The 72,089-nt window shown below is 45.8% G+C and overlaps 1 protein-coding gene across 1 annotated transcript; it reads left to right on the top strand.

Annotated features, from left to right (window-relative positions):
* Positions 1–25,696: 25,696 nt before the first annotated feature.
* On the top strand, positions 25,697–62,910 carry LOC149327238 (uncharacterized). Its single transcript, XM_089564821.1, has 11 exons — positions 25,697–25,867; positions 31,681–31,806; positions 34,007–34,208; positions 38,426–38,529; positions 42,495–42,691; positions 43,558–43,726; positions 48,583–48,855; positions 49,588–49,732; positions 60,029–60,286; positions 61,057–61,200; positions 62,363–62,910. Exons 2-11 carry the CDS (start codon positions 31,681–31,683, stop codon positions 62,908–62,910), a joined length of 2,166 nt encoding a protein of 721 aa, XP_089420947.1. The 5' UTR covers positions 25,697–25,867.
* The last annotated feature ends 9,179 nt before the right edge of the window (positions 62,911–72,089 follow it).

Below are 72,089 nucleotides of genomic sequence, written 5' to 3'. Positions count from 1 at the left end.
CTATCCGTCTTTTATCGCTTCAGATTTTCCTTTACTGTGCCATTAAAAAATTGCTGCCCGTCTTTGCTGCCTTCCCTTCTATTGCCACTGTACCGGTTATGTTGAAATGCATACAACCCACATGATCTCCACTTCCCGTTACAGAGCTAGCATCATGCACATAATATATGTTTAAAGAAGTTTTCAAACAAAAAAATCTATGTTTGAGACGAAGGTTTGTATCAAATCTTCTCATCTGCAAACGTAGCCACCTCTACGCTCAGAAAAATTTCCGGCAGCGTTCAGGAGAAGTAGTCTGTGTTTCTGCGTTTGACATTTCTCATTACGAAATACTTAAACAATTACTGCATGCTTTCATGACACACCCTCCATGTGTCCCCTTATTTTACATTCCCATTGTCTTTATTAATATAGAACGCGAGCCATCTTTGCGATCTCCACTTTCCATTACGGAACCAGCATCTCCCTTATCACATTGGTTTCCCAATGCTTCAAAATAAAAGAAATCTGTTTTTGAAAGGCAACATTTTTCAAATTTTCTGTCTTCCAAACGCACGGAAATTCGTTCATGAAATCGATATTGTTGTCTCGTGCAATCGGCATATAAGATGCACTGCAAGAAAGCTTCTAACAAGCGTTATATATGATGTACTTAGAAATATCTGATTGAATAGAATCTCACCTAAAAACTGCACACCCGTGAGCTATCTTGCATAACCTACCGGTGTACAGTCAAGCTGTTAGAAAACAACACAACAACAAGATTGATGTGCAACTGAAAAACGCATATATCGCGATGTATACATCGCAGTGGCTGCATATTGGTGCGCTTCCAAGTAAGAATTTTAAATGGGTCAGCAGGCTTCGGCCACCAAAATTTTCCTTCCCACGCCGCCATTAGATATTACAGCAAAAAGATGTTTCATATGAAAAGAATAGAGGGTTAGCATATCCGACCACAACTTCAACACGTGCGTTTCAGACGGGATATGCAGAGTGTGACCTGGCTTTCGCATCGGCATGCAAAGAATAAAGGGTATTCGTAACTGTTCTACCGGATAACAGATGGGGTAGAATCGAACAACAATCCTGAGCAGCGTTCGTTCACCACGGTTGACAGAAAGGGAATGCAGACACATGGCAGTATTGCTGCTGAACCGTGCATTTAAATAGCATAACTAAATCTAACGCTGTGTGGCGGAGATTTTTATTCACTATCTTGAATTCAATATTCGCAGCGTATTTTGCTTTCATTCTGTACTAGTCTTCACCTGATGATTGCTTACTGGGTCACACTTTGTTCAAAGCAGTTCTCCCACTAACAAATACGACCGAATTACTCTTCTCTATTTTGAGTTTCAGTGCAGCGAAATGATATATTCGAAAACCTTGACACCGGAATGACATCGCTGCAACGTATGCACAGAAGTGACGTTTATTGCACGTCATCGGAGGTATACATACAGCACCAGAGCATCGTTTTAATGGTATGAGCAAGAGGCTATGAGTTGAGCTTCGGTACATGCACTTCAGTAGTGAGAGGGTGTTCTCTTGGAATTTTTGCAGGCGCGTAAGACACATGTCCAATAAATGTTCATTACGATGTGCAAGCAGTTTCTTCTGTCAAAGCAATAGGAAGGAATGACAGCGAACATGCATCAGATATGTTTCGAATAGGGTTACCAGAGGGCGATTTATAAAAGGGGAGCGGGAGGGCAGAGAGCGGGGCGGACACCCCTTTCCAAGGGATAAATTTTAGATTGTAAAACCATGCTCAAACCCGGTGTTTCGAAAAGAAGTATTCGAGCAATATATCTTTCGTACGGGACCACCCACTCCAATATTTAAGCATAAATTCGCCTCTGAGTGTGGCCGAATCACTCAGGTTATTAGGGGAATAGCGGAAAGTCAGCATGCAAAGAACAGAAATACTCTTTAATGTTTGGGATAGCGGGTAGCTTTAAGCTAAAACGAGCGAAAAAGCCTGGTCCTCAGAAGCCGGATTATGTGGGGCAACATGCAGGCGTCCGCCGAAGCCGAGGCCACTTCGCCGCCAATTTGTCGTCTTGAGTGTTTCCCGCGTTTCCACCAAATGAAAGTGGCACAGGGCGTTTCTTATATCTGAAGAAGTTCCAAACCTCGAAAATTCAAGTAGTTAAACATCGCAGATTTATTATTGCTTCCGGATTTCGACAGATTCTAGTCTTAGCAAGTGTTGTTCGGTCGCCATGTGATTATAAAACTGTCCTTTAGATTTTACATCAGTTTATGACAAAACGACGAATTTTCGGAATTAACGACGTGCAAAAAGATTTTCTTTTGGTTCAATTTTCTGCCTTGAAGGAAGCCTGCTGGGCAAAGTTTATATAGAAATGAGCTCAAAGCAGCAGTGCGCAACCTGAATAATAAATTACAAGCGATTTTGTGCTCGCACTTTTCGTCTCGGTCAGCCGGCCAACCTGGGCTTCGTGATGTCATCGGCGTCAGCGGTAACATCTGGTTGTTCCTGTGAAAAATCAATGGCTTTGGCGGCGTAAAAATAATTGGGGCAAGAGCACCTTGACATCACTCAATGCAGGTTCAAGTGGTGGGCGGCTCCTAGCAAAACACACATAAACGTATCAAACATTGTTTCCCTAAACGCCTCTGACTGAAAGTTGTTCTTCAAATGTGCATGAACAAACTGTATCGTTGGTTTGCGTTCTAAACTTTTTTGTCCTAGCCGTTTAGGAACGAAATACGACCGAAAACGCAGTATAATATAATAGCATTGTTTGAGAAATATAGTTTATTTATAGCTTTGTACTTCAATTTGCTTGTGTTAACTCAAATAAAAGCTTTTATTGCGGTACCACTCAACTCCAATCTCAAATTTAGCCGATGTTTATTTGTTTTAAATCTCCAGCAGCTGGCCGACCTGCCCTGGTAGGCAGGTCGCAATCAGCGGGTTGTGGGCTAGTGGCCAGTAGGTGTTATGGCCAGCTATGAAAAACTTGCAAAACACTGTATGACTGCTACTGGATTTCGAACCCGCTGCGGTGCGAACAGATCAGCTCCGCTGGTCACTGCATTTGACCACTATCATCGCCGCAACCGAAATATAGCCCGTGTTTAACTGCCAGCCTCTCGCGCTCAGCTTTCAATGTAGTAGCCTTTTCAGGGGGAGGAAAGCATGAGCAACTTCCGTCGCGGCTGTTTGAAGGAACCCTCACTGAAGTAGTAACTACTCCACCACCCGCTATGCACGTTAGTTAAGAAGGAGTGAGCGATAGGGTCAGTAATAAAAAGCGACATCAAACATTAAGAACTTTCTGAAAGGAAAAAAGGTCTGTCTTCCTAACTATATAGACCTTTTGAATTTCTAACCCGAGCTGCCGTTGTAACCCCCGCGCATCCTATGCGTGCTTCGCGTACATCATCAGTCGCGTTGTGTCGGGCGCTGTCGCTTGCTTTGCGGCGTCGGTCCCGGACACTTTGGCGTTGTGTTCTTTCATGCCCATGCTGGGACCGCTACGGAAGTGGTTAGTGTTAGGTTTTGTGCCCGTGACGCTCGAAATTGCGAAGAGTGCATAGAGACCCGAACAAATAAGACGGCGACCGTTACCTGCGCTCGATTTCTGGGGCGTTACTACTGCGGATGAAGCAGTCGTCCGATTTGGTCTGCAGAAGAGCCGGCACATCGTGCGAACCTGTTGTGCAAATGTGTGACAAGCGAATTTTATTGGTCTCACATGTAGTAGCATGAACAGTGAAGGTCATTGCGTGGCAGTGCTTTAATTTCACGTGTTTACATAAACTGTAGACAGTTTTTTGCAGTTATCGAAGATTGTAAGCTACATCCTGCATGCATTAAATTTTGTTCACGCACCGTGCACACAATGAACCTTCTGTATTGCGTGAATAGTATGCACAAAATGATCGCGCATGTATTGCGTGAATGATGCATGAAACTATGTACTGAACATGTGAGCTGCGCCATTTGAGATAAACTTAACATGTCTGGTGCGTCGACACACATTATCTCTATTGTACTGAATGCTGTAACATAAACATAGAGTGTATTTTTAGAATTATATTGCCACCGAGATCCCGCAGGTCTTCAGGAGAAAGGGTACACCAGGACTTGTACAGCTGGAACACTACCAACTCACATTCGAACAGAGGAAGACGAGGAAGAGCCGCGCATGCTGTCGCACCGCACGGCGGCGCCAGTAAATGCATAACTATCCGCTATGCAGCCTGGTCAATCCCGCGCCGTGGGTATGTGCCATTAAGCCTGAGGACATCACCATCATCATCATCATCAAATGGATAACAGTGTAGCATTACTCCTCCCTCCACCGGGCCGGTGCCTCTCTGAACCTGGGAGGACTGGCAGACCTCACTAGGGTCAGCAGACCTGGCCCGGCCGAAAATCACCGTCAGCCAAGCCGCATACGTCATAGACCAACACCGCATGAGTTTTGAGACCGTTAGTGGGATCGTGGGATCGTGGAAAGACCCAGGAGGCCTGCCGGCCTCAAATTATTTTGCTAAATAAAGTTTTTCCATCTATCCATCCTCCTCTTCGAAAGAGCATCGACCGGATGCCGCAGGAAGAGGCAATGAGGTGCGGAATCCTGAGGTGCAGAACAGAGCCGACGGCGCCGTAGTCGGCCGAATAAGTCCTAGCGGGCGTGGCAGGGCTGCATCCTGGCAACGTTGACGATTTCGGATGGTGCCTGCCGCCTGGAAGAGCGAACAGACTCTTGCTGGAGCACTTCGTAGGTTACGTCACTAAGTTTCCATGGTATGCCACAGGGGTCGAAGTACTGACGCCGAAGCTCCTCGGAGCGACCGCGCTGAAGGGTTGGGGTCCAAACCCAAACTTGATCGCCAGGGTGGTAAAGCACCACCCGGCAATGAAGGTTGTGGCGTCTAGCATCGCTTTCTTGCTCGGTACGGGTTCACTGTCTAGCTAGTTGGCGGGCAGCTTCTGCGTGTCGGACGAACTGGGCAGCGCCAGCGACAGAGGGATGGGCAACATCTGACAGTAACATGGCGTCGAGCATAATTTCACGACCGTACACCAAACGGAAGGGCGTGAAGTGCGTCGTCTCTTGAAGAGCAGTGTTATAGGCGAACGTCCCGAAAGACAAGATCTGTTCCCAGTTCTTATGGTCAGCGTCGGCGTGCATAGAAATCACGTTGGCAATGGTCTTATTGAGCCGCTCAGTAAGTCCATTTGTTTGAGGAAGACGTGCAGTGGTTCAGCAGGGCCTGAGGCCACTCAGCCGCATAACTTCCTCAGTAAGGGCTGATGTAAATACCTTCCCTCTATCAGCTAAAACGACTGCTGGGGCACCGTGACAGAGGATTATGCAAAAGATGAAGTGAGCAATTGACCAATTTCAGCAGTGGTGCTGCTGGGAGGGCTTTTGTCTGACAATACTGGGTGAGGTAGTCGGTTGCAACTAGAATGTACCGGTAGCCCGATGAGGATGTCGTAAATAGTACCAGCCAGTCCATGCCGACCTGATAGAAAGGGGTTCGAGGCGGATCAGTGGGCATCAGTAGGCCGGCCGTGTTGACACATGGTGTCTTCTGACGTTGGCCCTCTAGGCAACGGTTAACATAGCGTTGTACAGCTGTAGTAAGCCTGGGCCAGTAATACTTCCAAAGTATCCGCGCCAACGTGCCTGAAAAGCCGAGGAGGCCGGAAGAAAGTTCGTCGTGGCATGCGTGCAGAACATCGTCTCGAAGCACCGTTGAAGCTACGAGCAGGTACGGAGTGTCCGTGGGGCCGTAATCTTGTAGAGGACGCCATCACGGCATGCAGAACGACGACAGCCCGCGCGGGAAGAGACGGGGCGGTGACGAGTCCCGGCCTTCGAAGTAGTCTATGAGGGGTCGCAGCTCGGCGTCTTCTTTCTGTTGAGCAAGGACGGACGTGGTTAAAGCACCAAGACAAGCGGTATCGTAGTTCAAGTCAGCAAGGGTGCACGAGATAGGAGCACGGGACAGGCAGTCGGCATCGTGGTGATTGCTGTGAGACTTGTACAGGATGGTAACATCGAATTCCTGCAACCGGAGGCTCCAACGCGCTAGCCTCTCCGAAGGGTCTTTCCGATTCGGAAAACGACGAAGAGAGTGGTGATCGCTCATTACTAGAAATGGGCGACCACACAAGTACGGGCGAAATTTGGTTGCCACCCAAACGACTGCAAGACACTCCTTTTCCGTGGTAGAATAATTCGCCTCATATCGCGACAATATGTGTTAGACTGAAAGTAATGAGAATGATATGTGTCAATAAAACCATGAAAAATATTTCTCGGTTAACCGTACTTTGGCAAAGTGCAGCCGTTATCACTGTTGACCAGCAGCGCAACCAATTTTAACATGCGAGAACCGCAACAAAATGGTGTACAAAAACCGAAGTAAAGCGCGGCGCGCAGTCGGGCGCAGGGCAGACGGACAATGATGCAATCGCTCACCTCCCCTGGTGAGCCCGATATTGGACCACTCTACGCATGGAGCATGTATCGAAGTCATGACACGTCGAATGCGAGGGGGCAAAAAGACTCAGCTTTATTGAGCAGCGCGTATTTATACCTAGAGTAGGGCGAGGGGGCAAGCGCAGGGCTTCAGTTCATAACGCTTATCAGTTGCCCGTTTCAGCCGGCCTTGCGCACGCTGCCCGTCGCACATACGATACATCTTTCTTTCATAAGAGCAACGAACGAAGGGAAGTTTGTAAGCACAGGATCAGCTCACTTCACAAGGAATAGCTCAAGACACTTGTTGAAAGTTTCCGCCGTATGCCAAACGACGCGTAGGTGCCTGTTGTCCCTGCGATCGTCTTAACACCGGGGCGCTTGACACTGCATCACCATCAGACGTTACTGGTTGCTGCGGCGGTTGCTGTTGGTGGCGGTGGTGCGCCTGCTGCTGCTGCAGCTGCTGCCGCTGCTGCGATGCGCTGTTTCTCAAGGTGTCCTCGCTGTCGTCATCAAACTCACGCTGAAAGATTTCTTTCGTAGGCACCAAATGCTTTCCGTTGCGACGCAGGAGTCTTCCGTCCTCTGTGACAACATTGTAGGACCTCGGTTCTGCACAGGGCTGCACGACCCTTGCCTTTTTGTCCCAGAATAACTTCTTCACACGCACAGTGTCCCCTTGGTGCAGAGGTGGCAGTGCTTGCCGTTTGTTCGTTGTCTGACGATGCTTGACAACATGTAGACCAGGACCATCCTGAATGCTTGGCAGCGTTGTTCGGAGCTTTCTGCAATGAAGGATCTCTGCTGGTGACTCGGCTCCTTCCAGCGGAGTTGTCCTGTATGCCAGCAAACAGAGCCAGAAATCTTGATTGGTCTCAGCGGTCTTCTTTAATATTCGTTTTACCACTTGCACCCCCTTTTCTGCGAGGCCATTTGACTGGGGGTACCTAGGGCTTGAAGTAATGTGGTGAAAATCGTAATCTTTTGCAAATGTGGCAAACTGGTGGCTTGAAAATGGCGGTCCATTGACTGAACACACCTCGCCGTACCTCGCGAAGATGGCACTAGTTACTTAAATGACAGTGTCAGCAGAAGCATCTTGAAGAAGTTCCACCTCTGGAAAGTTCGACAGCGCGTCGTAAACGCAGAGGTAAGGCCTGCCGCCGTAGTATAAAAAGTCAATGCCAACTCGATGCCACGGCTGCTCAGGTACTGGGCGCATCTTCAGCGGTTCATGTGGCTGGCTGTACGAGTATTTCCTGCAGACAGCACATTTCTGAACAAATTCTTCAATGTCGCGACTCATTCCTGGCCAGAATACCACTTACCGGGCTCTTGCCTTGGATTTAGTAATACCCAAGTGGTCTTGGTGATTTTTTTCCAGTATTTCACGCTTAAAACTGGTGGGAATAACAGCCTTGCATCCCTTTAACAAAATACCCTAGACTTGAGACAGCTCGGCACTAAATGGCTTCAGCTGGCCTTCGACCTGTCTTGCCTTTTTCTAGACTCCCGAGTACACTACTTAGGTATTTATCTTTGCTTGTCTCGGCTGCCAGTCGCATGAAAGTTTTGTGGCTTAAGCGAGACGAAACCACACTCACGGCATGCACTTCTGCGTCTTCGCTGTCGAGGCACGCCTTATCGCAGTCGACTGAACCCCGGGACAGCAAGTCGGCCAGGAAGAGTTGTTTTCCTGGAACAAAAACAATTCTGATGTCATAAGGAAGCAGTCGCAGAAAGAAGCGCTGCAGCCTTGGTGGCATGTCGCCGATTGCTTTATGGGATATCGCAATCAAAGGTCGGTGGTCGGTTTCCACGATAACCTTCCGTACATATGTGAAATTATTGAATCGTTCACATCCATACACAATCGCCATCGCTTCTTTTTCTATTTGCGAATATCGCTGCTGTGTTTCAGTCAGTGCTTTAGACGCGTACGCGACCGGCTTCCACTCGTTATCTTGACACTGTAGCTAGTTAGTTAGTTAGTTATATGGGGTTTTATGGCGCATAAGCAACTATGGCTATCATGCGCCAAACACAAGGTTAGATGATGTTATGTCAAGTGTATAAAGGTTACATTATAATAGGTTTAAAACATTGGCTTTCTTTAGAAACTTACAAACAATTGAAAACTCGACAAGTGTCTGCTCGCCTAAAAGCAATGTGGGATGAAATGGAATCTGTTGATTGTAAAATACAGTAAAAAACTTTCTCCTAAGTTCTTCGAGATGGGAACAAGAAATTAAAATGTGATTAACTGTGAGCTCCTCACCACACATTTCACACACACGTTTGTCTTTTTTTGTTAATAAGAAGTTATGGGTGACGTGTGTGTGACCTATGCGTAAACGACATAAAATTACTTCGATAAAACGCTCTTTATGGCGGCATGATTTCCATTCTTTTAAAATGGGCTTTATGGTATGCAGCTTGTTGTGTCCTTCATTTTCCCAAGAAGCTTGCCACTTGGCTCTTAGTCTGCTATGCACTAACTTCATGTAATCCCTAGGAGGCAAATTCACATTTTTTATTTTCATGGTTCTCGTATGAACAGCACACATGTCGGCTCTCTCATTGTCCCTAATACCAACGTGACTGGGAACCCAGCAGAATTTTATAACATGTTTTTGTGCTGTGACCTTTACTATATTGTGTATGATGCTCCCTATCAGTGGCTCCGTGGCATTTTTGGAGTTTAATGCTGTAAGGACGCTCAGTGAATCCGTATAAATGATGCTGTTTTTGATGTTTTCATTTGTTATTTTCTGTACCGCAACACTAATGGCATAACACTCAGCGGTGAACACTGTAGCACATGAGGGCAGTCGCACTGCATTTTCATTTTTTCCTTGTATTACTGCGCTTCCTACATGAGCATGAGTTTTTGACCCATCAGTATAAAAGGCAGTATAATTTCTGTATTTTTGTTGTAGTGCTAGATCTTCCTGTATTATATGGTTGTGTGGTGTACAGGTTTTCCTGAGGCGTGTTAGTGTGACGTCACACACTGTGGGGAGAGTGTACCACGGTGGTAGCGCTTCGTGTCTTCGGGCAATATTTTTGATTTCGTTTAGTATGTTCAGAGTTTGACATTTTTCTTCGAAGCGCAAGAGCAACGGCTTAATCGCATGGGGCTTGTTGTTGAAGAGTATTCGGGATGGGCATTTCGTCACAATTGGGTAACAGAGATGTTTGGGCTGAGAAAGGAGTTTGAGGATGTATGTACAAGTTAGTGCAGTTCTTCGGTCTTCTAAGGAAGGTTCATTAGTTCCCACATACAGACTTGCTATTGGGGAAGTTCTGTAAGCACCGGAAGACAGCCTTAAACCAAGATTGTGGACAGGATCGAGTCGTTTTATGTAGGACGGTCTTGCTGAGCCATATACTATGGACCCATAGTCTAACTTAGAGCGAACCAGAGAACGATATATATTTAACAGGGAAGCTCTGTCAGACCCCCAGCGTTTTCTTGATAGTATTTTCAGCACATTGAGGGCATGGGAAGCTATTTTCTTTAAGCTGTTTATATGTGGCAAAAAAGTGAGTTTTTTATCGAAAGTTATCCCTAGAAATTTGTGCTCTTGTTTGAACGGTAATGGGGTTTGGTTTAAATGTAGGTGGGGTCGGCCTGTAGGCCTCGTCTCAAAGAGAACAGAACCGCTACTGTTTTCTGAGGGGAAAATCTAAATCCGTTTCTATCTGCCCAGGTAGCCAGTTTATTTATTGTTATTTGTATTTGCCGCTGACAGGTAGGTATGCTGGAAGATGTGCATGCTATTTGGAGGTCGTCTACGTAAACCGAGTACATTATGGATTTTGGGATTACTTTTCCTATGGAGTTCATTTTGATGACAAATAAGGTCGTGCTGAGGATGCACCCTTGGGGCACACCAGTTTCTTGGATAAAAGTCTTGGAGAAGGTTGCGCCTAGGCGGACTCTGAACGTTCTATTGGTGAGGAAGTCGCTCAAACAGCTCAGCATCCTGCCGCGGATACCTAGGTCCGCTAGGTCACGGAGGATACCGAACCTCCACGTGGTATCGTAAGCCTTCTCCAGGTCGAAGAAGACCCCGATACAGTGTTGGTTGTGGATGAACGCTTCCCGGACTGTGTTCTCAAAGCGTACAAGGTGATCGGTTGTGGAACATGTCTTTTTAAAACCGCACTGGTGTATATCTAAAAGTTGCTGGGACTGAAGTATGAAGGTTAGTCTGATATTTAGAATGCTTTCGAATGATTTTGCTACGCAGCTAGTGAGTGCTATTGGCCTGTAACTGGTGGGACTAGTTGGTGGTTTGCCAGGTTTTAGGAAGGGTACTGTGATTGCTTCTTTTCATGCATAGGGAATTTCTCCACTCATCCATATTTTATTGAAAAATTTTAAGAGAGCCTCTGTGGCAGTCTCCGAGAGGTGAGCAAGCATGGCATAATGTATATTGTCTGGGCCTGGTGCTGTCTTTTTACCGGATGTTAGTACTGCGTTTAGTTCCTGCATGGTAATAAGGTGATTGTAGTCTTCATGTATGCATGTTCTGAAGAGAAGTTCTTGTTTTTCTACTATTGTTTTGTGCTTTTGAAAGGAGTGTGTGTAGTTGGATGAGCTTGAAACTGTAGAAAAATGTTTGCCCAATATGTTGGCCTGCTCTTTTAATGTTGTTTGAGTACCGGGTGTTGTTAGCATTGGAAATGTGAAAGGAGTAAAATTTCCAGTGAATTTCCGCACCTGCTCCCACATTTTTTTGGATGTTATTGAGCTGTTTATCGAGGATATGTACTGTTGCCATGATGCCCTTTCTGCGTTGCGTCTAATGTATCGTGCTTTGGCTCTAGCCCTTTTGAAGGTGAGCAAGTTCCCTGCAGTGGGATATCTGCGAAGGTTGCCCCAAGCCTTGTTTTGCTGCTTTTTAGCTAATGTGCATTCATTTGACCACCAAACTTTATGTGTTTTTCGTGCAATTTCAGATGTTTGTGGGATTGCTTCTATTGCTGCAGATGTTAAGCATGTCAAAAATTTTTCATTTATTTCTTCTATCGTAAGGGTTTCGGCATATTCTTTTTCTAGTGTGGCCTTCGTTCTGAAAAGTGCCCAATCGGCGAGGTGAATTTTCCATCGCCGTGGCTTAGTAGGGAGGATGGAGGTAGCTGATGTTAGCTTTAAAACCGTAGGTAAGTGATGACTTCCCCGAGGGTCGTCTAAAACATCCCAAATAAAATCATTAAAAACCGATGGTGATGCAAACGCTAAATCTAGGCAGGTCATTTTTCCAGAGCTGGCGCAGCAGTACGTTGCTTTTCCTGTGTTCATTAAACATATGCTATGTGAAAGAATAAAATCCTCGATGAGCTGACCCCTGGAATCAGTATGCTCACTTCCCCAGAATGAGGAGTGTGCGTTAAAATCCCCAATTATGACATACGGCTCAGGCAACTGTCCCAGAAGTTCTTCTAGGTCATGCATGGTAATTGTGTTGTGTGGTGGTATGTACACAGAACATATTGTTATTGTTTTATGGCTAATGATGTTTACTGCCACCGCTTCTAAGTTCGTCTTTAATGATACCTCTCTTGCAGGGACATCGCTTTGCGTAATGATAGCGACGCCTCCTGAGAGTCTGCTAGCTTGTACTCGGTCTTTCCGGAAAATATTATATTTTTTTAAGATGTGTGTGTGCTGTGGCCCAAGGTTCGTTTCTTGCAGGCACACAGCTGTAGGTGCCATTGTTTTGAGCATATCGGTTATGTCTGTGTAGTTTCTGTGTAGACCTCTACAGTTCCATTGTATTAGATACGCCATTGTGATAAGTTGGGGATTGGGGAAAGTTACTTATTCTCAGGAGCAGTGATTCGTGGTTTCCCTTTCTTCTTTAGGGAGCCTCGCCGCCGCTGCAGCGGTGGCGAACCAGGAGTTGTATCCATCGCCACTTTCGTGGCGCCGGATTTCCGCGGAGACGCCGCGGATGTGTGCGTTTTAGATGTCGGCGGACTTTCGCCGACATCCATATCCTCCACGGTGGACGTGGAGGATACTTCTTGGTTGCGATGGCCCGTGGCCTTCGCATTCGTCTTTTTTGTTGACACCGCTGAACCAGGCCCTGCTCCAGCGGCAGAGTCTTTTGGGCCAACAGGTGCCTTCTTAGAGGGGTGGGGCGACCGGTCCAGTTCAGCTGAGCTGTTCAGGGTGTCTGTCACCGGGGATGCCGCTGTGAAAGTGGGGCCTGAGGGCCTCCAGCGAGGATCGCGTGGTCTTCTCGCGAAAGTTTCAGCCCTGTGGACAGTACCACCGACTTCTGTGGTGGGGACTTGGGTGTCGACACCAGGTCCACCGGATAGACATGTGTGCCGACAGAAACTGAAGGCGGCGGCCGTCCCCGCGTCACCGCTTCAGAGTATGTCCCTTTCTGTTGGAAAGAGACGCGTTTTTTTGCCTCAAGGTAGGACAGGTTTTCTGTGGTCTTCAAAGTTATAATTTGTTTTTCTGTTTTCCAGACTGGGCACGACCTGGAGTACGCGCCATGTGCGCCATTGCAGTTGACGCATTTTGCTGTGCGTTCGCATCTTTCTTCTGTATGTGCGTCTTCTGCGCATGTGACACAAGTGGGTTTACCGCGGCAAGCCAACATGCTATGTCCAAAGCGCTGGCACTTAAAACATCGTCTCGGATTTGGTATGTATGGGCGGACTTTACAATGGAGGTATGCGGCGTGGATTGAGTCAGGCAGAGTTGTGGTATTGAAGGTTACGACAATGTGTTTTGTCTTGATTTCTGCATTGTTTCTCCGGATGGTTATTCTTCGGGCTGCTATTACTTCTTGTTGAGCTAGTTCTTCTTCCATTTCCGCATCGGTACTCTGTAGGAGTTCATATTCAGATATGACTCCCTTCGAGTGGTTCAGGGTGCGGTGCGGGGTTACCTGTACGCTCATTTTTCCAAGATTCTGTAATGACATCAGTTTGATACTTTGTTCTTTTGTGTTTACTTCTACAAGGAGATCTCCGGTTCGCTGTTTTTTTGCTTTGTAGTCTTTGCTTACACACCTTTTTAGGGTGTCGGCGATGACAAATGCAGAGAGGTTGGCTACCGGTTCGTCAGAGTTTGAGTGAACCATAAAAAACTTCGCGAACATTTCTGGCTTCTGTGGATTCAATTTCTTGACATCGGTGCGACCCCTTTTTGGGGGCCGATCAGATTTTTTTGCAGATTTTTCCATACGGCATGTATAAACTAAGGGTTCCTTATACTTTGTCGCCTCTGATTCACCCTTATACACAGAGGAAGGTCCCGGGACTCCCCGCCTGGTACACAGACGAGGAGCCCATCGGCCGAGGATTGACCACTTCCTCGACCGCCACCGTTCAAGGTTTCTTCCCTCCACCTTTCAGCCTATCGCCACGGTACGGATGACAGCTTCGGTATGGGGGCTAAGGGTCCGTGGTGGCGCCATGCACCAACACCTCGTTACACAAGGTGCCCTTGCGGGTGACACTGTAGCAAAGCAGAGCCTAAGCCATTCTGTGATGCATCGCACGATATTTTAGTTTCCTCCGCAGGGTCGAAAAGCGATAGCAGTAGTTGTTTGGTCATGATGTCGCAGAGCTGGTGCCACTCCTTGGCGTGGTTTGCCGTCCATTCAAACATTGTGCCTTGCCTTAGTAAGCTTCGCAGTAGGGTTGTCCTGCGTGCCATCGACGGTAAAAACTTGGCGAAGTAGTTTGCTACCCCAAGCATTCTTTGCACAGACTGCTTGTCCTTCGGTTCCGGCATTTGCATCATGCATTGTATCAGGGAGGGACTCGGCCTTACACCCTCACTGCTGATTACGTCGCCAAGGAATTCTGTTTCACGCCAATTTTGCACTTAGCCGCGTTGAAAGTCAAACCAGCTCGTTCTGCAGCTTCTAGCGCTGATCTCAGTCGTTTGTCATGCTCATGCGTTGATGTGCCCCAGACTAATATGTCGTCGACTTATACCCTTACGTCAGGTAGACCCTCGAAGATTTCATTTAGGATCTTTCGAAAAACTTCTGGCGCAGAAGAAATTCCGAAGGGTAGCCTCAAGAAACGGTACCGCCCGAAAGGTGTTGCAAAGGTGCATATTTTTGAAGTTTCCTCGTCTAATGGTACCTGGTGGAAGCCAGATATTGCATCTAGGCGCGTGAAAGCCGTTGCTCCGGCCAGTTCAGCTTCTATGTCTTCTCGCGTCGGCATCTGGTAGTGCTCTCTTTTTATACATTCATTAATCTTCCTAGGGCCTAGGCAAACCCGGAGCCTTCCATCCTTTTTGCGTACTATTACAGGAGGGCTTACCCAGTCTGCCGGCTCCGTCACCTTGGCAATAATTGCGCCCTGTTCCATGCGCTCCAGCTCCTCACGCAGTGGCTCCCGAAGGGATAGTGGCACCCTTCGCGCTGGCTGTACGACCGGCACGGCGTCATCGCGGAGAACGATATGGTAGCGACGCTGAACGCAACCTGTACCGCTGAACAGATGACGGAATTCATCTACTATTCCTTCTGTGGCGTCCTGCGACACGCTGTGGACTTGCCGGGAGAGAAGTTGGAGGCGTTCGCACGCTTCAAGTCCTAGTAATGCTTGTCCTTTCCGAATTGTGCCAACATGTCCAGTTTTGCTTCCGCCGAAGGACCGCAAAGTCGTGCCACTTGGCTGCAGTGGAGGCGTTGGCAGCATTTTGTTGAAGACACTGAGGGGTAGAATATTTGCTTGCGAACCGGTGTCAACTTTCAGGTTCACCGACCAGTTGGCAACGTTTGCTTGAACAAGCCAGTAGCGCTCCCTGACCTTGCTGCGCAAAGCCACATCCAGTACGTCGAATTCCTCCTCGGCTCCTGTGAGCTCGCGGATTTGTTGCTTTGCTTTACAAAACGGCAAAATGGTTTCTTCCATGACAGTTGTGACACGTACGCCCAAAGGCAGGACAGCTCCGCGGTGCGTGTTTCCGTGCGCACCTTTGGCAGTTGTAGGACTGCGGCTCTCGACGAGGGGCAGAGCGCACCGTCAGAACTTTGTCCACTTGATTATGGTCTTGTTCCCAAATTTCTTGATGCGCTGCTGTTGCTTCGGCAGCCTTGCAGATCTGTTCTGCCTTCTGTAGGGTCAGTTTGTTATCTCTTAATCACTTTTCACGTATTTTCTCATCATTTGTGCCAAAAGCAATTTCGTCCCTGACCATTGAATCGAGTAACCCTTCAAAGTTACAGAGCCGTGCTTGAGTCTTCAAATTCCGCAAAAATTGCTCTAATGGTTCACCTGGTTCTTGCACACGCCTCCTGAACAAGTAGCACTCGTACACTTCATTGCTTTGCGCCTCGCAGTACACGTCAAACTTCTTGACCACCGTGGCGTAGTCATTGCTGCTTTCGCCTTCGGAGAAAGTGAAAGTGTTAAATACCTCAATAGCTTCTTCACCTGCGGTGGTCAACAGTAGCGCAGTTTTCGTTGCTTCTGGTCGCGGCTTTTCGGCGGGTTGTGTCGCCGTCAGGAATAGCTCGAACTTCTGCTTGAACAATTGCCAGTTCTTTGCAATGTCCCCTTTGAGACGAAGTGCATCCGGTGGCCGTAGGAAATCCTTCCCGCCGCTTGTTTCCTTGGCCTGTGCAGATTTTCCAAGAAGTGGGCGTCAACGTCGGCCACTTCTGACACCATGTATCGAAGTCATGACACGTCGTATGACAGGGGGGCAAAAAAACTCAGCTTTATTGAGCAGCGCGTATTTATACCCAGAGTAGGGCGAGGGGGCAAGCGCAGCGCTTCGGTTCATAACGCCTATCAGTTGCCCGTTTCAGCCGGCCTTGCGCACGCTGCCTGTCGCACATACGATACAGAGCACGTGCCATCCGAACACCCCCTGCGCCCGCGTGTTTCGATCGACGTTATTCTGCCACGAACTGTGATGAAAATAACTGGAGGAGGAATTGGCGCTAACTTTTGTATTTCGTGGCCACTGTGAGGAATAGGAAGTTTTACTCCCCTGGTCTTTCTGAACTTCCATCCGTGCAGAATTAATCCAGAACACATCGCTATCGCATTGTCTTCTTAAATTGAGCTTTGGATCGAAACCCATGTAAACCCTGCAGTGTGAGTGTACCTAATTCGTATTTGGTTTTGCCATGGCAAGCGTTCCATTATATTTTATAAATGAAACATGCCACTGTTTCAATTTGCCGCTCGACTGCCGCTGCAAGCTTTTAACCTAATTGAAAGGCGGTTGGCCCATTACTCCAAAGTTCTCGTCAGTACATGCCACAAGGCCGTCGTACCGAAAGTGAATAATGGGTCAGTAAGAATGGTTCCCAAAATCTAAAACTCTGTGTTCTCAAGGTTTCCCTTTACAAGTTACGCAAATGGACGCATTAACTGTTGTCAGCAGCCCAGACTTTATAGATAGCAAGACGGCGCCAGGATATTCTTAGCGGTACAGCGAGAGGAAGTGGGAAAAGAGAGAAAATACAAATTTGGTCGGTTTAATGCTTCTGAGGCATCGCTCCGCGCGAACATGACATACATTCGTTAATGAAAGCGGGGAGCACTTCATATTTTCGCTGGCAAGAAGGAGACCAAATAGGGCCTGCATTATTTTACGGTTTAGCAAGACCTCACGTAAGCGCTCGGAAGCACTCAAGAGGCAGCATACGCAGCCCCGGGTGTCAACGGCCGGTCGCAGATGTGAGATGCCGGCCCGGAGGGCAACGGAGCGGTATAGCACAGACTCGCTGCTGCCCTGTGCAGTGACATGGCCGACCGGTAAAACTCAAATAAAAGATCAAATGAGCCGATGCACCAGGAAAGGCGCGGTGAATGCGTTGTCATGGTTCAAGCATCGACTTCGTACAGAAACTCAGCCTCTGGTCACCATGCATAAACGGCACGCACTAACTGGAGCCTCTGCGGCTGCGAAGAGGGTTCGCTACCAATTCTTCACTTACTCCGTTTTTGGCCTGCAGCGTGAAAATTGTTCAAGGAAAGAAAATTAAAATTGGTTTTGAAGAAAGGAAATGGCGCATTTGATATCCCACTTCCGGGTGGACACCAGAGTTGGATCGACACTGTGGGAAGATATCAAGGAGGGAGTGAAAGAAGAAAAAAAGAAAGAGGTGCCGTAGAGGAGGTCTCTTGAAGATCCCTTACAAAAATTTTTAGTAACATTCTTTAGAAATTCTTTAGACAAATGTTAACAGAACCTATCAACATTGAACAGAAAGTCTTTTGAATGTCTTTATACTCTGTAGTAAAAACCTATCAACCGTCTTCCGACAATTGGTCACCGATATCTAAAAGACTCAAGTACGTAAAAAGTCTTTAGACTTCCTAGGATCCCCTTATCGACTGTTTCTATGCACTTCCTATTACCCCCTTACCGACAATCTCTACCAACACCCTATAGACGGTCTTCCGACAATTGGCCACCGTTATCCAAAAGACTCAAGTACATAGAAAGTCTTTACTCTTCCTATCAACCACATACCAACAATGTCTACCAACACCCCACCAACATTCTTCCGACAATTGGCCACCGTTATTCAAAGGACTCAAGTACGAAGAAAGTATAATTGCTACCTCAACTTATCAAAACTGGGAAACGTGCGTTAACTACACTGTACGACTTTTATCAACATTGTTTCATCTCTTCAAAATCATTTTGTGAACACTGTATCCTAGACTTCTTAAAAAATCAATAGAAGCAAAATACAAATCATTACATCCATTTATTCCGCAGAAGCATACTTAAGCGCTACAAGACGTGCATGACACATAAAAAACTTTTACAGTATTGCCTTCGGCACAGTTCCTTTCAGTTCCTTCTTAGTAACAGTGATTGACACACAGAAATTGAAAAACATAAAAGGCTTTAATTCACGACATTTCGGCTGGAGGACCAGCCTTTTTCGAGTGTACTACAGCATTCGAAACAAAAGCTGTGTGCTTCAATTGTAGTACACTTGAAAACGGCTGTCCCTCCCACTAAAACATCATGAATTAAATCCTGCTAATTTTTTATACATATATAGGTATATACCAGGCGTTTCAGGGAAAACTAAGCAATTTTCAAAAAATAAGTTTTTTAGATAAATATAGGCTTTTTCAGCATAGTATTACCAGTGATGGCGGGCACCCGAAAACTGGTGAATTGTCTTACGTAGTAAGCTGGTTAACCAGTTTTTATTAATGAATCTTTTAACTATCAGAGTTAGGTGTCTAGTTGCAATTAGAGAGATTTCTAGCAGTTACGTGCAATTAAGGGGTTGCTTTGCCTGTATGCTTTCAAAAGCGTATGTATTTTCCCACGATGCAGCCAAATTTTGTTGAGCCACAGCGGCGAGGGTAATTATGTTTTGCAAATTCTTAAAACTGGTATGGCTACTACTAATGACCAGCTACAAATCTCTACTTTCAGCCAGTTGCAAACCTGAGTTAGTTAGAAAGTTAATTACAAGAAATTATTTAACCAGCTTACTAAATACAACTCACCAGCTTTCTGGTGTCTGCTACCACTAGTAGTACTATGCAGCAAAAGCCATATTTCTGAAAACTACTTAGTCATCCATGAAACACCTGGTGTATACTGCTCACTTTCCTGTACAACCCAGAAAGGAAATAACTTCTTCTGTAACATGAAAGTTCCATGAGCCACATTACAAATCTGTGGAAGAAACCAGTGCATGCATGCACACACACCTCTCTAAAATAGCTAAAAATCCCACAGTAAAACAATGCTTACACTGTCTTAAGACCAACATTAAACGCTGCAACCACTAGTGAATTAAAATTCAAACACGATGCCAAACATATGCTAAATGTCTACATCGATGTAGATATCAAGCTTTGAGCTGATTTTAATAAACATGCATCAGCACAGGAATGCTTAAGTGACTGTTGGTGCGCTATCCTGACACTTGTCCTCAATATCAGGCAGCCTGCTTGTCGTTACTTGTCTGCATCTCCAGCAGAAAGCGGTAGCATCCTAGTGATGCAACGTGCGCATCAACAGCCCCAACAGGTAGCCTCCTCCATGGTGGAATGCAGCGGCAAGAAAACTGCATAAGAAAACAATACGAGGTATAGAGTTATAGTACCTTCTTTTAGAATCAAGCAAGGAGAGGCAACAATCAGTTAAATGTGCACTAAAACGTAGCACTCCAAGTGAGTGTGATAAGGCTGCTGAGTAACAGCATAAGCAGCGGTCACAAGAAGAATTAAATGCAATGCCTCCTTGAACAAGAAAAAGCTACAACATGCTGTTGTGCTCAATTCTACACTCACATTCGAAGACATAACTTCACCAGCGAAAGAACGAGACACCAGGAGAAGAAGAACACAGGACAACGCTGGACTAACAACTGAAGTTTAATCGAGAAACGGCCAACCTCGGTCACCAGAAGACGCATGCGTATCAGACACACTGAACAAAATAAACGAATACATATGTGGCAGATCACTGAGGAGTGGATGCACGCCCCAACACCGGCAAACAACAAAATACAGATAATAGGCCTATCAGTCTTCCACGCGCACACTTCTGCTTAGGAAATTAACTTCCTTGCTAGTGAGATGCAAGGACGGTGCACTGATGCATGTGTCACCGCCTTGCAGGTGGTCGATATTGGAATATCGACCACCTGGTGATCTTTAGCGTGCACTGGCATTGTGTTACACAAGGGCAGGTTTTAGGTCTCGCCTCCATTCAACGCAGCCAAGAACGAAGCTGCTATGAGAAACTCGAGGCTCGCCAGGGGCTTGAAGCTGGCACTCGCGACGCCGAGCGAGAACGTGAGGTGCGCGAGGACTCCGTGGTGGGGAGACGCGAATTTGGTCCAGTAAAATGGGTTAGGCGTTTCACACACACAGGCAGCTGTCATAATTAGCCCACCCATTAGCATCGGGAGTTTTTGCATAATTTTGATCATGGCACTAGCAACCGACGGGAAGGCTAAGGTTTTAGAATCATGATAAGCATGTCATCGAAACATACTTCGCAAACCTGCTTTCCACACAAAGTACACAATCCCCCCCGGCAGGCTCGCAAACCGTGGGTCAGTCATCAGTTGCTTAAACGGATAAAAAAACGTGACAAACTGTACAGCAATTTTTTAAAAACCAAATGTCCTGACGCATTGAAAACCTTCAAATCATTCAGGAATAAGGTGACAAAGGAGCTTCGAGTCGCGAAAAAACTGTATTATGAGAACCTGTTTCTCTCGTCGAGAAATAGTTGCCAGGCGACCTGGAAGAAATTAAGCTCAATCATAGGGCGTACGCCAGAACCGTTCACCAAAATTACTCTTCACGGAGTAGATTGTGAGGGACCCGAACTGGCGAACGCATTTAATGACTTTTTTATTTCCATAGCTCAACCCTCCTCATCTTGCGAAGACTTGCCGCTCAATTATTCTCGCAATAACTCTACTGTTTTTTTAAATCCTGTTTCAGACGACGAGGTGGTTGCGGCTTTCAACAGCCTTAATAACAGCAAATCTGTAGATAGTACAGGCATTCAGATAAAGCCAGTTAAATTTGTTATTCATGGTATATCAAGCTGTTTGACACATATTTTTAATACATGCATCTCAGAAGGGGTATTTCCACGCAGCATGCAGTCTGCGAAGGTGATAGTATTGTTTAAAAAAGGCGATAAAAACGACCTTGCTAACTATCGCCCAATCTCTATCTTGCCTACCTTCTCAAAAGGTTTCGAAAAATTAATTCTCACGCGTCTTACATCCTTCATCGACCGTCACAATATTTTAAACCCCGCTCAGTTTGGTTTCAGGAAAAACAGATCAACTGAGCTTGCCCTTCTCACGCAAAAAGAGTATATTTTAGAGAATTTTGAAGAAAAGAAACTAGTGCTAGGAGTCTTTTTAGATTTCTCGAAAGCTTTCGACAGCATTAATCACAAAACGTTACTCAATAAACTAGACCGCTATGGTATACGTGGTACAGCCTACTCCCTTATATCTTCTTACTTATCCAGTAGAACACAGTATGTTGAAATAAATGGTTTTTCCTCTGCAGTGCAGCCCGTCATCTCAGGAGTTCCACAAGGAAGTCTTTTAGGCCCTCTTCTTTTTATTCTTTACATTAATGATATTGTCAGCATAGATCCATCTGCAAAATACATTATTTACGCCGACGATACCAGTCTGTTTTTCTCTGGTCATTCAGGTATTGATCTATCGAGCCGTGCTAACACGACCTTAGGCAAAATTGATCAATGGGCATCTAAGAACAGTTTAAAACTTAATGTAAATAAAACAAAAGCTGTACTCTTCCACCCCAAAAACAGATTATTCGAGTTATCCCCACTCATACTCAACGACAGTCAAATAGAAGTTAGCAAATCTGTCAAAACGTTAGGCGTCTATTTTTCAGACAATATGTCATGGGATGCCCATGTAGAATACTTAGCCACAAAGCTCTCACGCACTATAGGTTCCATACGTCGACATCTTTCAGTATTTCCTCTCTCGATTAATATTCTCCTATACAATGCACTTTTTTCCTCTATTTTAAACTATTGCTCACTAGTGTGGGCAACCACAACTGGAGAAAATATCACTAAGTTATTACTGCTGCAAAAAAGAGCAATCAGACTAATTTCTAAAGCTCCTTTCACCGCACACACAGGGCCATTATTTGAGCAACTAAAAATTGTTAAAATGACATCTTTGTATAACTACAGACTTTCCCTACTTTATAGACTAGGCATCACCAAGAAGGACGACACGCTAACATTACTAGCGGTGCTTCAACAACACATCAATACACATAACATCCGAAATCCAGAACGTTGGCATATCACTGGCTGTCGCACAAACTACGGCAAGCAGATGCTTCGTTATAGGCTTCCTGTTTTACTCAATCAGCACTCACGCAATAGTCGGAAAGATTTTACAGTTGTTTCCCTGAAACAATTCCGTCAAATGTTTTTGTGAACAGTTTGTCCATGTCCTCATTTAGTGCTATGTACATGATGTACTTTGATTTTTCTTTTTGTGCTTTTTAACTCAAATTTCTTTCAATTTTGATTTATTGATGTAAAAATTCAATCAGTTCATTTATCCTGCGCTGCCAAATGCCGTCAGAAAGGGGGCAGTCACCCCGTCAAGCTGCTCTCTGAAGCAGCTTTTTCGTGGCTGCTCCTTTCCTTTGTAAAAGAGGAAAAATAAACTATTATTATTATTATTAAAACCGTAATTCTCGAGTTTCATTATTCGATACTGTCCTTTCGTTCCCTAGACTTTCTTAATTCTTTATCACAATGCTAAGATAATCACTGCAGTTAGAACAGAGACGACGAGCTAAATAATTTCCGCCCAGACGTCAGCAGCAGGAACAAACCGTCCGGCCTCTTAATGCTTCTCTGAGCGCACGATATTCTGATTGTTCCCAGTAATGAGCCTTTCAAGAAGAAGTGCGTCGCCGAAGAATGTGTAAAAGGACCGCTTTTCTAGGTTCATCAATACTCAGCATGTTCCTTTTGAGAATAGCCTATTTCAATAGCTCTTTTTAATGTCCTTCATCAGTTCAAGTTTGTGACAGAATTGAATAGAGTGTTATTCAAACTTACAATAATTGGTTTTATTTCAGGAACTTTATTGTTGAGTGCCATTCCTTGCTTTTGAGCGTTAGCCATGCGATTATATTAATAGACGATAAAAAGAATTGCATAACTCAGTACCCGAAGTTACAATCCCTGCGCTTTACATGGCTGCGTACCATTTGATGCTCCGTTTATCATAAACACTACAGGCATGCCATGGGACTTTTAATTGGTATTATTCTCGGCGCATGCTTTTCGCCGATCTCAAGACCAAGAGTGCCAGAAAAAGGAGGGCTTCTTCAGGGTTAAATTAACATTCGAGATGTTTCTGAGGATCCTACTGGCCTAATAACACTTCATGTTGGAGAAAGAGTTACACTGCGATGTGTGTGTGTTGTGTGCGTGCGTGCGTGCGTGTGTGTGTTGTGTGTGTGCGTGCGTGCTTGCGTGCGCGCGCGCGCGCGTCCACTTATGTGCTTCTAAACCGATAAACTCATTCACCACCTCGGTCCTCCACTACCCACCCACCACACTATTTCTTTTTACCCACCATAACAGCATCCAGCAGAGCAAAGAAAAGCGAAAGGTGAAACATGGTGGAAAAAACAGCGCAAACTAAGACAGAAAACACAGAAAATAGGGGAGACACTACAAGCGCTGACTCGCAACTAAAGTTTACTAGAAAGACCAGAACAGAATATATACAATAACCACCAACGACTGCGTACGTCATAACAGATTACGTGCAAGGCGTGCAAGATGATCTAAACAGGAGCATCGCTCGTGTGCACCCGGTTATTTAAGTACCTAAATTCCAAATCTGACAAGGCCACTGAAGGATCACTCACGCACTGTTTGCCGTTTTTTCGGATAAAGAACGCTTCCATCAGCTCCCGAGTCACCTTATCTTGGTGGAAAAAAAAAGCACGTTAGTTTTCGTGAAAAGGGGTGTGCATTTGCAAACCCGGCAGTGAGCGGGAAGGTTGTCTCGCGAGTCACTGCCGAGTAAGTTACGGTGCTCAAAGAGCCTTACATTTACACAGCGCCCCGTTTGCCCGATGTACTCTTTACCGCAAGACAGTGGCAACCGATAAACAACACCCTTTTTGCAAGGAATTAAAGGCGCCACATGTTTTGTTGTACAGGCGTTGCGATTCTTGTGGACACCAGCCGCCAGTTTTTTATCCCCTTGTGGGCAAATTGCAGCCAGCTTCTTAGGAGCCGAGAACACTACCCTAACATCGTACCTCTTTGCCACGCTCTTTAACCCATGGGAAAGCCTGTGAGCGTACGGAATGAGAGCCGGCCTACGGCGCTCACTGTCAACACGGCCTCTTCCGTTGGCCCCTGTCTTGACCCACCTCAAAACTTTTTCTCCTGCCCTGGAGATGACGTGGTCGGGAAAACCACTACTTTTCAATCGTACTTTCACCACTACTTTTCAATTGATTGAAAAGTAGTGGTTTTTCCGACCACGTCATCTCCAGGGCAGGAGAAAAAGTTTTGAGGTGGGTCAAGACAGGGGCCAACGGAAGAGGCCGTGTTGACAGTGAGCGCCGTAGGCCGGCTGTCATTCCGTACGCTCACAGGCTTTCCCATGGGTTAAAGAGCGTGGCAAAGAGGTACGATGTTAGGGTGGTGTTCTCGGCTTCTAAGAAGCTCGCTGCAGTTTGCCCACAAGTGGATAAAAAACTGGCGGCTGGTGTCCACAAGAATCGCAAGGCCTGTACAACAAAACATGTGGCGCCTTTCATTCCTTGCAAAAAGGGTGTTGTTTATCGGTTGCCACTGTCTTGCGGTAAAGAGTACATCGGGCAAACGGGGCGCTGTGCAAATATAAGGCTCTTTGAGCACCGCAACTTACTCGGCAGTGACTCGCGAGACAACCTTCCCGCTCACTGCCGGGTTTGCAAATGCACACCCCTTTTCACGAAAACTAACGTGCTTTTTTTTTTCCACCAAGATAAGGTGACCCGGGAGCTGATGGAAGCGTTCTTTATCTGAAAAAACGGCAAACAGTGCGTGAGTGATCCTTCAGTGGCCTTGTCAGATTTGGAATTTCGGTACTTAAATAACCGGGTGCACACGAGCGATGCTCCTGTTTAGATCATCTTGCACGCCTTGCACGTAATCTGTTATGACGTACGCAGTCGTGGGTGGTTATTGTATATATTCTGTTCTGTTCTTTCTAATAAACTTTAGTTGCGAGTCAGCGCTTGTAGTGTCTCCCCTCTTTTCTGTGTTTTCTGTCTTAGTTTGCGCTGTTTTTTCCACCATGAATTCACACCAACTAGCCCAAATGTCTGCTTTGCTACGAAAGGTGAAACCAAATCAAGGCCTCACTAAGAAGGCGAGCAGTGTAAAAGCGAAATTTGCTAACAACACTGCAAGAGCAGATTTATGGTATCACTCGTGCGGTCGCTTGTAAATTTATTTTAGCTGCATGCGTCAGCTCTTCGCAAGCACTCAACCTGCTCAGCGACTCTCCTGTCCCGTGTTCATTTTTGCTCTTCTTTTTGCGGTCTCTATCATGTGTGGCGTGTCACGTTGCTATTACACCGCTGTAATGAAATTCTCCCGGGATTTGCTGATTTCGCAGGCCCCAGAAAAAGGTTGCTGATCCTGCGGCAAAGCACACGTTTCACTTGCAGCTGTTCTCTGTGAAACACATCCGCTGTACTACAGCCGCTGCTTCGCCACGGAAACAGCATTGTGGAGCCGTTTTGTGGCTCGCTGCTCATCGAGCTTGCCTAGTGCCTTCTCTCCTAGGGGAAGCCGCTACACGTACTAGACGTACACGTACTACATCACCGTGCACTTCAGCGCCGTGAGTACGCCTAGCGCATTATCCTGAACACAAATTGTTTGAAGTACATATTCTTAAATTTGTCGCAATTTTCTTGACTCTTTTTTTAATTAGCTTTGTCAGGTCTATGCGCAGACTGCGATTTAAAGCGCACGCAGAGCCGGTCACTATCCGCTGTTTCTTCTGGGACAACGCCCATTTCTCTATTCGGTCAAAAATTTGTACCTATGAAGTGGTAGCACGCGACTAAGCTAGTGCAGGTCTTTAATTGCGACCAATAAAGCTTTATGATGGCAGATATTGCCAGAACATAAATCCCTACCTTCCACAATTTGTTCTCAAAAAATTGTCCGCACTCACCAAATCTTGCGGGAATACTAATTTCAGGGACACCTGAGTCCCTGCGGAACGCTGATGCTATCGACTTTCTAAACATTATCAAAGGGGAAAGATTGCGCCACCGTCTATATAAGTTTCTTGAAGTTTCATTCACCACGGGAATCCCGGTAAAAATAATGTTCCTTGTTTGGCTTCGCTGGTATTGGACAAAAAATTTGTAATTTGCCTCGAAACTCATATTTGCGCCGCTACGCTGTCCACTGCGCAGAGGTTAAATTATTTAAGTACTGCGTTTTTCAATTTAATACGCATAACCCAGGTGAAAGTTCGGTGTTAGCTGTAATGAAAACTTTCACACCATTTCTGCTAGCTTTATCTCTGTAAGGGTCGTATTCTTAAAGAAATCCATGTTTTATGCCCAACAATAGTCAAGCCAAGTAAAAGACCTTGTCTTCTCGACATTGCTGTACCGCTCCATGGTGAATTTTGTATATCGCAGCCATGTTTCCGTGTAGCTAAAATAAGAATTTCACAGACCGAGCAGCTTACTCCCTGTTGCCTATAAGGTATTTACTGAGGTAATCGCTAACGGGGTCACGACAAACAGATTTCATCGACCAAACAATCAGGCAGGCATTCGTAAGCGGTACTCGACAATAGACCATATTCACGCAGTCATCCAAGAGATAATGAACAACCCTTATACAAAGCATTCATAGACTGCGAGAAAGCACTTGCCTCAGTTGAAGTTTCAGCTGGCTTGCAGGCATTCCGGAATTAGTGTGGAATTAGGGTGTAGAAGAGTCTTACGTAAAGATACTGCAATATATCTATAAAGACTGCACAGCTACCACATCCTCCATAAAGTCATCAATAAAATTCCTGTGAAGAAAGGTGTCAGGCAGGGATAGGCGATCTCGCCTATGCTATTCACCGCTTGTTTACAGCAGGCATTCCGAAGCCTAGATTGCGAAAAGTCGTGAATAAAAGCTAAAGGAGAATACCTAAGCAATCTGTGATTAGCGGACGACGTTGACTTGCTAAGTCACTCAGGACATGAACTGCGAAGCGTAATCAATGGCTTTGACAGCAGAGCAGAACGGAGGGTCGAAAATTTAATATGCAGAAAAGCAAATTAATCTTGAAGAGTCTCGAAGAGAAACAGCGGTTGAAAATTGATTGCGAGGTGCCGGAAGTGGTAAAGAAATACGTCTCCTTATGGCACGTAGAGACCGCCGATCCGAATCATGAGAGGTAAATAACTAGACGAATACAAAAGAGTTGGAGCGCATTTGACAGGTTCTGTCAGATTATAAACGGCAGTTTACCTCTATCCCCCAAGAGGAAAGTATGCAACAGCTGTACCTTTAGGGTACTCACCTATGGAGAAGAAACTTAGATGCTAAAGTAAAGAGTTTAGCCTAAGGACAACGCAGAGAACTGTATTTAAAAAAAAATGATATAGTGTAACCTTATGAGGCAGCGAGAGAGCAGAGTGGATCAGAAAACAAACGTGGGTTAATTACATCCTAGTCGGAATTAAGAAGGAATGGGCTTGGGCAGGGCAAGATAGCTGATGGTCGTTAAGGGTAACGGAGTGGATTCCCAGATAATGCAAGCGTAGCAGACGGGGGCAGGAAGTTATATGGGCGGATGAGATTAAGACGTTTACGGGGATAGGGAGGCCGCAGCTGGCAGAGGACAGGATTAATTAGAGAGACATAGATGAGGGCTTTGCCCTGCACTGGACGCAGTCAGGCTGATCATGATATCTCGAAACTCTATGGCTGACGGCAGCGAGACGGAGGAACGTTTATTAACTCTCGATAGTGCGTGTGTGTGTGTGGGGGGGGGGGGGGGATTGTAGACGTGTAGTCTAAGTGTGCGGCACGCACGGTGGATATAAGATAAATACAATGAGGGCGCCCGCCCTGACAGGCGTAGCGCCGACTAGTGGGAGGGTTGGGTGTGGGGTATTTGCAATGTTAAGTGTAATAATGCGAAAGCATATTATGGCTCATCGACAGGAAAATCCGGCGCCGGCGTAGAGTAGCAGCAGTGATCCCGAAAATCTCGGATGGCAACACCATGCTATCAAAGAAAGCTAAAATGCATTTCTGAATGATGGGAGGATTATAACCCGGGAGTTCCAGATTTTCGATCCGAGCACGCAAACCATACACCATAAAACCATTTTGTTTCTTGACAAGCCTAGTGCATGCATTCCCTTAGTACTGTGTGGGAGTGTGTAGGTGTTCCGTTAGAAAAGAAGGGTGAAAATAATAAAATATGAATAAATAAAAAGAAGAAATTAAAAAGCCATTGTTTCGCAATCAACGCGTAAGTATAATTAAGTGCCCTCCGGAGTTGTTGAAACAAGCCGAGCGTAGTATCTAGTCGTGGAGCACTCCCGGTCTGAAATAGAAGAAAGTGGCGTATATATCCTGATACCGTCTGCAAACAGAACAATTTAGAAAGTTGGGGAAATAACACAACTAAATAATTTTATAGATATCAGTAAAAACAGGTCACCAAGTTTCCAAGTTTAAATGAAATGGTGCAAAAAATATTCCACCTTCAAATTACAATTTGGCCTCAGCTATTTTGCATTTTACTGGCAATACGTGACCAGGTGGAACAACAAAATTAAGATCCCAATTGCAATACAGTTGAAAATGAGTGCGTGCGTGCGTGTGTGTGTGTGTGTGTGTGTGTGTGTGCGTGCGTGCGTGCGTACGTGCGTGCGTGCGTGTGTGCGTGCGTGTGCGCGTGCGTGTGCGTGTGCGTGTGCGTGCGTGTGTGTGTGTGTGTGTGTGTGTGTGTGTGTGTGTGTGTGTGTGTGTGTGTGTGTGTGTGTGTGTGTGTGTGTGTGTGTGTGTGTGTGTGTGTGTGTGTGTGTGTGTGTGTGTGTGTGTGTGTGTGGTTCCATGTTACAATCCCAATGATTGTAACATGCATATTCCGGTTTCTGTCATATTACTCTCTAAATCTTAACTTGATAATTAGTCAAGAATGAGAGAGTAATATGGCGCAAACCGTAATATGCAAATTATAATCAATGGGATTGCCAAAGCCCACCCGGCAGAAACTAATACCAATGACCTCTCTTGTGGACTTCAAGCTTAGACTTAAACAACTGCACGAAACGTGAGCCCTTACACCAATTAGAGCAATCGCAGAGCCCGCACCAAATAACTCAAGATTTCCGCCAGTAGAACCAATATACAACAAACCCACGCAGTAACGACCACACACCAAGAAAATTCTGCCACATCAGCGCGTACCCCACCTCCGGGCACAATCACCGCTACTGCACGAACATTAACCGCTCTAGAAGCTGAGGCGCTCGCGATAGTGCTTGCCATATAGTCCTTACCACCACTGCCAACACTGACCACATGAACCTTTGCACATACTGGCAAGCAGCACATTGACACTTTTAAAGCGGATTATTAATGCATGTTTCATCAGACAAATCCTCCGAATGTTCCCTTCAACCGAATACCTCCTTCATATCATCTGTTGTCCTGCGCATGAGGAAATCCCCGCAAATGAGCGCTTTAATGATTTCGCCCACTGACCGTGCTCCGGTGTACGACATTCTCACCCTTGGCCCAACCATTTCTACTTTTTTTTGGTTACAACACATTTACTAGTATCGCACATCATGATTTATATTCCTGCCTCATCATCCGTCCCTGAAGAGATCCGAAGCCATTCTCTGGAGACAACCAGGCAGACATAAATCCCTCTTCTTCGATTCGCCAATCGCCTCATTTTTTTATTTTAGAAAAGAAAACTGTTGTAGCGAATGTGTGCAAATACCTACCGCATACCTGTACTACAGTGGCTCCCTTCCCGCAGGCTGCAAACGCATAACCCTCCCCAACATCCGTCCGACCCTTAGCAAACCGTTCTTTTTGTGCGACAGCGCTATTCCGAAAGTCCAATCCCGAGCAAGACCTTGCGATGTTTTCGGTTTGCGATGTTCGTCGGCTTGTTCCAAGTGAAATAAATTAATAAACATAAATCAAATAAATATTCCCACGACTGGGATTTAAACGCACGGCGGTGCGAACATATCAAAACTGCTGACCACTGCGCGCAATAGACTGTCGAGCTGTGCATTGCACATCATATTCTTCATCAACTAATACTACTATCAAACTAATATTCGTGCTTTGCGGTATCTGACAGTAGTGACAGAGAGATGTGCGCTGCATGCGTTGACATGGACAACGTCGTGGACAACATGGGCACTATGGCCAAATACACGTTGGCTCCATGGCTTCAGAAACGCAGCACTGGCCGCCACCGTACATTGGGTAAATTGGCATCGATGATGAAGGACTCGAAGACGCTCTTAACTGGCTGCCTAGGTCATTGGACTTGAATCAGGCTTTCATGCACGGGGCGGTGGTATCTACATGCAAAAACCTGTGCTTTCAAAAAACCTTTTGTTCTTAGTAGTGCTAAGCCATCATGCCACTTTATTTATATTTTTTTTTTGGGGGGGGGGGGCGGTCTAGTGCCTTGCCATGCTCGTTAGGTCTGGATGGTATAGAACCTTCCCCTCAGCGAAACTGTGATGAATCAGACTGCGGAGTTTATCCCGTCGCCTTCCATGAGCGGGCATTTTAAGCAATTACTTCCATGCTTTCCTTTCTTGGGTGACTCCCTCTTCAGGCTGTTTCCGTTGTTGAGGCACGCGAAGTGATCGTTACTTTTGTCTGGTGTTCTTACCGAGCGTATGAGAGTCTCTACACGCTCTCCTGTATGTGCATACGTCACAGCAGGGCACTCAGCAATCTCAGTGCCTAGGAAGCCTCTATGTCCTCTCGCCTATCAGTGCCCTATCAGTGCCAAAAAGATGTTTGCAGAAAAACCAAAATTGCTAAACAAGTTTTAGTAAGCCCGGCTATGACCATGCCCGTAATCACATAAAAATGTTGCTGGAAACCTAACGTTTCCTAGACCCCATTGATTTCCCACGGCCCTCGAAGTGAGTGAGCGCGAAAAGAGAATCATTTCATAAGTCGGGTTTCGCGCTCCTTAGAAAGAGAAGATCTTCAGTATTAACATGTCCGTGACGTACCTCCCCGTACAGAGCAGATTTTTTTTCAAAATTCCAAGTGAAAATTCCCTAACTCTATTGAGCAGGAGTTCGGTACTGGCAGCCGACAGATGGCGCCAGGTGGTGATATTAGCGGAAACAGTGGTTAACTTTTCAGTGACTCTGATGTCTAGTAGGGAACCTCAATTCCCATTAAAGCTTGGCTTGTTCGGCTATGCAACGCCATGGCTCGAATGATAAGGTAAAGCTTTTTTTCCTCCGTGGCTCAAAGCAGGAGAGAAAGTCGACCTTGAGGTCGAGGTCCACCCGTAAATCTGCGACAGTAGGCGGGGCAGTTGAACTCTGGAAGTTCGGCACCGCAGCATTTGTTTACTGACCACTGTTTGTACCTCAGCCTGCTACCGCTGCTAATCTGTTTCAGATGCGAGCGAAAATACAAGCCGGAATTGTGTATTCTCCGTTCCCTGACTTGGAAGAGCTCTCCGATCCTTCCATGTTCGCCTTTTTGCACCGAAGGCTTAAGAAATTTGGAGACAAAACAGCAGTCGTAAGTCATGTGCATCACTGTAGTAGATTGTAGTTCAAAAGCAATAGCAGTTGACATCCACAGCTAAATGCTATGAGGGCATTTATTGCTTTACTGCAGTAACTAATCATATTAAATTAAACGTCATTTTAATGCTTGACAGAAACAAATGAAAACAATGAAAACTGTTGTGATCGTAATTTCGCACTGCTATAAATATTCAGCATTCACGACCCTCAAGCGGCAGGGAGTGAGTACATCGACGCCGTTGTGGACATCTGTATAGCGTATCTACCAATTGTCTTCTGTTGTATACAAATGCGTACCGTATACAATAGTGCAAGATCAGCAGTTTTTTTGTCCCGAATTTTCCTTGGGTGCAAGTCTTGCAGATGTCGGCTCATCTTGCAACATAAAACTCCTGTACACGCAATGTAGCGATGCTGCGACTTCTACAGAGAATAATGCAAAAGCTGGAGACACGATAGAAGCATTTTTGTTCCCTAATTCCCGCCGCTTTCTTTCTCAATGCTGTTTCATGACCTTACCTCATTAGTACGCTTCATGAGATGGTCATCTCCCATGCCGTTAGAAATTCCGGTCACTATGAGACACCATGAACCGACGACCAACGCCATGCGCTCAGATTCCACGTTCAGGCGTGTGGAGGCGGTACGCTCTTTAGTCGCCCACTGGGTGTGAGTTTATGGCTGCCCTTGGCCATCCACTAGGTTTAGGAGCTTCGAAACTGCGCTTTGAATGGGTGGTTGACGCACAAGTTAAGCGTCTGTTTCATGATTGGCATACCTTCAGAAATTATAAGAAAGTCAATTCAGGCATCAGCCAGTAAAACCCGAAAATGTCGAGAACGAGAACAGCCTTACATCACAGTTGACCTCTCTGTCGTTTCCTCCATTCACTGTTTTGTCCACTCGAATAGCACGTCATCTGACACCCAAACCTTGTCTTGAACTCGCATCACAAAGCCTACGGGAAGCTTCCCCCAAGCGATAGTCTTCCACTTGAACATCATGGTTGGTAGAATTTTTTCTCAGGTCAGCCGTGAAGCAGAGCCTCACCAGTATCCCTGTAATTCGACGCCTGTCGCGCGTACAGTGACGATTTTAGCATCCGTGAGGTCTACAGTTTAATTTTCTAGGTGTGTGAGTCGAATTTGCCATCTGTGACAGATCTTTAGCGTGTTCTCTGACAGCGCTGACAAAACTATGAAACTTTTAACAGCTTGTCCTCATGTTCGGCTTCTAGCCTCTGGCACAACAATGTTCGATGCAGTATGTGCAGTTGGTACCGGTTCATAAATCGATTAGCCCTGTGCCTTGAGCTCATGATGTGCGTGAGGAGGGGATAGCCAGTGCTTTCAAGCGTGCCATCTCAGTGGGCACCGCGTACCCGTTTCTCGATGTTCTTCGTATGTCAAACTACTATGGTTTCCCACGTAAAGCGTTTCGAGTTTTGTTATTCACAGCGAGGTGATTTTTTTGGAGACGTCAAGGTAGACACACTTCTCGTGGACGTTGTACTTGCACCCAGCTTCCCGTTTGCGCGTTTTCCTTGATGTAGCTGATTACTTTGAATTTCAAAGCCCACAGTAAACGACATCCGGCGCCTACCCATTGTCTCCGACAGTTCTCGCCCTACTACGCAGTCTCCAACACATCCCCGTAACTACTGAAGCAAGGTACTGACAGGCACAATGCAGGCAGCCCTATCCTACACATAGAAGAATTGTGGCGCCCTTAATAGCGAGCAAGATGTGTTCAAGTGGAAGAATTGTAACTTACGCTAAAGTTTCAATCAGCGGGAAAGACGAATTGACACGTAAGAGCAAAAGAAAAGAAGGTAGAGTGCAGCGACTTCAGTGACAGTAGTCTATCAATGATTCATTCTCTCTGAAACCGTGGGACTGTGCATAGTCGTGCCTTTCACAGCCCAGTTATCGAGTGTGTTTTTCCTCCAGTACTCACAACTCACATTCACTCTTTTTTTTTCTCCTTTTAATCCCCTCTCAACGTCTGAGGTAGCCAACCAGGCATTCCCTGAGTAGCCTTCTTGTCTTTTCCATCTTCTTTCTGTTCCTGTGTGTCTCTTCTCTAATGCACTGTCCAGCAAACAGCTTGATGAAGCAGCATCCGTTTCTGATATATTCATGCTAAAAGGCGTATGTAATGCAGATGCTCATTCAACTATTTTAAAACTGCAGATACACGGAAAGCACCGCATCAGTTACTCGCAGTTCATCGACCGACTCAGAGCCACGGCCGCCGGCTTCCAGTCTCATGCCATAGGCAAGGGCGACAGAGTTCTTGTGCACGTGAAAAACACCATCGACGGCTTCGTCGCCGCTTGCAGCATCCCGCTCACCGGTGCCACACTTGTGACCTCTGACGTCACGTTTAGCGAAGGTGGGTTTCGCCGACACCACCGTGTCATTAAGGGGTTTCATGCTCTTTCGCGCCTTCTTTGCTACGACGGGCTGTAAGTGAACAGCTGAGAAAAACAGGCATCTTCCTAATTTAATGAGCTCTTAAAACACGCTGTTAAATCTTTCGAAAACCTCAGCGGCTATGCAAAAGTCTAGTGCAGAAACTCGCCACAAGAAGTGTTCCCGAGACGGGCGCTCCTTTCGTCTGCTCTTCTTAGCTGTCAGAGCTTTTTTAATGCACCTCTATGCCTCTGCTCCACCAAATATCGAAAGGACCACATCCTAGCATTATTTCATGACACCGAGGTAAATGATGCAAGGGCCTTAATTTCCACATAACCGTAGATCGGCTGCCCTATTTTCGCAAAATCAAATTGCAGACCGTGTACACATGTTTTTACAGAATAATGTACAAACAGTATGTCTCAGCTCAAAAAGCCGGATGTCTTTCCTTTTTATATGTACCCACCATGAAATGTTCTTAGAGTGAGCTGAAAGCCATCCCGAATATATTTGAATAATACTAAACGAAATACACAAAACCGCGCTACCCTGGTTTTGCGCCGCAAAAATTTCCACAAGCCATTTTAAAATACACACAAGTATATAAGATAAACTGTAGCAAGAACTGGCAACTTAAATGAACAAGCGTTCGTGCATACCGTCCGAAATCGTAGGTCCTACTAAAATTCTCAAAATGACACATAACAGTGCTGCTGATCAAACCGTTTAGTTTAAGCTTTGAGTAACTCCTCGACTTTTTTAATACGCTATAACTTAGTTTACGAGCCAAACGAAACAAGTTTCTCTAGTTTTCTTCGTTCACTTTAAAAACCGGTTCCATATTAGCGCATTAAAGCGATATTAAAGAGATATTTTGTCTCTACTTCGTGATACCCGAGACCTGCGCGAGCTTCGAATACCCATGACTGAAGTAATGCTAACAGGAGTACCCCAAAGCATCGATACACATCGATTATGCCACGCTGTCGTCAAGCTCTCGCAGTGCTGTGCTCCCGCCCTCCTCTCCGCATTTCTCACCGATGATCGTGTGTTCACTCTTTTGTCTACTGCTGTCCATGCATGTACAATAATTCAATGCGCCACCTGTCGCCATGTCTGCAAAACAAAATGCAGCGGTGAGCGGCTGCCATGGATGCGGGAGTACTCTAACTGAGCTCTGATCATGCCGCCACGACATCTACCGTATGACATAAGAAACTTCACCGCTGCGAAGTCGTGGTCACTTCCACTTCTCAGCACAGTCACTTCTCCATTATATTTTGCTGCCTGGTCTCATCCGGTCGCTCAACCAAGATCTCATAAGCGCACAAGGTACATTACACACACAACGCACGTTGCTGCTGATTCCACCAGATTAACGTCATTACTAAGGAAAGCAGATGATTCTGCTTCCAGCACGGAGACGGCAAAACTGTAAGGAGCACTTTGGTTCACAGCTGTCGCTGTAGTTGTTATCACAACGCTATCACTTATAATGAGTTGGAACAACAATGCAAGAAGAAACAAATAAGAAGAAGGAGAGAGCGAATAATAATGAAACGATAGATAGAGCAAGAAATGCTTAAAACAGTAGGAAGGATGAAAGATGAAAGGAAGCAGATAAGAGCATAGAAAAAAGAAAGACGGAAAGTAGAAAGCAGAAAGTAAAAAGAGGAAGGAAGAAACGAAGGAAAGAAAGAAAAAAAATAAGTATGGTACAAAGAAGAGAATAAAAGAAATAAAGAACAAAAGAAACAAACAAAGGCAGAAAGAAGAAAAGTATGGAAGGGAGCAAATTAAGAAATGAAGAAACAGGTCATTATATACAACATTTTGCGCTCTCTTGTTCGTAAAAACGTGATTCCATGACCAACGCGTCACACTTTGTGCTCGAACTTCCCCGATGTCTTCTAGAAAACTAATGTGTCTTTATTGTACCGTCAAAAGTAATTCTACTTAATTTTCCTTGGCAAACAAAATTTTTAGGTCACATCGCACCCATTTGCACTTTCTACACGAGTGCCAAGTTAGGTGTCCATAAAAATTTTGTAAGAATTAGTTCCTTTCTGCGCTTGAAACCTCCCTGAACAATGTAGAAGCAATATGCGTTAGTAACAGCTCATAGTAAACTAGCAACAAAAATCTGTTTAGTATTTCGCTCTTTATTTTAAACCCAAATATACCATGTTTACGACTTTTTATGCAAACGTACGCGATGTTCTTGAGCAAAATGGAAAGCTTTATCGGATGTTTGGGACATATCAGCAAGAAATGAAACGCAACCACAACCGAACGACAAACAGCAAAATACGAAGCTCTGAGCCAGGGTAGGCGCAGTACTACTACCTGCGGCATTTTAAATTCGCGGGCTCAAAGACTCTTCTTCAGAAGTACTATTCAACCTGGCTTGCATTTCTACTCCCGAAGTTAATTAAAGTGTTGGTGTTTTTTATTCCCATCTCAGTTTTCTTGTGCGCGTTTACTTCCTTGCTGATTATACTACTTTGTAAAAATAATCTAACGACAATAGCACTGAAAATAATAACAAAAAATGTGAATTTGCAAGAGATTGTATATTGTGTAAGAAGTAGTGCAACTAAAAATTGAAAACGTGGCACGAAAAAAAAATTTTAAACTTGATGACATTACCGCCGCTGAATGTTGTCCTTTTATGGCACTGCATTGCACAACTCGATTGCTGCTCTGCTAAAAATTTTCATTTGCCGTGTACTCAGGAATTGAATTGAATTGAACTTAATTTATTGCTCCAGAACAACTGGAAGGATTTCCAGGCAAAAAGCTGCTTTCGCAGCTTCACGGGGCCCTGAAAATCGTTAGATACAGTGGCTTCGACATATAAGGTGATGGAAATAAACATAAGAAAGATACAACAAAAGGAGAACAAAAGTACACACTAAAGAATACAAACAATGAAATGCACTTACAATGAAATATACATAAAATAAAGCAGAATATACACATCAAGTTGTATGAAATGATCAAAATTTTAGAGAAATGCCGAAAATTGTCTTTGTAGATCATAGTGAACCTAGAGAATCAGAAGTAATGAGTGTAAAAAAATACATCACATATCAGCAAAATACCGTCGCAATTGTTTGAATCTGAAATTTGTGGTATGTTTATATTTGTTGAGTACATGCGAAAGATTGTGTTGCAGTGTTTAGAGTTTATAATTGGTCCTAAAATGAGGGACAAACCAAGTATCCATGCTGCGGGTATTAGAAGTAGTATGTTTAGTTTTTAAGGACGCTGTTTCAGTAATGAAGGTCTTGTAAGCACTATTAGAAAAAGAAAACAAACGTAGCATCCGGAAGTCGTACATATGGTCAATGCTGATGATGTGATGTGAAAGAGAACGTTTGTTGGGGATATGTAGTGTACGTTTGCGATGTTCGCGATATTTGTTTTCGTAGTTCGTGCCCATATTAAGCTGCAATAATTAATATGAGATTCGAAGAATGCATAATAAATTTGTCGCTTAACCTTTGAGAGTAGCAGCGTGCGGCATGGTGACAGAGCTCCTGTTGTCGCAGCGAGCTTTTTACTGATATTATAAACCTGCGTATCCCAGCTGAGATTAGGTGAGAACACTACTCCCAGAATTTTGTGCTCATGCACAATTTCAACCTCATTATCAGCATATCTAATTGCGCGTTGAATTTCGAGTGGTTTTTTTTTTGCCCGGAAGATAATTGCTTTTGTTTTCGCTGCATTAATATATATCTTGTTGAGCTGCGACCAGCTGCAAAGCCCTGATCGTAGCCGCACCAACGCATCTCATGTGCTCTCTTTGCACGAGCAGTGGCGCACGCAGAATCAAGTGAATCGCGCATCCGACACAGCGCATAGAGAGCGCGTCTCTCCACATCTCCGCTCTGCCTGCTTTTCTTCCCTCTCACCTATTGCCTGGAGCCAAAACATTTCGCCCAGCTTCCGAAATATGTAACAGCAGTTATTCACCTAATATAGCAGATGCATACGCAACCTACCTCGAAACTGGACGAAAGAAAGCTCTCGTACTCCACAACTACCGGGGAAAAAAATGCGGCCATTTTTCCTTGGACAACAATGTAGCTAAAGGAGCTATTCTCAATCAAAATTTCTGCGTTTAGAAACGCAACGATATCAAAAAGCACAATGTTAAATTTTCCTCTCGCTTCTGCCGACTTTCAGAGGAGCTTCTAGACCACGCTGAAAAGACCGACGCTACTCACGTGCTGACTGATGAAGAATATTTCGATGTCTTGAAGCGCATAGCCCCTCACTTGAAATTCAAGGTAGGTATTTTATATGTGAATTGCGGCTTGTTTTTCTCTTATAAACTATGACCCTAACAGCTACGAAGAAATGAAAATTTAGTTTTCCAGCGCTGTGTACCCTGATGTTACCTTTAAAATTGAACACCTGGAATTACGAGCTGTTGGGTTCACTACCTGAATGACTGCACTCGCGCTCTGCAGTGTTTTGTCTGCATTCATTTTTTACTAATTCATGGCTGCAATGTACAGCCTTTGTCAAAAGTAACCAGGCTGCATGGTTTGTTTCTCATTCGTACAGTAGACCCATCACGTCTTCCGTAAAGAAAAGATCAAAAACTTCTTTTAAGGCTAGGGCAGGGGTTCTCCTTACCATACAGAGATTTATAGCTCGAGGGCTGGCATAATAGCTTTACTATACGACTGAGAAGTAAACCGTACAGCCTGGTTACTTTTGACAAAGACTGTACGTCTGGCCGCCAGTTTAGGAGACTGCTTCGACGTCACTGGGACGTGACCCTGTTCTTACGGATTTAGGTCCTTCTGTATTTTTCTTGTTATTTCGTTGTGTTTGTTTTTTACTTCCTAAAGATTGCAGTTATAACATAATATTGCCTAGCAGTTATGACCCATTCACGTTTAGCTTTGCTGGTGCGTTTATTGTGTTTTTTCCCGCATTGTGTCGCTAGCTCTCCGATGATTTCATCGCCTACCCTGAAAGGAGAAGGCGATGCCACTGTCAGGGAGCAGCCTGGTCACATCTCCAGATATATGGATAAAACACAAGCCCAGAAAATCTAGATCGACCCTTCCACTCTAGTTAATTGTAGCCTGAGGTTTTTTTGTTCAATTTTAGTTTGCACCACTACTATCGCGCGCCATACGGCGCTCGACATCCGAAATTACTGCGGGATCGAGTTTTAAACGGTTTTTATCGTTTATGATTTATGGGGGTTTAACGTCCCAAAGCGACTCAGGCTATGAGAGACGCCGTAGTGAAGGGCTCCGGAAATTTCGACCACTTGGGGTTCTTTAACGTGCACCGACATCGCACAGTACACAGGCCTCTAAAATTTCGCCTGCATCGAAATTCGATCTCCGCGGCTGGGATCGAACCCGCGTCTTTCGGGTCAGCAGCCGAGCGCCATAACCACTGAGCCACCGCGAAGGCTGGAGTTTTAAGTGTTTGGTATGCATCACGTACGTATATTCCTTGGCTGTCAAAAGTAGTCAGACGGAGCACCTTGCGATGAGAGATTTTACCCCGCGAAGAAATAATAGGTCATCACTTTTATCATGTTCTCACGGGATACCTCCGCGCTCTGTAGTTGTCTCTATCACTTTTATCATGTTCTCATGGGATACATCCGCGCTCTGCAGTTCTCTTATGTCTGCATGTTAAAATATCTCCTTGAAGGTACGTTGCGTTCCCTATTGCGGGCTGATAGATGGCGCTGCTTGGTAACGAGAAAGAGGACTGTGGAAGATTGTAAAGGTTCCCGTGTTCACATTTGGGTTCATAAACGCTTTCCCGCGCAAAAATGCTTTTGTCCAGAATTCTTGGGTATGTTGTAATGAACTTCCATTTTAATGCAACTAATCGGCGCTATTTGGTAGGTCGTATAATTTTGAACAACATTATTTTGCGCGTTTAACTGAGGGTTAGCCTCTTAACAGCGCTGAGCAAGAAATCTGAATGATTTGCCAAAAAACACAGCGAAAAGTTAATAGTACTTTAGCATTATATTGGCCGCGTCGCGAATTTGTTTGGTTTATTGGTTTGGTTTATTGGGGTTTAACATCCCGAAGCAACTCCGGCTATGAGGTCGAGAATTTGTGCTGTGCTAGGGAAGCTGTGCCGTGGAGGGAGTGAATGCCGCAAGAAAGGAGTAAAGAACGAGACGAAAGAAGGATATTGGAAAGTGGAAAGGAGGAAGGAGCAAGTTTAATGATGCATTGTCATGGAAAGCATTTCATGTGTCGTCATCAAACCCGGTGTGGTATCACGAAAGCGGAAGCGATAACCGGAATTGACGCACCAAAACGTAAGTGAAGATACCAAACCGGTATGCAATGGCAACAAGCAATGCTCGCGCATCATCTTCGGACAGACCTATCGATCACCTGCGAAGTGGTGTTTGGTGCTTGCATGCCCTGTTTCTGAAGAATAACGTAATAACGCGCACATGCTCGTGGCAGATGCCCACATGCGCAAATCACGAAGATACAAGGGACGGAGTACGCAGAAGCCGCAGCTTATTCGCCTTAAGTTCCTTGATTTCCGCAGACTTTGCTGTGGAGATTATCATGCTCAAGATTTCAGGCAGGTAGCACGTCCGTATCGTTAGGAATGATAGTCATGACTGCGATGCTAGCAGGGATATATATGAACTGGATTTTGAAGCGAAAGCTTCACTAGGCCATTTAAAGCCAAGGTCGCCGTGCCCAGCCGGTTGACCTTCAAGTTAGCCAGAGGGCAAACCATTAGAAGTTTCTGGTGTTGCTATGGAGTGCTACCCCATTGTACTCAAGGTCAAGCTCAAGATCCAGGTCAGACCGCGGTAAATTTTTGTTCGACGTCACTATCGTGCGATAACCACGTGACAGTGATGTGATGATGATGTCTGTGCGTTCATTGGCATTGACGTTGACAACATTTTAGTCTCCGGTGACTTTAAGGAAAGAAATTGCGCATAACTGGCTCCCTTGGTTAGTGGACACCTCTATCGCGCTTTGAAGTACGTGGTTGAGAGAGATACATGGGCTGCACGTGCTAACACTGCCAACGTTCTGGCAGGCGCGAGGCACTGCTGCATTAGGCCGCAGCGTTCATTGGGCGAGAAAACTCTCGCGATCAACCATTAACTGCTACCTGCCAGGGTGGCAGGGTGGGCTATCTGCATATCCAGTTTCCAAAACGCGCTAAACGTTACAGACGCCAAGCCGGGAATACCTGCCCGATACGCCACAGAATTCGCTCTCTAACCAAGTTCAAGAGTAGTTGAACCGCACCCAATTGTTTTAAGCGGTGCTAAAGAAATACGTTTTGACGAAAAATCATGACTTCGCAACCAGCTGACCATTCTGAATCTTATCCAGAAAGGCTTGAGCCCCTAGGACTGATTAGTAGACATTACAAGCCACCTGCGGGTTATCATTATTTGTGGTCGCGTGATTCAGACATCCCGGATTATGATGCACATATACCAAGCTCTCTTATTCGCTACCTAAGTAACAGTTTTTAGAAGTGCGGCATAAATCTTTTTTCTCTCTCTCTCTTTTGAACCAGTTCTTCTAGTAAAGGCGCATGAGTGTTTATTACCTCTTTCTTTCTGAATTTTGTACTTTGGGGTCGTGCTAGATGATGCATGTTTCAAAGGCACTTTTTTTGAAACGCCCCCGCTATTTCTTTCTACATCTGCGTCTGGAATAGCCTTCACTCAGTTCTGTCGGAACTATTATTTGAGCAATACTGAATTTACACAGGGTTATGATATATGCTCCATATTGTTACGTGCGCGAGCGTGATTAAAGGTGTTTTTTTTTAAGACTCGACAAGATGAATTACAAAGCAGTAAGATCACCGCGCAGTTACTTCGTTAAATCCGTAATTAGAATGAAGCAGATGAACTGAAGAAGACTAAAGTGATGAGCTTTTTCTGGGTATCAAAATCACATTTACGATAAAGAAAGTGGAGTTACGGCTTAACATTACAGGTACTCCTCCTACCCGTCTCGAAAGCTCGCGGGCTCCAGCTAAGCTGACATTTTTGGAATATTCCTCGACGTTGTGCAGCAGCCACAGATATGTGCTCATTCTGCGCACTCAAAACTTTGACTCCTTAAAAACGAACATTCTCAAAGCTGAAAATTGGTATGATGTATGTCAGAACATTTAGTTCCACTAAAAGTAACGTCGCATTTTTTTCTTGCCCATCCAGATCTTCATATTAGTCACAGGCACATTTCTTTCGTCTTCATTTCAGAAATTATTTTCCCTCACGGACCTGCCTGGGTGCATTAGCATCGCGAACTTCTCCTCTATTCAACCCACGGAATACAAGGAAGCGCTGGGCTGCGAGGACAGCGTTGTGTTTGTCGCCCATTCAACTGGAACCACCGGTGCCTCCAAAATTATCGAGATCACGCAGCGGAATTTCCTGTCACAAATATGTTGTCGAGAGTGAGATTAACTATTCATTTCCTTTAAAATCTCTCCTTGTTTAATTTCAGGGCACGAAATGTATTGTAGGACAGTTCAGTTTTTTTTTTCATTTGCACAATTATTGCCATCGGTTCGGACGAACGGTCAAAAGATGCCCCAAACGCTTTTAAATGCATCTCGCACGCTGAGTGAGTGCCTATGCGGTTATTTCAGATGGTTATAAGGAAATGCACGGCACCAATACTTTTACTAGCAGGTGACCACATTGACCGCAACGTGAACGATGGGGGCCAGGAAGGGTCTGAAGGGAAGATGTGTCGGCGTTCTACGACTTAACTGCAAAGCGTTTTCTTGCGACCCTGGACCTTACTGAACGCCAAACTACGATTATTCTTTTGTTTCAATTCTGACACCCTCAGTTCAATACGCACCACATTCTCAGCAACACTGGACAGGAAAGCTTTAAAATGGCTTCAAGCAACTTACTTCACTTGTCATTCAGGAAATGGGTATCGAGCTTGTAATACATTAAAGTTTAAAATTAAGAAAAAATGTCGAGAAGTGCTCTTGAAGTCGGTCACTAACATGCAGCTTTCGGAACGCGCCAAATTTTTAAATCAAAACTTGTCCGAATTTCTTGTTCGCGTCCGTTAAAATCACTGCTGTTGAAAGGATCTTATTCGTTAGGACACAACAGGTAAACCACCCGGCCGCATACCAACAATAGCTCCTTTATCATCATTATTTCCATCAACTGGTCTTGCAAACATTATTCGGAAGAGATTGTTGGGAAAAAAGGCACCCAATTCTTTGAAGAGCACACGGGCACCTTTCATCACCAAAATGGTGGTTCAGTACTAACAAAACCCATGATGTTCATGCAGGACATTTAAGCTTGCGACGCCGGAGGATATCTGTCTTGGAGGTGGGAATATATCATTCTACGTTTGCTACACGTATTCATTCTTCGTCGTGTCTATCGGAGCAACCCTGGTGCTGCTCGACAAATATAGTCCAATCCCAGATGTCTTCGCAGCGTTCCGAGACCATAAGGTGAGCGCCGAGCTACATGAGCATTTGTTACAAAGCAAAATACCATGCCGAAGGGAAGACTGTTGGGCCACTTGTTTCATGATGATATCAATGGAACGGCGCAAGAAGACGGGACAGCAAGACAAGAAGTGACAGACACAGCACAGATTCCTGTCACCTCTTGTATGTCACTATTATCTTCCTGACCCGTTTTTTGCTCCGTTCCCTAGCTATGATTCCCATGCCGACTGGCGCCGGTTTCTTTACAATGGTATCTTTGCGAGAGAATCTTCAGAGTTAATGGTATCGGCATAAGCCTTGAAGTCACCATCGAATACCGCCACCAAAAACTCCAGCGCTGCCCTGCTAGCCGCGAAAATTGCTTCGTACGGCTCAGGCTAAAAGCCTGAGGCCAGCATTCTGATCAGTAGAGAGCGTGCCAGCATGCCTTAAAGCTCAAGCTACGGACCTGGACCAATATATGTGGGAACGAAGTTTTCGCAGAAAATGGCGGATTTCTTCGTTACTTCTCCGCTAAACTTGAGAATTTATGATAATATTTTTGATATTGTTTTTGTTATTATAGAAAAGGTGTAGTTGCCACACATAATTATGGAATAACCCATAAATGCTTGATCTACCTTTCTTCCGTCTCATATTGGTCGGAATGCCATCTGCGATCACGTGATTCGGGTAGTCCTCGTAATTGGCGTACTTACGGAGGATGCAGGCTTGTGCCATGCCGCTGTTGCATTACCCTTTCGGTTAATGCAAGATTGCGTGAGCTTTTGCCCTAGCGCTGTAACGGGAAACACGCTGTAAAAATTCTGAAGCTGTGGAACATTTTGCACCTCTCTCATTCGGTCGCTCATTGATTTTTAGAATTAAAGTAGTCAAGGCCAATTACGACGACCACTAAACCATTTAGTATGGTACGGTACGGCCCGGCATTGTGTGGTAGGGTTGGGTACGGTGTTATCAGGTACAATATAGTATGGTATAATACAGTATGGTATGAGGGGCTTTGCGTCCGTGAGATTCACGTTCGTCGTAATAGAGGGGTCTGGAAAAATTTCAATGAGCTGCGATTCTTCATCATGCGCTGACACCGCACAACGCAAGGACGTTTTTGCATTTCTCCTCAAAAGACATCGGGCCGCCACGGCCGGAAGTCAATCCCACGCCACTGAGTATTTTTTAAAGCAAGAAAACGTCTTTTTGTGAAGTGTATTTAACTTTTAACGAAGTCAAGTAATGTAAAAGTATGAATAGCTGGCCGCCCTAGGAGGAGCATTAATGAAGCACTAAAATGCAGTTCAGGCGCAGAGTGCTTTACATTAGAAACACCTAACAAATGTAAACAACAGTCCCCGTCAGATATCCTTTTGTTCTGCTTCATTTATTTCGAAGAAATGGATGAGCCAAGCTTGTACCTTATCAGATTTAGTTGTTTCAAAATGGGCACTGTAGAAAAGGAGCATTAGACTTGCATACTTATACTTTTGGTCAAATCGCAAGTATCCTTCATGAAGAACCAATGCCCCTAGTACGTTACTCTCAGTTCTCTCCGCATAGGCGCTGAGAGCATAAGAGTGAAACATTGAGCCCGTAGGTAATCATTCATCCTGAAACTCCACACACAAAAAAAGACGAAACACAAAAGGGTAGAGCAGAACAAAAGAGGAGCGATACACCATGAAAGAGGTCCTGTTTGTACCTGTTCTATTTTTTCGCGCTTCGGTTTTCTGTGCGCGCTTTCACGCGGGATAGTTTCCACCGGTAATAAAAAATACTGGCGGTGAAAGAAGTGCTCAGCCCAACTAAAAGTCTAAATATAGGAGCAGACGGAGAAAATTTTAACCCTCGAACATCACTCATTCGTTCAAAAACAATTTATCACACTTGTGCACAATATGAACAAAAATATATTACAGGTGCTCGGAGCATGGCTATCAAAACAATGCAAATATTTACTCGCAGCCTCGAGAAAATGTTTTCCCTATTACATACTATGCATTATTGTGCGCTTAAATTTCATGTCTGAGCGAAATAATTGGCACGCTCTTCACAAATACCGTATATACTGGAATCTACGCTGACCACGAATATTAACCCGACGCACTGAAGTCCAAGACCAAATAAAATAACCTTTCCTGGAACCTAAGCTGGCCGAAAAAGGTAACAATTGAGAACGACTGTAGGCAGAGGGAACAAATATATTTCCACGAGCCTGCTCCCGATCACTCGCCCTTTTCATCACTCGCCTCCATATCACTGTCCTCTTCGTACTTCTGTCCCATCAACTGCATTGGAATTGTACCCTTTTGGAGCGAGCGCTCTACCAGGCTTTCTGGGATGTCATCCTTGACTGCAGCGGTCCAGCTAACTACAACTCCTAGAGACGCGCACTTGTTGCAGACTGTTGGAGTTAACTAGCGCGTTTCACTTGTCCCGTGAACCTCCTCGCCCTCTTGCCAGCTCTCTCTCTTCGGCCTGTAGCACGTCTGTGGTCACCCGAAGCGCCGCTGTCCTCCGCGATTTCAAGAGCTGTGCCACTGCTGATTCCACTTTGGGATGGCGCCCTTCCTTGTCGCTAGTGAGGGCGCTCCTCGTTGCACAGCAAGCAAAACGTTAATGACACTTCTCCTTCAAAGGCGAACATTCTTTTCGTCCACGCCGAAGTCGGGACCAGCTTGAACGTTTGAATGCAGCTCTGCAGCGAACACAACTTTTCGCTTGAGGGCGGCAGTATAATGACACCTTCTGCCTGGTGCCATGATGTCGGTGAAAAAACCACGTGTGAAAAACTTGCAGTGACGCGGAACGTGCCCACGCAACCACACGGAGAAAAAAATGGAGGGGACACTAAGCTTCGCGTAAATAATATGACGCGAAAGCGTAATGGGTTAATTCCCATATATGGAGAAAGTCATGCTCTACATTCATAGACCCCTGGGAGTACTCATACCGCTCATCGCAAAGTGGTGCAGCTGTTAAATGATGCGCCACTGCACGGCGATGGTAGGTGCTGCCATTGGTGGGGCTTGTGCGATCCAGGTTGATCTTCCCGAGCGACCAATAATTAATTTAACTTCCACCTACCACGGTGGGCACTTTGTACACTATCCAGTGGGCAGCTCTCCCGAAGGTCGTGTTGCACACACGGCGATACCCAGCTTTACCTAGCAGAGAGAAGCTATCGCCTCAAAAACGAGGTGAGGATGGGAGCCAATGCTCGTATGACATTGGTATACACATGGTAACGGCTACAGTGCCGCCTTCTCTTGGCGTTTCGTGGGGACGCCACCAGCGTAGTACTTTTCATGCGAAAGCCTTTAACGCCTCATCGTTGTCGACAGAAGGTTGCCAGCAGAGGTGAACGCTTTTCGGTTGGTCGAAATGGTTATGACGTCAGAGTGCGCGGATTCGAAGTAATGAGGTCACCCACCGATGCCTGACGCCCCCTTTTGGAGAAGAAGACAACTAATAAAAAATAGTTGTGGTCCGCTCCAACAGGGGGCGTAAGGCGTCCGTGGGTGACCACATTACATACCACATTGCTGCGAGCAAAGCCATGGATCCAACCCAGCTCATCGAAGCAGAGAGAGAGTCAAGCTAAAGAAGCAGTCAAAGTGTCTAATAAATGCAATGCGTAGTCAAAGTGTGTAGTCAAATAAAGGACTAGTACAGCACAAACAGTCTCGCAGTCATAATAAAGGTTTTTTTAGCGAAACGACACAACACAAGAAAGACGACAACACGGGCGCTTACTCCAACTGTTTACTCAAGCGTCAGCATACGAAATATATAGCCCTCCCAGCTATATATAAGCTATATATAAGTCTCGCAGTCAATGCCCAGCTATATATAAGTCTCGCAGTCAATGCCAAACAGTGCGCCAGAAAATCGCCTTGCAGCACTTTAGAGAGAAAAGTGCCCCCCTGAATGTTTTTTTTGTTTGTTTATTTATGAATTGAAGTTGTTTTTTTTTTTACGTATACAACGACAAAGTCCTGCAATTCAAGCCAGCCTAAAACCTTATTAACCGGCGTTTTAAAATATCTATCGCCTATATTCGAATAAATACGATAATAGCACCAACTTTGCTTAATCAATTTCACCTGCCAAGCTCTTCCGCTCGTTTGCCTTCGAACAAACAGATGAAAACTTTATTTTTATGAAAACTTTATTTTTATAATATTTGCTAGTCTTGCCTTTGCGATGCCTTGATTGCTCTTTGTATTGGAATGTGCTTGCTTTGAAATGCCTTTTCCTTTTGTATGTGATGTAAGATATATTATGTTGATTGCTTTTCCGGTTGCGGATAAACCGTACATTCTTATTTGTTCGATTTTTTTTCTGTTCAAATTGTGAGCTAAGTGCTTTGTATGTATGCTCCATATGGTTTCATTATCCCTGCCGCCGATGTAGTTAGGGGGAAGGGAACGTTGTCAAGCCGCAATATTGCAGCTTTTTCTCCCTCCTCCTCAGCCATGTGATTTTCTTTACATGTCTGGAATAAAGTTGACTTGACTTGACTTTATTTAAGGAGAAACTACTCACTGCAATACACCCCAGCGCAGCCGTATGGCTACATATGGCGTCATGTGGACGCGGATCAGTAAACGCTCCCTAATCAAAAAGCTGCTCCACCATCGTGGTTGCCACCAAGTGCATTGGACTAACACCGTTCCGGCTTCGAAAGTATAAATTTACTTTGTAGCCTTATGGAGGCGCTGCTTTGGGCACTAACGAGCATTACTGCTTCATAATTCAAAATATACTCTACATTAAAGGTTTCTTCTCGACAAATTGCCTAATACCGCTTTTTCCGCGATTTCTGACCTCTTGTTTAGCTGTGTTCTTATTTTTTTAAGGCGAATGTTGTGCACGCTACGCCTATGAAAATTCTGGAAATAGTCTTCGACGTGAAGCGGAGTGGACAGTCGTTTCCCCACGTGAAGAAGTTCACCACCCTGGGAACGCCCATGTCCGAGAATATAAAATCGGAGATCTTATCCGCTTTCACGCCTTGCGAGATCCGAAGTTGCTACGGCATGACGGAAGTTAGCGGATACCTCTCAGCGCCGCCTAGTGGAGAATTCTCGGCCGGCGACGTCGGATTCCCAGTCTCCAGCGCGCGTTTGAAGGTAAGCCCCTGTCTGAATGTTTCTATCATAATGCACTAATTCAAGAAATTAAAAGAAAATGGAGGGGGCACTTAAGTTTCGCCTTACGGGTAAGACGCCATAACGCAATGACTTAATTCCCATATATGCAGAAAGTCGTTCTCTATTTTACATTCATAGATCCTTGGGGGTCCTCGTACCCCTCCTGGCGCAGTGGTGAACCGGTTGAATTGAACTGAAGTTTATTTGCATCATATCATCGTACACTGGAAGGGCGAGGAAAACGTAGTAGTTTACATCCTCTGTCTGACTTGTAATGCTCTCTGGCAGTAGAAAGCGCACCATTTTTCTCGTCGGTGTGCGCGTGGTGCTTGTGTACCAGCCACTGACGGCGACGCTGGAATTTCGCTGCGACTCCTACCACAGCCCATTGGGACGTGCCGTTGAAGATGACTATGAAGTGCACGTTACTTACGCAATCCGCCTTTTGTAGTCAAACTTTCGACGAGCTCAGTGCCGAGCATGGACCGCGAGATAAAGCCTCCGCTATGCGCCTACGTTATGTGCGCGATCACAAACATATTATGAAATCAAATCTTAATTTTTCATGCAGGCGCTGGTACATGATAGGGCTGCTGGAAAAAAGCTCCCCTTTGGCAGCTTGAATGGCCCGCTAATCCAGTGATTTTAGCAGCACCAGGCATTTAATAAGAATGAAGATAAAAGCAACAACCGACGATGTCTTGTTTTCAGATTGTAGACGCTACTACGGGAACTATATTGGGTCCAAACCAGACGGGTGAAGTGCTCTTTCACACTCCGCACTTTATGGTGGGCTACTACAAGGACCCGACAGAGACGGCAAGCTTCACCAACAGTGAAGGCTGGGTACGAACGGGTGAGTGGACTTATTATTACTGTTTTAAGCATGAAATGCGTTTAGCTCCCGTTGTCAGCAGTGTGGTGACGTCACGCCGAGACCGAAATCCACTCATTCGGGCTCTGAAACGAGAACATCCGGGCACCGTACGAGACTCAACGATATTTAACGAGACTCTCTAAGCCCTCCTACGCGACCGGCATGCAAGCGCCGGTTGGTCTCCAAACGAGTCACAGAAAATAACTGCTGCCAGTGCCTTCTCAATGTTTATCAAGATATCAGTCGAGCTGTGCGTTTATAATGCACGGAATTATAATTTCCGATTTCTAATAACGCGCGCAAAAAGCACATACGCGCCACAATATTTAAGCATGAAATGCTTTACGGTGCCGTTCGGGTGTCCACCGCGATGACAGAGAATTACTGCTCCATTTCCTGTCCTCAAAAAACGTTGCGTTCAAAGGGCAAGGCATCGCGCCGAACGGGTGGTGGCGTTCCTACCTTCCTGTAAGGTGCGGCTCGGGTGTCCACCGAGATGGCAGAGAATTACTGCGCAATTTCCTTTCCCCAAAAAGTGTCGCGTTCAAAGGACGAGGCATCACGCCGAACGGGTGGTGGCGTTCCGCGGACTGCCTGGCAGCGCTACAACACGCTGTCGCGTTCAACTCCTAAAGGCGAAGCTTAAGCGTCATTAATTAGCAGTTTATTAATATTTAGTCATTAATCAGTCATTACACACTAATCAGTAATTTGTCATTACTTCGTCATAATTATGTGTGACGTAATCCAGTGGTAACATCACCAGTGTCACATACGCAAAGTGGTGCTGAAAACGCTTTCGCCTCTACGCACTTCGGACAGTTTCGAACGCGCTGCATATACATTCTTGTCAGGCCTGCGTCTCGTCGTGTCCGCGTGCGCTTCGCATTATGCCCGTAAACATTTCATGCTTACTCTACTCTCGGTTACGGGAGAGGCAGACTTTTATTTGTTTTTGTTTAGCTTTGCCTTGTTTCGTGCCTCTTATTTCCCGTCTAAATAATTAATCACTAGGCGCGTGTGAATCTATCGCTCAGTCCTGCACTCAGGACCGCTTCGTACAAAGTCGTACTATTGAGATGCGGCGGGTGTGGGTGTTTCCGAGCGTTGAGTGTGCGTTTTGTTGTTCTCTTTTCGCTATTCAGGCAGGAACGGCATTCCAAATGGTCTCTTCGAACTTCCACTGCTGAGTTTATTATTGACTTCTTGTTTTTTTTTATATAAGGTTATTAACAAAAAAGTAGACCAGAATTTTTCTAAATGTCATATCTACCGACATCTCACAAAATTTTTGCTTGCACTTTCTCTTTGTGGCATATGGCGGCCACAAACAAAATGTGTTCATATGTTCGAACAAAATTCTCCACTGTTAACAAAGGGCTGGATAATGTGTCACTCAATTTAAAGCAATATATAAACGTCTTCAAATATCCGCAACACTCAGCATGATATCTCAGATAAAGCTTTTCTATACAGCACACAACTGCGCACCTGTGGCAGATGGCTTGGTAGCGCGTCAGCTTCACCGTGGCATTTTGAAAACAGGGATGTGGACCTGAAGACTGGTTTCACAAAACGGCGGTGAATTGATCGGATCACTAAGAGTGAATATTATATTATGCCCCTCCCAAAGGATGCGGTTGAGGGCTCCAACGTGAAGTGAGACAGTTGGTGCGCCTGCTTCCTTTTCTCAAAAAGGTTACACAGCTTTGAACCTTCAGTTTTGAATTTCTCTCGTAAAACTTCGTGCTTCTAACTCCTTTGCAGTGGGCGTTGTGAGAGTTTTGAGCCATGGTATTGTTCTCACGCAAAAATTTTGACGCACCGGCAGTTTGCACTTCCGATCTGGCGAACCAATCAGTGTGACATATTGCTTGACATCACGGCACGAGAAGTGAAACGGCACTCAGATGGGTTAAAAAGAAGGCGGCGACTATCTCTTCACAGCAGACGGACCTTTTCATGCGAGATGTACAGAAATTATGTAATATTTTTTTCTTTTAAAAAATACCAAGAAATACTCACTTCCAGCGCTCGGTTCCCTTCCAAACGATATAGCTGCTTGCTCTCGTGGTGGAGATCGGAGCAGGATAGACATCGAAGTAAAAACACCGCATACGAATTGTTCGTAACTAGCGCCACCTCGCGCATTGTATCCAAATGACGTATTGCACGTCTACGTCTCGGTCTGGTAGGGATGTACGCCCGCGCACAAACAACTGTGAAAGATGTACAGCCTTTGTCAAAAGTTTGGAGCCCAAGGGGTTTGATTCTGAAGCACACTGTCTGGTTCGTAATGCATCTCCAGCGCTGAAAATTTGCTAAAGGTAAGTAGATTTCTGGTCCTGCCTCCTCCAATGGGTAAGACTACCACGAATGTTACAGGAGTCCCACTGCGAGGCTTAGAAGAAAACCCCCTGGGCTCTAAACTTTTGAAAAAGACTGTACGTAGGGCTTTTGGGGTTAGTTTAACAAAATGTTGACTTGGACCTTTGGTCGGCATGCATGAGAGAAATCGGGCAATGCAAGAAACGAGCCCATATGAGCAGGAACTACAGTCATGATTGCGAACAAATTCGTCACCGCTCATAACCTAGCTCGATAACTATCCCGCCGAGCTGGGTCGTGCAGTACACCCGCCCTATACTCCGGCAAGGACAGGTTGTTTTCTTACAGAGAAATCCTGCAGCACTACAGGCTTGCAAGACTCAGATTTCCCCCAGCAGATAAAACGCTTTCCAAGCAACAGGCGAAAGCCTGGCGTAAACTTCAAACTAAAACCTATCCAAATCCCCAATTGTGTAGCTTCTATTCGGATGGACTGTACTCAGACAAATGCAAAAATTGTGATGCCAAAGCCGATCTAAATCATATGATCTGGAACTGCCCGCAGTCCCTACCCGCGAGTCGCTTCATTACCGACTCTGATCATTGGGAGGCTCTATTGCTCAGCCCTGACCCGGGGACACAGATCAAGCTCCTCCAGCTGGCTGAAGACGCCGCCACTGCCCAAGGGATAGCGGCCGCCGTTTAAGCGGGGGGTGACTTCGGGTCGCTCCTCTATATCCGCTGGAAATAAAGTTCCACCACCACCACCACCGCAGATGGCGCAGAGACCAAGATTCAAGCTAGTAGCCAGTACCGATTGAACTTATTCATTCCCTGGATGCTGTGCTGTTAATGCTGTTAGTGTACCTGATGTCACAGCGAAAATCCGCTGAACTCCGCTGTCACGAAGTTCGCTGATTGGTCGAAAAAGGTCACTTGACCTTGTGGCGTCATCATAACCTGACCAGCGTCGCTAACACAACTTAGGTACCGAAATGTAAGCAACCTGCCTACCATGGCAGGTGAGAATTACATAAATGATCGAGAGAACGCACATTAGGATGTAACCAAATGCTACCCACAGGGTTGTGAGCAACTTAGTTTCTAGCCTGCAACCTATATAGAGAGAATCAAAGCAAAAAATTCGAAATAAGTAATGATAGACGCAAATGTCGGCAATGACAGAGCATAGCAAATATTTGCGACTCCGCTAGCAGTCCCAAAATGGTGGTTGATGCAGCGTAGATTGCAAAAAAAAAACAGACACAAACTACCAAAGAAGTTGAAACATAATGATAAAAAGAGCGCTGAAGACGAGGACGAACAGCAAACAGGACGAGCGCTTTCTAGACCCCGCTAGTCCTGTTTGCTTTTCGTCCTCGTCTTTAGCGCCTGTTTATTCATTATGTCACCGTACCAACTAGCCCAGATGTCTCTTCTTGTGATGTTGCAACATAAGTCGCGATAAATCCGAAATCTAGTGCTGTCACATTCCACTTTTAGGCCAGCTATGTTAGTTTTCATTCTACGCGAAAATTTTCATTCCCAAGAGATTGAAAGCACTTCAGGACAGGCGAAACGCGAAAGCTCCGTGTGCTGTCCGTTGCGAGAGCACGCAAACAACCTCAGGTGGTCAAAATAAAACCACAGCCCTCCAATGCGGGGCCTCTCGTAATCGCATGGTGCGTTATCGAGCCATAGCATATCGTATTGTAATTAGTTTCCTTTTTGTTTTTGCGTTCTATTTTTTTTTCAACCACGCAAGACTGGAATTGGAAACCTTTACGACGCCCATTGAGGCACACGTGAACCAGTCACGATAGGGCTTATATTCTGCACACGGCCACGTTGCGTTTCATTTCCCTCTTGTCAACTGTTCCCAGGAACATGAAGAAGGCGTGGCAAGGTTGGCGGGTCCAGCACCACCATATCTTTTGTTGCGAAAGCAACACTACGCGAGTCGCCTAGCCATTTCGCGGAGCTGACGAAAGGCCATAATGCGCATGCGCGAGGAGCAGTGACGTCTCATGGCGCACAGCTGGCGCGCTGCCACCGTCGCTGCGCGGTTGACTCAGAGGTTCCGCCGCCGCTCTCGCCAGTTGCGCATGCTCAGCAGCGGCGCATAGCTAGCGTGCCGGGGCCGCCGCCGCTGCCGCGCGCTCGCCGTCGCCCCTCTCTCTCTCCTCGTTACTTTCGCCATCCTCCAGGTTTAACCACAGTTAAACCACTGCCAAATTTTTTCGCTGTTAGCTCGGACTGGTAGCTATAATTATCTTCAAAAATTCTGACAAAGGCTGCCGCGTTACCACGCTCTCTCATTTCAACGACACTTATCGCAAGGCAAAACAGAAACCATGCAAGCAGGGCACTAAGGGAGGAGGCAAAAGAACACGTACGACGCTACGAAGCGCCTCGTCCTTAGTGCGCTGCTAGCATGGATCCTACCCAAATAGCCCAACAACAGGTATTAAGGCGAAATACTTTAATGCCTCCTCGTTGTCGACAGAAGGTTGTCAGCAGAGGTGTCGCGCTTTTCGGTTGGTCCAAATGGTTATGACGTCAGAGCGCGCGTATTCGAAGTAATGGTGTCACCCACGGATGCCTAACGTCCCCTTTTGGAGCACAAGGCAACTAATAAAAAAGTTGCCGTCCACTCCGACAAGGGGGCGTAAGGCGTCCGTGGGTGACCATATTGCATACCGCATTACTGCGAACACAGCCATGGATACAACCGAACTCATCGAAGCAGAGAGAGAGAGTCGTGCTAAAGAAGCAGTCAAAGTCGGCAGCCAAAGTGTGTAGTTGCAATGTGTAGTCAAATAAAGCACTAGTACAGCACAAACAGCCTCGCAGTCAGTTTCAAACAGTGTGCCAGTAAAGGCTTCCTCCTGGCAGCACTTTAGAGAGCCAAAGTGTTTTGTGCCAGTAAAGGCTTCCTCCTGGCAGCACTTTAGAGAGCCAAAGTGTTTTGTGCCAGTAAAGGCTTCCTCCTGGCAGCACTTTAGAGAGCCAAAGTGTTTTGTGCCAGTAAAGGCTTCCTCCTGGCAGCACTTTAGAGAGCCAAAGTGTTTTGTGCCAGTAAAGGCTTCCTCCTGGCAGCACTTTAGAGAGCCAAAGTGTTTTGTGCCAGTAAAGGCTTCCTCCTGGCAGCACTTTAGAGAGCCAAAGTGTTTTGTGCCAGTAAAGGCTTCCTCCTGGCAGCACTTTAGAGAGCCAAAGTGTTTTGTGCCAGTAAAGGCTTCCTCCTGGCAGCACTTTAGAGAGCCAAAGTGTTTTGTGCCAGTAAAGGCTTCCTCCTGGCAGCACTTTAGAGAGCCAAAGTGTTTTGTGCCAGTAAAGGCTTCCTCCTGGCAGCACTTTAGAGAGCCAAAGTGTTTTGTGCCAGTAAAGGCTTCCTCCTGGCAGCACTTTAGAGAGCCAAAGTGTTTTGTGCCAGTAAAGGCTTCCTCCTGGCAGCACTTTAGAGAGCCAAAGTGTTTTGTGCCAGTAAAGGCTTCCTCCTGGCAGCACTTTAGAGAGCCAAAGTGTTTTGTGCCAGTAAAGGCTTCCTCCTGGCAGCACTTTAGAGAGCCAAAGTGTTTTGTGCCAGTAAAGGCTTCCTCCTGGCAGCACTTTAGAGAGCCAAAGTGTTTTGTGCCAGTAAAGGCTTCCTCCTGGCAGCACTTTAGAGAGCCAAAGTGTTTTGTGCCAGTAAAGGCTTCCTCCTGGCAGCACTTTAGAGAGCCAAAGTGTTTTGTGCCAGTAAAGGCTTCCTCCTGGCAGCACTTTAGAGAGCCAAAGTGTTTAGTGCCAGTGAAGGCTTCCTCCTGGCAGCACTTTAGAGAGCCAAAGTGGCCCCTGAATTTCTTGCTTAAAACAGAAGCGCTTCCACGAAGACAGACGTTCCGTCACCCAAGTTTCTTCGTACAGAGCGTGCAATTTCAATTTCACTCTGACAGGAAATTTGCGCATTCCACCTACGAGAGCCCGTTTCTGTACGCCAGCGAAGCCTGCTGGAATAGCTGTCAGGCGCATATCCGATTCCCTCTTTCAGTGAAAGAGAGACATGCATCCTCTCTAGCACCCGTGTAACTGTTCATCGAGAAGGCTGGTGTGCACTGTGAGGCAAGCAATGAATGCGGGCAGTTAGAATCTCCCGATTACTGCAGGTGTATAAAGGCCGAGCGTTAAGAAGATACAGTCGAACATACGTATGTCGACCTCGAAGGGAATTGCGAACTTGTTCATATATCAGTCACGCCAATGTAAAAAATGGCAGCAGCTAAACTTATCTGAAATCCTGAAGCAATTATAAACAACATCCACGATAGTGACACGGTTCTTGCAGCACCGGACCGGCAGTAGTCGTTAAGCTTTGCTCTGCCTAACCTGCTTCGCGTCGATGCAGCAGCGGACGGTTCTTTGGAAGTAGCCACTGCCTATAAGATGTCCACTGCTGTTATCAGTGCAAAAATTAGGCGGACGCTTAAGCTTCGCCTTAAGGGTTGATACCATAAAGCCTCTTCTTTTTTTTCTGCCGCCGAGGCGGTTAAGTGGCTATGGTAACCGGATGGTCACCGAAAGACGCGGTATCGTTCCTGGCCGAGGCGGTCGCATTTCGATGGAAGCGGAATGCTAGAGGCCCGTGTGCTGTGCGATGCGAGTGCGCGTTAAAGAACCCCACATGGTCGAAATTTCCGGAGCCCTCCACTAGGCGTCCCTCATAGCCTGAGTCGCTTTGGGACGGCTCCACTAAGTCATTTAACAAGTCTTTTCTACCTATTGCCATCGAAGACTGGAATTCATTACCCGAGTTCATTGGCATCGAACGAGATCCGTGTAAGTTCCGCCAATTGCTGCTGTCGCACTTAAAAACCTGATGTTGATTACTCTTCCCTTTGTGTTTAACTACCGTTTCATGAATGTTTGGCTACTCTCTGTGATGGGTTCATGCACATTTTTTCTTTATATCCTGCCAGTATATGTATATGGCACTAATTGTGACTTGGTGTATTATTGTGATATAACGCCCCCCCCCCCCCCCGCCCCCTTATATAATGCCACACCACCCAGGGGTCTTTAAGAGTCAATAAATGATGATGATGATAATGATGGTAATGTTAAGTCCGATAAACCGAAACCAATAAATCGAAAGCCTTTTTTATTTTTAATTACTTTAACATCAGTACACATCCCCAACGCACCTTACTGTCACGCACACATCACAACGCGTTCATTTGGTGCCCCTCTGACGCGCTTGAACAAACGACCCATTTAATATATGCGCTGCGTGCTCACCTGGCAGGTAGAGGTCCTGGGTTCCAACCCCAAAGTCCGCGAATTTCATCTTTCATTTGAAACTTCTGGAATTATTTCCGTCACGTATCGCATAATATACGTGGTACGATCGATCGGGAGAATTAGTGTACACTTGCTTACCGCAGCACCTTGGGCAACTATGTACGTATACCAGGCGAGTGCCACCGCAAGGGTTTAGATAGGATGACTTCACCACATGACTCAAATGTGATGTGGAAAATGAGCACAAGAGACACAAGGTCCCTTACATTTACCTTGTAACTTGGTTATGGAGCCCACGTGGTTGAAGGAGATTGCCAAGCCCGCGCAGCTTACCCGTCTCCGTGCGTGAAAATAATTGAAGAGGCTTTCAGGAGAAGCACTACTGGCAGGAGCGCGGCGCGCAGTTCGATATATCGAGCGACTGGTAAATATACTGGTTCGATATTCTGGAAGTCTTTAGTATATTGCTGTATTTCTACACAGTATATTCAAGGGGATAATGATATATACTCGATGTAGCCAATAATTTGCAAAATCTCACCTGGATATTTCCGCCCTCAATTGTGTACTAATTTGAAAGTTTGTGCTGTGTGCCTGGTGTTCCTATTGTATCCCCTGCGTTCGTTCACTGTATCTATTAAGTGGAATTTCTATTAACCGCTGGTCGACCGTGCGTTACTGTGGGAGTAATTCAGGACAGTGTCAAAATCCTCAACGTGAAAATCAAGGCCAATAGAGATGGAACCGTCACAATACTAATCATAAGTTGCACAGCTTCATAAGAAGACTTCGCGAGGTTACTTCTCTGTATCCAAAAATACAGATATATAATCTATCCTCTGATCGGCGACGTTCGAAATTGGTCACGTAATCATTTATGCTTAGCTAACTGCCTTTACCATCATTTTGCTTGTTACTTCGCCTGAGCGTTGCCGCTCTGTGAGCAGTGTAGGAAGCCTAAATAAGGTTATTTCTGAAAGCTAGATCAACTGCAGCGTGGAGCTGCACTTTCCTACGCCTAACGTGAAAAAATATTTTATAACAAATGCTACACACAGTAAAAGAAAAGCGTTCAAAGCGGCTGAACGCGAGGCACAAGCTTTTTAGCAACAGGCCACCTTTAGTTGCTTCGGTCTTTCGTCTTTTTGCGGTACAGGCGTCGTTGCATGGTTTGTTTCTTTCTTTGTTAGTTTCATTTCGACTAATCTATTACTTACAACTAACGAATTAAGAGTCTTGTAATCATTATACATGGAATTCATTTAATTTGAAACAAAAGCTTGAAAGGCCACTTCAGTTTATGATGTCTGGAAACGCAACAAATAGCCGCCCCGTATGCACTACGGCTTGGGAGGAGAGTAAATGACATCCTTTTAAGCTTTTTATTGGAAGCAAAGCGAGCTACTGGGCCTAGGGAACACTGATACATTCGTTAGGAAATCGCTGGGTCTTGCCGACGCCTTGACTTCAACCAAGCCCGTCTCCTATACCAGGCATACAAGGCAGGCATAAAAGCTAAAATCAGGCATAGAAGGCTAAATTACTTTTCAAAATAAAATACTTTACTGAATAATTCTCCAAAACTCGCGGAAATACAGTGCATTACACTAATTCTCGCAAAATGTAATAACATTACGCTACAATTACTTCCGGAAAGTAATAAAATTATGTTTATTTTTTTTACTTGTCACCCAAACGTACACTCATCACTGCTTCATCATGAATTAGATTTTTCCTTTCTGCATGAAGGCAGCAGTTAAGCATCAACGTTTGAAGGAAAAAATTTGCCCTGCTGCGATGAAAGCGTGTCCGGGGCCATGCTACACAGTTACTGTGCTCGCACAGTAGAGGGACGCCCAGTTTTGGTGTGTGCGTGTGCGTGTGCGTGTGTGTGTGCGTGTGCGTGTGCGTGTGCGTGTGTGTGTGTGTGTGTGTGTGCGTGCGCGTGCGTGTGCGTGTGTGTGTGTGTGCGTGTGCGTGCGCGTGCGTGTGTGTGTGCGTGCGTGTGCGTGCGTGCGTGCGTGTGTGTGTGTTGGGGTGGTCCGTGTTGGTTTATTGGTTTGTTGGGGTTTCACGTCCCAAAGCAACTCAGGCTATGGGGGGTGCCGTAGTGAAGGGCTCCGGAAATTTCGACCACCTGGGGTTCTTTAACGTGCACTGACATCGCACAGTACACGGGTCTGTAGAATTTCGCTTCCATCGAAATTCGGCCGCCGCGGCAGGGATCGAACCTGCGTCTTTCGGGTCAGCAGCCGAGTGCCGTAACCACTGAGCCACCGTGGCGGTGGTGTGCGGGTGCGTGTGTGTGTGCGTGCGTGCTTGTGTGTGTGCATGCGTGTGTGTGTGTGTGTGCGTGTGCGTGCGTGTGTGTGCGTGTGTGCGTGCGTGTGTGTGGGGTGTGTGTGTGGGGGGGTGTATGTGAGTGTGCGTGGGGGCGTGTGTCTGTGTTTTTGTGTGTGGGTGTGTGTGGGGTGTGTGTGTGTGAGGGTGGGTGCGTGGGTGGGTGCGTTTAGAGACGAGCTAAAGCACCGTGGATTGTACAAAACACAAAATAGGTAAGCAATCTGCCCAATTCCGGCAAAAAAAACCTAAGCGAGAAAGAAGAGTGTCTACTGATAGAGTAATGTCAGTAGATTGATTGCTTTAACCTTCTTCTTTCGTTACCAGGCGACCTGGGCTACTACAACGAAGACGGCAGACTCTTCATCACGGGACGAGTGAAAGCTGCCACTTTGCCTGCCGCGGTTAGGAGCGGCCTTTCCGCAGTGGAAGAATGCCTCCACTTTCATTCGAGCATCGCAGAGGCTGCTGTCGTGCCCATCGTTGACGCCCAGAATGAGGGTCACCTGGCGGCCGTTGTCGTCACCAGACCCGAGCACAAGCCGAGTCGAGAGCTTGCCCAGCGCATCAAAAGCTTCGTCAGAGGTACGGGCACGGCATCGACTTCGCGTGGGCTATGGGTCTGTACGCGCCGATATTTGCAAAGCGGGCTCGATGCAGCATGTCGCAGTTTTTCCCCCACAAACTATTCCCTAGTGCAATGCAGCTTTCACGAAGTCGTTCAGTTATTCCAAATAAATAAATACAGAAATAAGTGTACAGTAAATGACATATGATCTAATTCCTCCCAGAACAGTTATTACCACTGAAAAGCATTGTCGTGAGTTTCCCCAAGCGTTCGAAATAGTGGACCTCTTCCAGTGAAGTGAAGTACCAAGCATGCAATATTAAAAGGACACACACAGTCACGCGCCCACGCAAGCTAGCACTTACCCTGTGCCTATCTGAAATCCGCCGAACGATAGTAACGCCTTCAATGCTGATATTTCTAAATACAAAAAAAATAAAAATACGGAAGTAGGCCTACGCAAGAACATCGTTGGCTATTGCCGTTTGGCTCTCTAAACGAGAATACATCAAAATGCAACCCGCAGACTTCCGACCTGCCTGCAGCGACCGGTGCACGCGTGTTTCCCTTGACAAAACTTATGTATGCTCATCAGCTGCTCACTAGTGTTTATATTGCTTCTTTTTGCCGCGACTACAGCATTATATGATACTGTTATCACCGGAACAAGTGCTTTCTTTCGCAATACTGTATAATGCGCAAAGTATAGTACCTACATCTTTATAGGCGCGCCCTCCTACCAATCTGAGTGAACACGTTTATCTGTTTTTTCTGAATTACTTTGCAGAAAACCTGCCAACGGCCCCTCATATCGAGGCCGGTATTTTCTTCACTGATTTCATTCCAAGGAGCGGTTTCGGGAAGATCAAAAGGCGCCTTTTGCGTGAGCAAATGGCAAAACTTGAGAGGATGGACTCGCCGAATGACAAGGGTGATATGCCTGGCAATAAAACTGGATGATTTTCACACACTTGTGTATTCTTGTAAACATTCAGAATCCCTAATTTGCCACAACCCAATGCCAAGCCCGTTCAGATTTGTCTTAATTCTGGTGGTGGCCTTTATGTTATGAGGTCCGCGTTGCCGCTGTGCCAGTAAGAATTAAACATAAAAGAAAATGCTATGCATTCTAGAAGGAATAACAGATTGACAACTTAAAGCAGATGCTCGCTGGTAATTTGCCCTTTTTTGCCGGATTACAAACGCAATCCCTTCTCACATATACCTTCACAACTAGGAAAAGCTACGAAAGAAATTGCTGCTTAACAAATTATTGCTCTGCATATATTCAGATGAAATACTAGGCCACAGTTTCGACAACAACTTCAACTGTCCTGCACTCTATGAAACGCTCTTGCATATCTCGCACGCTGGGCATGAACCTAGAAGTGGAGCGAAAATATTACGAGTTAGAAAAAGTAAGTGTGCGAGTGTATGTTTTCTTTCATTCTTTTTTCCTTATTATTTCCTCTTGTTTTAGCCGATAGCACTTATAGTGGATATTACCCGAATTTAGACGCTGTGTCGTTGTTTGTTTGCCTGAAGCCTGCTCCGTGGCAGGCTGCCCACGGGGTTTTGGACAATCTGAAAGGTGTGTGTGTGTGTGTGTGTGTGTGTGTGTGTGTGTGTGTGTGTGTGTGTGTGTGTGTGTGTGTGTGTGTGTGTGTGTGTGTGTGTGTGTGTGTGTGTGTGTGTGTGTGTGTGTGTGTGTGTGCGTACGCGCGTATGAGCGTGCGTGTGCGTGCGTGCGTGCGTGTGTGCGCGCGTATACACACGGCGAAGGTGTATACCTTCGCAGTGGCACTCGAAGGTAAGGTGCCGCATCTTACCTTCGCCGTCAGTTATGCCCCAAAGTCACCAGCCAGACAGCCCCCATCTCTTCGCCTACCATACTCTGTTCTGGGAAGCTCCGGCAGCCAGCACGATCCCAGCATCTTCGGTTGTGCCGAAGACAACGATGTCGACGACTAGTTGTCGTCTTACGAGTGCGTGACGATGCCACCAAGCACGGTAACATGCTCTTCTATCTTACCGACGCGGCAAACTTGTTCCGCAATCATGAGGCCGACTTGCCTACCCGGTCTTCCTTCAAGACTCATTTCTCGGAGGTATTCGGCCGCCCAGCTGTGCGCAAACTGTGCTCGAACAACACCTCCGTGCTCGCGCTCGGCGCGCCAACGAAACCTTCACGAGTTATATAGAAGATGTCCTCGACCTGTGCAAGCGCATCAGCCCATCCATGCCGGAGGTCGATAAAATTAATAACATCTTGAAGGGTATCTCCGACGACGCGTTCCAGATGTTGCTAGCCAGGAATCCACAAACAGTGGTAGATGTTATCCGCCTTTGCCAAAGCTATGACATCCTCAGGAAGCAAAGGACTTCTACTCGCCGTTCCAGCGTGCTCGACGAGTCACTTCCTGCGCCGGCGGTCTGCAGTCTGGTGTCTGACTCGGCCTGGCGGCTTCCCGAGATCAAGGCCTTTATGCGGGAAGAGGTGGCCCGCCTACTGTCCCTCCTGCCTGTGTCTGGCGACCCTGCGCCATCCCTTGATCCCACGCTTCGACGCTCTATCCAGGAGCAGGTCACCGATGTTTTGCCCTCGGCTGCCTGCAAGGCGCGGAATTTTTTCCCTCACTGAACCTCCGCTCCGGCTACTGGCAGGTGCCCATGGCTGCTGCTGACCGGCCAAAGACGGCCTTTCTTACAGCCAACGGCCTCTATGAATTTAACGTCACGCCTTTCGGCTTGCGCAATGCGCCGGCCACATTCGAGCGCATGATGGAGACAGTTCTCAGCGGACTCAAGTGGCACACGTATCTGTTGCCTGGTCGTCGTCGTCGTCTTTTGCTCGAGACTTTTCGTCCCACCTGCTCCGCCTCGAACGTTTCCTGCAATGTTTCACCGACGCCGGCTTGCAATTGAATTTGAAGAAGTGCAGAACGGCGGCTTACTATCTTGGGCCACGTCATCTCGAAAGAAGGCGTCCCTCGCAATCCTTCAAAGCTGCGCGCAGTCGCCGAGTTCACTCGACCCACTTCACTGAAAGAGCTGCGTAGCTTCATCGGTCTGTGCTCTCATTTCTGCTGCTTCGTGCGCAATTTCGCTTCCATCCTGTCTCCCCTGACATCTGCTTTCCGGCGACCTAGCCTCTCGTCTTGGACTCCAGACTGTGATGCGGCGTTTTCCACGCTTCGGCGCCTGCTTGTGTCCCCTCTGATCCTCCGCCGTTTCAAGTCCAGCTGTCAGAGTGAAGTTCTGACTGATGACAGCGGCGTGGGCCTCGGCGCCGTTCTGGCACAGCGGGAGCCCGAATTCGCCGAGCATGCTGTTGCGTGTACCAGCCGCCCATTGCGTACACCAGCCACGTATACCAGGAATGCTTGGCAATCATTTCGGCTAAAGGCCCCTTTCGCCGTCTTGCTCGTTGCGCTTTGCACTTACAAGAATACGACGTTTAAGTAGTCTATCGATCTGACCGTGAGCATTCTGATGCCGACGCACTATCGCGGTCCCCTCTACCCTGCTACTTCGACTCTACATCTTTCGCCACCACTGCTGCCTCTTGCCTTAATATTGCCGACATGCCATTTGGACAACGCCAGGACCCCTGGATCACTTCCATCCTCGCTCTTCTCTCTGCACCATATCCGCGTCCTGCGACCCGCACTCTCCGTCGTAAAGCTCACCACTTTACAATACGGGACGGCCTACTTTACTTCCGCAACTACCTTCCGGACGGGCGCGAATGGCTCCTTGTCATTTCTTGGAACCTCCGTTTCAACATATGCACCTCTTTCCACGCTGACCCCCAGTGTGCTCACGCCGGTGTTGTGAAGGCATACAGGCACCTTCGACTCCGCTTCTACTGGCGGGGACTGTACCGTTTTATCCGATAGTACATTCGCTCCTGCCCGGAATTCCAACGCCACAAAACCCCTTCTCGCCGTTCCATTGCTATGATGCAGCCCTTGCCTTGACCCACGCGCCCATTCGACCGCGTTGGCAACGATCTCTACGGGCCCCTTCCTATCACTCCGGCTGGACACCGCTGGGTCACAGTGGCAGTCGATCACCTCACCCGCTACGTCGAAACCTCATCCTTATTATCCGTGTCTGCGCAAGACGTTGCGTTTTTCATCTTGAGTCATCTCGTTCTAAGCCATGGTTGTCCTTAAGGAACTTCTGAGCGACCGCGCCCGTGGCTTCCTCTCAGGCACCATCAAGCCCTACTTCACCAGTGCTGCATTATTCATCGCTGTACAACGGCCTACCACGCTCAAACCAATGATATGACTGAACGTTTCAATCCCTCACAGAGCGACAGGATCGCCATGCATGTTGCCTCTGACCACTCAAATTGCGACCGCATTCTCCCATTTGTGATATATGCTTACAACACTGCCACACAGAGCACAACTGGCTTATCTCCCTTCTTTCTACCTTACGGCCGCGAGCCTACCTGTAACATGAATACCGTGGTTCCGTATCGCCTTGATGTGTCCGAGTCTCTTACCCTTTCTCAAGCACCGACTTATGTAAAAGAGGTTGTGGTAACCAAGGTAGCCTTGCAACGCCTAGCAAATGTTCAGGCCAAGCATTCGGGCTGCGAGCGAGCTTGACACATTTGGATCGTCGTCGTCTTTCCCCAACACAGTTCACTACAGTGAGAGAGCGCGGCTGCACACTACACTTGGAACACCAGGTGTTTCAGGGAAGGTGTCAGTAAATTTTAAAAACAGGGTTCTTGAGGCAAAGGGAAGCTATTAGCGGCATAGTAATTGCTGTGCTGGTGGACGTCAAAAAAGAGGTGAATCATGTTAACTAGTAAAGTTTTTAATTAAATTCTGATAGTTAACTTTTTAACTATTGCCGATAGGCAGCCGCTTGCAATTAGTGATTGGTAGCCGACCGTTAGTATTAACCGTATCCGTTTTTAGAATTTCGAAAACGCAAATCTGGTTATCGCCACAAGGGAAGATATTCTGGGACTTTGCGGCGCGTGGAATCGAAACCGCGTGGCCTATGCGGGCATACAGCCACACCCACTAGCTCGCGTCACTCAAGGAGGCAGTCACGTGGCTTACTGTGTCCCGCCCGTCTACTGCTGCCTTGCTTTCTAAGCAAAGCTGAGTCACCGGCTGCCACACTTGCCGAACGAGTCTCTTGGCCTGAATGCACGGCTTACGGCTTGGACTAGTTACAGTGCTGAACTGTTTGTGTGTTGCGATTTTTGTGTACCTGTGTATCCTGTGTTTTATCCTGCTCATTCCAACATACCAAGCGCATGAATTGGCATCACCAACCCTTTTGCTAGGCAAGCACCGACAGGTCAAGTTCTTGTCGTTGCGGCAGATTTAAAATTAAGTCACGCGTGTACTGTCCTTATTTTTTTTATTTTTGCCCTGCAGGAAATTTGAGCCAAGAAATGCGTGTTCAGCGATTGTTTTGCTTACGCCTTCACATTAAACACAGTAAATTATCTACATATTTTTTTCATTTGACGCCACGTTCCATTTTTTTCCGGGTCGAAAAATGATGGTTTGATAATACCTTTTGCTCGAAAGGTTTTTCTTGCGCCACCTGCGCTTTGTTCCGTTCGCTCTTCTTTCCCGTTCATTCCTTGTATTGTTTTAATAGTTTTTTACAGGCTTTGAATTTGTTAAAGCCTCCGGAAAGATTGCTCAATAACTATAGCGATCACAACAATAGCATGAGTGTGTAGGGACATGAGCAGAGTTAATTGGTTTTACATTATAATTAATTACGCAATGACTCGTTTGTATTCAACAAAACGTGACTCAGTAAAGTCTTCTGTGCTGATGTCTTTTTCCAAGCGATCGTTTGAAAAATAAAAAGAAAAGAAAACACAGGACCCAACAGCATGCCGACATGAGTTTATGGGTTCTGTTTCCAAGCTACGCAGGTCACCTTTACAAGGCTGAAGTGCAATAACATAAGCTAGTAACATTTATGCGGACGGCAATGACGCTCAAGCGGGCTAAATTAACGTTGAGCCTATAAAAACGTTGTTCGACATATTGGGCAGTACAACCTTGAGAAATAAAAATATATCTATCAAAATTTACTTATTACTGGCAGAAAACTTGCGCGTGTGGAATAAAAAAATGTGTGCGTCGCAGTTAGCAATTACGCTGTGTGTATTATCGCGATGGAAAGAAACGCGAACAACGCGACGCCTACGCTGTCCGCGGTTCGAATTTCTTTTCATGGCGCTTTTACATGGGTGGTAAGAAAAAGACTTTAAAGTTGCCCTAGAATGCATCACGGAAGAATCTAGCGTATTTCTGCTACCACCGAAGTAAAAGCGCGATGAAAAGAAATACGAATAAGGAAGCACCTAGGCTCTGCTTTGTTCGCATTTCTTTCCATCGCCCCTGTACAATACATGAGAAATCATATCATGCGCTCAAAAAGCGGTCCTTCCATAGCAATTTTTTGGTGTTCGTTTTTGGTGTAAGCGAGGAACCAGATGAGACAGAATCTGATCTAAAACAGAAGGTTCTGACTGAAATTTTCTCGGAAACACTTGATGTCCATTGTACTTCTGTCGGTAGAATTCATCGTTTAGGAAAGAACACTGTCAACAGGCCTGTGATCATATTTTTTCAGGATTACAATGAAAAGCAAAAAGTTATTAAAAACGCTCACAAGCTCAAAGGAAAAAAAGTATCTATTCAGAATGACTACTCAAAGGAAACCCTCAGGAAACGAAAACTATTATGGAATAGTACTAAAACTGAGAGAGACAAGAAAATGAAGGTGACCTTAATCAATGATAAGTTGCTCGTTGCTGGTCAGATGTTTTCGTGGGATGATACCACTAGCACAAGGGTGAAACTGCCATCGCGGAACACACGAAAAAGTGAATGACGTAGTGCGCGGATAAAGAAGGAATTAAGACTTATAAACATTAATGCGCGGAGTATAATCAACAAAACCGAACAGCTTGAGGCACTTCTTCTTGGGTACAATCCACATATCGTCATCATTACGGAGACATGGCTTCGCGATGAAATAGATAACAAAGACATTTTCCCTCCAACTTATCAAATCTATCGGCGTGACAGATTATCAAGAGGTGGTGGAGTGGCGGTTTTGGTTAAAAACAATATTCATGCGACTTTAACTCGGCAAATTGATGACCATGAAAGCATTTCCCTAAAGCTATCTTTTAGGGGCCGTTCCATTTTACTATTTGCTGTTTACCGAGCTCCAGACTCCCCTCCTCAGTTTCTACGCGATTTGTGGGAACACATGTCATCATTCAAACATAAAAACGTAGTTCTTGTCGGTGATTTTAACTTACCTAACACTAATTGGGAGTTGGCCTCATCTAATTCACGACATTGCGCAAATGCTGAACACTTATTTGATATTATGCTGTGTCACAATTTGAAACAGGTAGTCGGACAACCTACACGTATTCATGGCTCATCTGCTTCCATTCTTGACTTGATTTTTGTGAACCGCTCTTTTGAAATGTTTTCTGTTTCGATCCATCAAGGACTATCTGATCATGAGTTGGTGTATTTCACTTGCGATTTCGTCGCTGATAAATGTGCCGTACCGTCCAAAACCGTACTTGTAAAAGATTTCTCGCGTGCCAGGGATGAGAGTGTATTAGATTGTTTAGAGCTGTGTCTCAGCACCTTTGTCGGAACTGACACATCTGATCTCTGGACCAAGTTTAAAGACATATGCACATATTGTATCAACCAATTTATTCCATCAAGAGCTAAAAAAAAGTGGCAAATCTAATCCCTGGATTACGCGAGAAATCTTGCATCTCAAAAGGAAACTTAAACGCTTAAGAAGAGCCCGTGTCCCTCACAACATCATTCAAATGAAGCAGGCTTCTTTGACCAAAGCTGTTGCGGCTGCTAAGCGACATTACTTTCAAAACATTTTGCCGAATTTCATTCGTAACGCTCCTCAGAAATTTTGGAATTTTTTAAGGAAAGAAAAAAAATCCCTGCCTGCGATGATGCATGAGGGCACGTTGCTCACCAACAAAAAAGATATTGCTGACAAGTTCAATTCATATTTTCACAGTGTGTTTTCCCAACCTGCAAATAATTTCACAACTCGTGATTCTTGTTCCCAGCCTGTGCACGATCTCGTATCTCAACCTGGTATTTTTGCAATGCTTTTGAATCTTAAAACAAAAGCAACTCCTGGGCCTGACGAAATACCTAATTCATTTTTAGATCGTTATGCTGAGATGGTTTCGCACTTTCTTGCTATCATCTTTCGTGCTTCTCTTTTGTCTTCAAGTCTACCAGCCGATTGGAGGGTGGCCCGTGTCGTTCCCATACACAAAACAGGTGATGCCTCATTGTTTAATAATTACCGCCCCATATCGTTGACCTCTTCATGCTGCAAACTTCTTGAACATATCGTAGCCAATTACATTAAAACATTTCTCGATGACAACAACAAATTATCGGCTTTCCAGCATGGTTTTCGCAAAAGCTTTTCTACGGTCACCCAACTTACATCCGTAATTCACAATTTCGCTCAAGTTCTGGACAATTCCGGCCAAATAGATGTCATATTTCTAGATTTTAAGAAAGCTTTTGATTTAGTTCCGCACAATAAACTTATCCATAAACTTGAAACTGTAGGTCTTCCTTCTTTTATTGTTAATTGGGTTGCGGCTTATTTATCTAACCGATTTCAATATGTTAGTGTCGATGGTCATTGTTCTAACAAACTTCCAGTCACTTCTGGTGTCCCGCAGGGCAGTGTCCTTGGGCCATTACTGTTTCTTATCTATATTAATGACATTACAGACATCATCTCTCATCCTGTTCAAATTAGGTTGTTTGCCGACGATTGTGTTTTGTTTAATGAAGTTAAAGTTCCAGGCGACCAGATTTTACTTAATCATAACCTACAGAATGTTAGTGAATGGTGCGTTAAATGGGGGATGGAACTAAACGCTGACAAGACAGTATTTATGCGGATCACTAATAAAAGAAACAGTCATTCCTTTTCATATAATCTTCCCACTCGGCACCTTTCAGAAGTCAAAGAGTACAAGTACCTAGGTGTAACACTAACGAATAATCTTAGTTGGAATAAACATATTGAAACCGTATGCTCTTCTTCGTTTCGCAATCTCTGTTTTCTTAGGCACAAGTTAAAACAAGCTCCCCCTAACGTTAAGCAATTGGCATATTACACCATGATCAGGCCAAAACTTGAGTATGCATGCACTGTTTGGGATCCTCACACAAAGACTAACATTATTGCCCTTGAAAGAATTCAGCGCAAAGCAGTTCGGTTTATATTTTCTAAATATCGCACCACTGACTCACCATCTGCTCTGTTACTTCAACATAATATACAGTCCCTTGAAATTCGGCGTAGAATACTAAGGTTAAGATTTCTCTTTCTATTGAAGACTAACAAACTGTCAATGGACCCCGATTTGTATCTCCAACCGATAACGTCCAGGTCATCCAGAAACAGGCACACTGAATCGTTAAAACTTTACTTTGCCAGAACTAACATATTCAAATTCTCTTTTTTTCCCCGCACCATTAACGAGTGGAATCAGTTGCCACCATCATCAACAGTTGACATTGATGCCATTGAACAGGCCGTTCATTGATTTTTTTTACTTGCCTTGTACTTTTTGTTTTGTGCTTTTTGTATTGTGTTTATTGTGCCCCTCCTGCAAGGGCCCTTCACTGGGGCTGCAGTATGTCCTAAATAAATAAATAAATAAATAAATAAATGCACAGCAAAAAACGATATTACATTGCGCGGACGGAGCGCTCAATCATGTCCTGCGGAATGTTTGTCAAGACCACAGTAATTCTATGCTTCAGGTCATCAAAGCTGGAGGGCTGCCTCGCATAAACCTCATTCTTCACGTATCCCAAGAGAAAAAAGTCCAGGAGAGATAAGTCTTGAAACCTCGGGGGCCAAGCAGTCAGTCCACCACGCCCAATCCACTGCCTGGGAAAGCTCGTGTCCAAAACGTCCACAGGACGAGAGAATGAGTGTGGTGGAGCCCTGTCATGCTGAAACCACATCAGCTTCAGCACGTTAAGCGGAAGTTCACGACCACATAATTTAGGATGTGCTCGGTGTAGTTCCAGCTTGTGAGGTTCCCGTCAATAAAGTAGGGGCCTACAAGGCGTCCTAGAAATATCCCGCACCATCATTTGCGGACCACCGAACCTGATGTCCCTGTCCTCGTAACCTATGTGGGCTGGCGGCCGAGCAATAGTGGACGTTGTGCAGATTTACCATGGAATCTCTGAAGAAGTGGACTTCATCGGTCCACACCACTTTTTCTAAAAATGCAGGGCTCTCCTCGCGTTTGATTAGTCACCAGTTAGAGAAATCGGGCCGGCGCTGAAAATCAGATCCTCCCAGTGCTTGGTGCAGGCATACCTTGTGCGGATACATGTTGTGCTTTTTGAGAAATCTCCAAACAGAACAGAACCTGCTTCCCAATGCATCGCCGATTTCTCTCACACTGGCCTGTGGGTTGACGTTCACATAGGCCAAGACGCCAGTTTCAAACTCTTCGCTCAGAACTGAGCCACTTCTTTGACTGAAGACCCTTGTGAAAGTGCAGCGAGAGGGCACACGGCAACCAGGAGGCGCATCTTCGTACAACCGTGGTGCTAAAGAGGCATTCTTCTGCGCGCGCACGTACACGGTAACAATGTCAACGATTTGAGTGGTCGAAAAGTGGCCTCCAACAGTTGCGGCCATGTCAGCGCTCAGCTGACGCGAAGACAGTCTGCTTACAAGGTGAGCACCCCATGACATTTCCTAAGCTGTCTCCACGGCTTTCATTCTTGTTTTATTTCTGAATACTTTGCGCCGCTTTATGCTGCTTTTCATGTGGCGGCGCAAAGCAGGTTATCACTCTCCACATGCATCCGCAAGGAATATGCAAGCCGCGGGTGCCGTCGGAGCCCCTTTTCACTTTTCATCCGCGCAGCGCCAGCAGACGCGCGCATTGTGACGGTGTTTCAGCCTCGGCGGGACAAAGTGACGCGATTTGAGTGACGTCGCTTTTAACCCTGCCGCCGGCGCGCAGTTTTCTAATGGTGCCATAAAATGGCCCAAAATAGTTGAGCCACAGCGGTGAGGGTGATCGCGTTTACGAAATTCTAAAAAGCTTATATGGTTATTACTAACGGCCGGCTGCAAATCACTAATTGCAAGCGGGTGCCTATCAGCGATAATTAAAAGTTAACTATCAGAATTGAATTAAAAACTTTACTAGTTAACATGATTCACCAGTTTTTTTACGTCCGCCAGCACTGATATTAATATGCCGCAAAAATATTCTCTTTACCTCAAAAACCCTATTTTTAAAAATTACTGTGTCCCTTCCCTGAAACGCTTGGTATATAGACAGGGTGTTTGTTTTAACCGTTTAAAGATTTAAATAAAAGGCGCTTATAGTATCATGAATGCCGCCTTCACGGAATCTACATTCGGCTCGGTGGACACAAGATAAGGACATAGCGGTTAAATTTATTTTGTTTATTCAGCCAAATTTCGTTAATTTTCTTTTTAACCCTTCACTTAACGCTGAATATTGCAGTCGTAATATTGAAGACTGTAAATATTCAAAGCTAATACAATTTTCAGCATATCCCTAGGTGCAACAGATATTGAGATATTAACGATTTAATTTCCAGCCTTTTCGGATCCGATTCAGTAACTGAACGCTCAGAGTGCGCCGGAAATCCCGCAACGATACTACGTAAGAGATTGAGAAAATGATGACGACAGCCGACGGACCAAGGCTATAGCTGCGAC

The sequence above is a fragment of the Amblyomma mixtum genome, chromosome 10, assembly GCF_055824585.1.
Source record: "Amblyomma mixtum isolate Tamu chromosome 10, ASM5582458v1, whole genome shotgun sequence".
Taxonomy (NCBI): domain Eukaryota; kingdom Metazoa; phylum Arthropoda; class Arachnida; order Ixodida; family Ixodidae; genus Amblyomma; species Amblyomma mixtum.
The sequence above is the reverse complement of the archived record's forward strand: the minus strand, read 5'-3'. Positions and strand labels throughout refer to the sequence as shown.

Excerpts from the sequence above, each read along its gene's own strand:
- LOC149327238 (XM_089564821.1), top strand. The coding sequence starts at position 31,681 with ATGCGAGCGAAAATACAAGCCGGAATTGTGTATTCTCCGTTCCCTGAC. Across the intron at positions 48,856-49,587 it reads TCTCCAGCGCGCGTTTGAAG|ATTGTAGACGCTACTACGGG; the intron begins GTAAGCCCCTGT and ends TCTTGTTTTCAG. Across the intron at positions 49,733-60,028 it reads TGAAGGCTGGGTACGAACGG|GCGACCTGGGCTACTACAAC; the intron begins GTGAGTGGACTT and ends TTTCGTTACCAG.